Source organism: Scyliorhinus canicula, chromosome 9 (genome assembly GCF_902713615.1).
Source record: "Scyliorhinus canicula chromosome 9, sScyCan1.1, whole genome shotgun sequence".
Lineage (NCBI taxonomy): Eukaryota > Metazoa > Chordata > Chondrichthyes > Carcharhiniformes > Scyliorhinidae > Scyliorhinus > Scyliorhinus canicula.
In genome coordinates, this window is record NC_052154.1 from 177,258,738 (window position 1) to 177,330,826 (window position 72,089).

The window sequence follows — 72,089 nt, forward strand, 5'->3', positions numbered from 1 at the left end:
CCTTGCCCCCCAGCAGCCACCACTCTGAGTGCCCGTTGGGTGGAACCATGTTAGAACCACGCCGGTGGGAACACGGCCAGCTGCCGGTGTAGAATCGCAACGAGAGGCTCTTTCAATGGCCTCCGACCGGCGCTGCGTCAACCGCGCTTGCGTGACTGGTAGCGATTCTCCGGTCCGCCGAGAATCGCGGGAAGGCTCGGAGAATCCCGGCCGACAAGTTTTCATATGTAAACAGTATTTGTAGTATCTCCTTCAGCTGACATTTGTAGCACATGTTACTCCTCTGTTTTCATAGGTGTGTCATAGGTATGGGGGCTGGTTTAGCACACTGGGCTAAATCGCTGGCTTTTAAAGCAGACCGAGGCAGGCCAGCAGCACGGTCAATTCCCGTACCAGCCTCCCCAAACAGGCGCTGGAATGTGGTGACTAGGGGCTTTTCACAGTAACGTCATTGAAGCCTACTCGTGACAATTAAGCGATTTTCATATCATTTCATATTTATTATAAGCCAGCTGACAGTCACAATGGCTTAGCAGAAGCTCCACCTTACAATACCTTTCACCACTTGGCCTAATCTTTGCATGCACTAGCCCAGAGGATTCGGCAATGGTTTGGGGGAATTCACCGCATAAGGATATTAATTTCTTTAGTTGTACGGTTATTCAGATGCCAGTTGTGAAAAAATCGCATTCAGCAAATCGTTGGAGTAATGTATGGAAATTAACTGTGACAGAAATCGGCATGAAGCCACTGAGACAGAAGGCTGGGAGGAATGGTTCTGCCAAGATTGGCAATGGATGCTTGTCTGGAGTACCAGTCTATTTTGTTCACCAGCAGATGCCAATCAGTTACATCTGGATGATTCAAGTTATGGACAAGAAATGTCACTTTGTTATAATCAAAATGCATGTGCACATTGGTCATTCATAATGTGCAGTATTTATACGGGAAGCATACTGTACCCATCTGTTTGTACAAAATAAAAACCTGGTCTTCGTCAATGAGCAACCTGTCATTCTCTCAAATGCCAGTCTCTCTTGTATTAATATTTTCTATTGCACAGCGTGACCTGCTCTCAAATACCAGCTTTTCTTCTGTGACAAATAGAGACCATTCCCTTAAAATGCATACAATGTGGCGATGAATCTGGGAGAGTCAACACTCAGTGACACATTCATGTTTATTAAAAGATACATTGAATAGTATCGTCGGGATCTGAATTCTTAACTTTAGTAATATGCAAAATAGCTTTTCATAGTTTTCTTGATTTCTCACAGTTTTCCGAGTTCTCTGGTGTATTTATTTATAACACTGCATGTCTCGTGGCATTCAATTCGCTGCAGTTCGGGTGAAACAGATGCATGGAAATAATTAACCATTTTTCTCTGAGGAATAACATTCATTTTAAAAATCAATAATACAACCAAACTATTTGCAGAAATGTATGAACGGACTGCAAAAAATAATTACTGTGTTTCCTTTTCGAGGCATGTATTTGGAATTTCTATGGGGGAACTCAAGTTGACCAACTCACCTTCACGTCCGAACAGATCAATGATCATATTGAGTGTACATGCACCAGTTCAACATACTTTGTGTCAACAGAGGAACTGGAGGAACGACTCAGTTCCTCGAGGCGGTGCTACTTTCAGTGGATCATGGTGGACCTGTATCTGAATTCACTTTGTCTCGATTCTATAGTGCTTTATAGAATCCTTTAATAAATGTGTTCAGCAAAAGTCTATCGATCTCAGATTTAATAATGATTCATTGAGCTAGTATCTACTGCTTTTAGTGAAGGATGTTTCACCGTTTTACTATCCTTTGCATGGAGAAAGTGTTTCCCAATTACTCTCCAAATAGCCTGGCTCTGACCTTATATTAAATCTCCTTCTTCTGGATTTCCCTATCAGCAGCAAATGTTTCGATTCACTGTATACCCGATACCCAGCTTATATCCAAATGCACCCGATATCCTAATCCACTCAACAGCCTAGCTCTTGCGTCCTATATCCGTCATTTATCCTATATCCCCCCTTCATCCTATATCCCCCCTTTAACCTGGTACCACCCTTTGACCTTTTATCTTGTTTGAGCCTGCATTCACCATCAGCATAAACGGAACGCAGGCGCAAAATCCCAGGAGAGTCTGGAAACGAGATTCTCACCAGCGAGATCTTAGGCTAGATTCTCGTTCTCCGACACCGAAATCGGGTATGGCGAGGGGGCGGAGAGAATCCCGTTGACGCCAACTTCAGGGGCGGCGCCGCTTTCACGATGCGCTTCCCACTGAAAAGCAGCATACTCTAGGAGTACGACGCGCCTCAGGCCATTGCCTCAGGCCTGGCCTGCGATGCTCCATCCCCAACCGACCGAGTTCCCGACAGCATGGAACTCTCACGGTCTCAGCCCTCGTGAACTTAGCATGGTGGCTACGGACTCATCTGGCGCCGCCACAGTCGGGGGAGGGCCAATCCACGGGCAGGGGGGGTTTCATTCGGGGCTGGGACACTGTGGGCGGGTGGTCCGGGGGGCGCGAGTGGCCGAAGGAGAGCACTATTCTTGCGGTCCGGGTCCGCGGGCTGAGTTCGCAATGAAGCACGATGCAACTGCTGCAGGCCGCCGCCAAGCACATGCGCGGCCACGGACCCAGAAATACTCAAGGATGTATCAGCAGCTAGAGCTGGGAGCTCTACGCTGCCTCCCGGCTAGACCTCAGCAAAACGGCGAATCGGTAGTTGTTTTGTGCCAGTTTTCCTGGTGTAAAACACCACTGTTTTCACGCCAGCGTGGGGACTTAGTCTCCCAAACGGAGAATCCAGCCCATGTTTCCCAATTTTCTATGGCCCTCGCCCATGGTGTAACATGGTTACCGCCAAAGAAGCTCGTTTAAACACATTAGCTTGCAATTTGCAAGCTTTCCCGCCAGGACATCCACCCTCTCTGAATATTCATTAGGCACTGGCGTGACATCATGCTGACATGGTTTACAAAAGCTCTCCAAAAACATGAATTTACGATATCACCTATGAATGGGATATCGCAGATGAGTGTGCAGGTCGCTATTGCCCACCAGTGGATGGAGAGGGGGCACCGGAGAGGACATGGAGGAAGGACGCAACTAAGTCATTCCCGAGCTCGGGGGGTGGGAAGACATTGGGGGGTGGGGAATGGTGGGTTAGCTGCCTTGCAGGCCTTTACGGGCATTCATCTTGACCTCAAGCTCTCCAAGAGATCTGCCTCCTGGGGCTGGTTTAGCACACTGGGCTAAATCGCTGGCTTATAAAGCAGGCCGGTTCAATTCCCATACCAGCCTCCCTGAACAGGCGCCGGAATGTGGCGACTGGGGGCTTTTCACAGTAACTTCATTTCAAGCCTACTTGTGACAATAAGCGACTTCCATTTCATTTCATTTTCACTTGTTGAGGACATGGCGCCTCTTGGGTCCCATTTGCTGGTGTCCCCTCGGAGGAATTACTTGACTTTGTCCTCACCAATCTAGTTGTCACAACATAACCTGTCCATGGTAGCATTGGCAACAAAGTTTCAACTTCACATTGAGGATACCCGCCATCATTTTGTGTGCCACTACCACCGTGCTAAATGGGATAGACTTCAAACAGATCTAACAACTCAAAACTGGGCATCCATGAGGCACTGTAGACCATCAACAGCAACAGAATTGTACTCAACCACAATCTGCAGTCTCATGGCCTGGCATATCCCCCACTCTACAATAAATGCAGATCTAACCAGAGGTATCCACGTCATGGGGGAACATAGAAGAAACATATTTTGATCCAGCACTGATGACCTCGCACTTACTTGCAAAGAAATCCACCTGCCAGTGTTGTTCACTCAATTAATTCATCAGCATCTCTTTGCAATGTCATGCTCCCATCCACACTACTTACTCAGCTCCCAATCTTTGTGACATTGGCAAACTCGGACATCTGGCTCTGTCTTGTGTCATGTAAGCAATCAGTGATTATAGTGAATAGTTGAGGCCCTAATGAAACAATGTTAGTTATGTAGCAGAAGCCAGCAGGTGTAAAGAAGAGTGGACTGTTTTGTTTATATTTGTCCTGAGAACCATCTTCGCCAAGTGTGAAAAGTTGAGTCACCGTTATCAATAATTTGTCGCACATTTACAGAGTAAAGAAGGAATCTGGAACAAGTCTTTTCTTAGAAAAGGTTTATTCAGAGTCGAGAGAACAAAGGCACACAGACTCTCTTTTCCTGCAACCCCTCCCACTCCTTCCATCGCACATTAGCAAACTGGTTCACATATATACTAACGAATAATGCCCTACCCCTCCAATCAGCAACCGCTGTCTTCACTTAAAGCTCGAGCTTGCACTTCATTATGAAAAATGAAAATGAAAATCGCTTTATTGTCACGAGTAGGTTTCAATGAAGTTACTGTGAAAAGCCCCTAGTCGCCACATTCCGGCGCCTGTCCGGGGAGGCTGGTACGGGAATCGAACCGTGCTGCTGGCCTGCTTGGTCTGCTTTAAAAGCCAGCGATTTAGCTGAGTGAGCTAAACCAGCCCCTAGACACGAGCCCCTAAACCAGCCCCTAGACATGTGACAAGAGGTATTATTTTTAATATTTTTGGGGTTCATTGTATTGTTCGATGAAGCAGGCATGCATGTCTGTGCGTGAAAATAATGGAATTAACCCGAAGACAGATTGTCTGCAAGGTTTAGGACATCAAAGGAGCTTAGGTGTTGAAGGCAGACATTTGAAGTAGGCATAGCCAAGTGAGTTTTCTGTAAGTGGAAAACAGCAGGTAGGAATTTGCATCATGCGATAAGTAAATATTAACATTTTAAGATGTTAAATTTCAAAGGGGAGTAAAAGGGTTCACACCTTGTACAAAGTTGTAAATAAACAAGGCAAGTTCATAAAATTTTACTTGACCCAAAAGTGGAGGCAGAAGGGAGAATGTGAAAGGATTTTCAAAGGAATGCTGAGGACAATGGAATCAAACAAGGAAGGCAAAAATAATATTCAAGAAGAGGTGTTGAGGGCTTTGGGTGGCGGTAGCAATGTGAGACCTCCTGGGGTGCTGCTCCGCGTTGGGGAAAGAGCTGTGAAGGTGAAAAGTTAGAAGAAGCACTTCCAGCCAAGACAGAAAAACTGCCTGGTGTTCAGAAGGCAGGGTTTTGTTTTGAAGTTCCTTGAAATTCCATAGCCAAGTGGAAGGAGGTGAGAAATCCCGCAGTATGTGTTTCCTACAGAATACAGTGGGTTGGTTTTGTGGTAATATTACTTGAATTTTGTACTTAAACACCTAAAAGGGTGTGTTGCCAAGAGGGTAGTTACCTATATCTCTAACCAAGTGAAGGTTTATCGAGGGATGCCGCGCAAAACAAATTTTAACTAATTAAATGTAGTCTTGCTTTCAATTTGTTAATAAATGTTTTAATTTAATGTTTAAAATCCCAACTGTGTTACTGGAATTTGTGGCTCCTGAATTCAATAAACCTTTGTTCTTGTTGTGAGAACGCAAAAAGAAAGGTTGTGATATTTGGGTCACGTTTCCCTTTGGGAGTTGGTTTACACGGCAATTAACACCTGCTGGATCATAATAAATTCAGCAGGATTGCAGTATCAACAACTATAGCTCGGGGGGGGGGGGGGGGGGGGGGAAATGTAGAACAGATAAATCGCTCATGATCGGCAAGTGCGGTAGGATATGGTCTGCTGCTGGAACAGCAATCAAAACTGAGTGATGACTTGTTGCCATTAAGAGGCATGATAGCGTAATGATTGTGCCACCAGAGTAAGAGTACAATTCATTAAATAATATCTGGCATGAAAAGCAAGCCGTCGATGTTCGAGCTTCCATTCTGTCGCAAAAATGCAACTGGTTCACTGATGCCTTTCCGGGAGGGATATGTGACAACTTTGCCTGATCTGGGGCGAAATTCTCCGACCCCCAGCAGGGTGGAGAATCGCCTGGGGCCGCCGAAAATCCCACCCCCGCCGTGGCAGAGATTCTCCGTCACCCGGGAAGTGACGGGGCGGGAATCTCGCCACTCCGATCGGCGAGGCCCCTGCGGTGATTCTCCGGCCCGAATGGGCCGAAGTCCCGCCGCTGGGAGGCTTCTCCCGCTGCCGAGGTTTGAGCCACCTCTGGTAACGGCGGGATCAGCAGCACGAGTGGGCCCCACGGTGGCCTGGCCTGCGATCGGGGCCCCCCGCTCAGACTCTGGGCCAGTGCCCTGGGTGCACTCTTTCTCCCTCCGCGGCCGCCACGGCGGAAGTGGAAGAGAAACCCACATCGCGCATGCGCCGGTGGTGACGTCAGCGGCTGCTGGCCGCTGTCGTCACCGCCGGCGCGTGCGCCGACCAGCGAAAGCCTTTCGGCCAGCCCCGCTGCCGGGGGCGCCGGTTTTTTGCGCCAGTCTTTTGGTGCCAACCGCTCCAGCACGGGGCTAGCCCCCAAAGGTGGTGAGAATTCCCCACCTTTGGGGAGGCCCGACCCCGGAGTGGTTGGCGCCACTCCCCTACGCCGGGACCCCCCGTCACTCCTGGTAGAGGAGAATCCTGCCCCTGGTCTTTTTGCTGACTCCATACTAACGGTGGTCTGATTGCCTCTTTTTTGCCTTCTTGAATCGCCTGACCATTTCACCGCCACCTCCTCAAGGGAAATGATGGATGGGCAAAGCTGGCTTTGCCATACAATACGCACTGGGAGATTAGATTCAATGAGGTAGTATACATAAAGGTTACAAGGAGTGACTCATTTTCTCTTCCCTAATACATACAACATTGGTATAACACTTCTGTGTTGTGAAAAAGGATGGGTAATGCAATATTATTTAATGATGCAATATTTCTGAAATCAACCAACATTAAATAAAAATATAGAGATATTAGGTGCAAAAAAGAGGATTAATCTGTGAAAATGCACACTCTGATATAGATATGGAGGCATAATGATGTTGGAGTGCAGTCACCTTCTATAGTGCCTTCGATAAGCGTGTATATCACTAGAGACTTTCTCTCCAGGGTGCACCATGCTCCTTTACATTCTTAGTATTTTTGACAAACAGTTTCCAAGTTATTGATCTGCTCTTTAAGATTGCTGTAGAATTTTATTAAAAAGCACCCTGAGTGATATCTAGTATTTAAGGTCTGCATATCAGTGGAGTTGTGTAGCCTTCAGGGCGGTGTACATAATTGATGTCAAAGCGAGAAGTGATCGTGTATGATATTAATGGGAAAAATGCTAAACGCACTTGAATGACATTTCTCCATCTGCTATGCTAATGTTAATCAATTTATTTCAAACATTTTAATGCCCCATTAAAATAATGGACCCAGGAATGTCAAACGAACACATTAAGTATTCATTTACAAATGTTGCCAGCAGCAATTCCTGGTTCTCTGGTTGGGAATTTGGTCTTCAACAATGAATGCTGCAACATTCTGAAATTAAGCAATATTCCAAGATTTAATGCAATTTTACAAAAGATTGAATCGCAACTAAAATTAATATAGCGACTACTTACTCTTAACATGCAGCCAATGCAGATTTTCTGCTGTACTTTGTCCACCAGTAAACTACCTGGGATTATAGTGTTCGTTTTGAGATCTTTGTGCCCTGTCTAGGGCCAGGGTGAGGGTTGAGATTATCCAAATTACATTACACTTTCTGAGGAATTAAGTTAAACAGGCTGGGAAGAAAACAAATGTCTCTCCTAATGACCTGTATTTTTAAAATCAAAGTTCGTTTTCTGAAGCTATTTTATTGGAGAAGAAAATCCTGTGCACAACGATGTAGTGGCAATGATTCCGAAATGTCACCCACCACAAGATAATGATTGAACACGTGCTATTGCATAAATGTAGCTGTGAGAACAGCAAAGGTATTGAAATGTTTACTGTTAACAGTAACGAGCCACTCTGAATGTTAAGCATGTCCTGTGCAAGCTGGTAACTCAGTAAGTAATTCAATAAGTAACTTAGAATGCAACAAAGTGTTCATTATTTTACATGGTGTAAACAGTTCCCAACTGTCACAATGTCTAAAATAACAAAACTAATAAAAATTCCCTGAGGCCATGTTGTGTGCGTTAATAATGATATAAAAGTACCATTTGCTCATAGAATCATAGAATTTACAGTCCAGAAGTAGGCCATTCAGCCCATCGTGTCTGCACCTGCCTCTGGAAAGAGCACCCTGCCCACACCTCCATCCTATCCCCGCAACCCAGTCCCCCCACCGAACCTTTTTGGACACTAAGGGCAATTTAGCATGGCCAATCCACCTAACCTGCACAACTTTGGACTGTGGGAGGAAACCGGAGCACCTGGAGGAAACCTACGCAGACACGACGAGAACATGCAGACTCCGCACAGACAGTGACTCAAGCCGGGAATTGAACCTGGCAACCTAGAGTTGTGAAGCAACGGTGCTAACCACTGTGCTACCGTGCAACCCCGTGCTCATAAAGGATTGTGTAAACATACTGTGTGTTCATTTATCAATTTTAGGCACATGTGAACATATATATGTTGACTTAAAGTTTGAAGATATGCGGGCCGCAGTGATGTGTAAGCTGTGCTCTGCTCCAGGCTGAACTGAAACTGAGGCTGGAGCACATGTGGCACTTCCCTCAAAGTGGTGTGCTTCAGGGAAGGAAATCTGCAGTCCTTACCTGGGCTGGCCTACATGTGACTCCATATCCACAACAGAGTGGTTGATTCTCAAAAGCCTTCTGAAATGGAGGACAGTCAGGGATGGGCAACAAATGCAGGCCCAGCCAGCGACGCCCACAACCCGTAACAATTTTTTAAAATGCGGATATCCGTTAAAGGCACAATACAATTCTTCCTTTCTTTTTCAAAACATTTCCCCCCTTTCCCTTACATAATTGGATAGGACGGGTGAATATATGAGTCTCCAAAATATAGGGATAGTCTGCTGTCATGGCCCTGCTCTTTTGATGGAACCTTGTTTGAAGGTTACCTTAATTGATCACAGTGATCTTTGGGAATGTCATTCTTGGATGTTGCATTTTGGATCCTGCCACAGATGCAATAGACTGCACACTTCCAGACCCTTCCATCAGACAGAAGGTACAGAAGTCTGAAGATTCACACATCCAGACATAAGAACGGCTTCTTCCCCACAGCTACAAAACTCCTTAACAACTGCCCATGGACTGATCTGTTCCCTGTATGAACACTACTCACTACGCCCTATGCTGCTCTTGCTCATGTATTTGCTTTGTTTGCTTTGTTTTGGCCCCTTGTTCCGCACTGTAACCAATGGTACATGTCGATGTACCATTTGTCAATGTTCTCTATTGATTATGCTTGTGTCTACTATGTACGTACTGTGTACGTTCCTCGGCCGCAGAAAAATACTTTTCACTGTACTTCGATTCACGTGACAATAAATCAAATCAAATCAAATCAAATGTGTCCTTGGAGATGCCTCAATGTTGAGTCATTGTGTGTAATGACTTAACAGCATCTTGGCTCCGAACAAATCCTTGTCACCTCAGCTGGTTGCCACGTACTTTCTGTGCGATCCTGGATGCCAACCTTGGAAACTCTGTACCCACATTTTTATCATGCGCTTTGCCCATCTTCTCTTGTAGTTTTAAAAGTTGTTTTCTAGTTTCTCAGAGGGTAGCATGGGTAAGAGTAGATAAATTGGCACGCACTGATCTGCCAAACATGAGTGCTGCTGGTGATGGATTAGTTGCACTTTAAGGTGCTGCTCTTGAATGTGACATTACATTGTGTAGATCTTGCTTGGTCTGTCTACGTTAGAAAATTAGGGATTTAACCATGTGAATTCAACGCTTAGACATATCGAGAAATGGCTTACCAGTAATTTGTGGATCATAATCTATGGAGATCTCTCGAAGCACGTCAAATAAATTGAAAATAGTACTAAGCGCATGCACGACTCTTATGTTTGACATATTGTGCAATTGTTGAACAATGATCAAGTAGTTAACGATGTCAATGAAGTCAGTGCATTGGATAGGAAAGAGATCCGATGTGATTTATGACCAAGGATGGGTAGGAACATCATATGGAATGAATGGTTCTTTGTATTGAGTTGGCATATGCTGTTGACGTATCTTGCACTTTTGACGGTAACATTAATATCATTATTCATACCCAGCTAATAGAATCATAGAGTCCCTACAGTGCAGAAGGAGGCCATTTGGGTCATTGAATCTGCACCACCCCGATGAAAGACCACCTCACTAAGCCCACTCCCCCGCAACTCCACCGAACTAAGGGCAATTTAGCATGTCCAATCCACCTAACCTGCTCATCTTCAAAGTGCGGGAGGAAAGAGAGCACCCGGAGGAAACACACTCAGACATGGGTGAATGTGGGTCACTGTCTGGGTGGGGTTTGCACATTTTACCCATGTCTGCATGGGTTTCACCCCCACAACCCAAAGATGTGCAGGGTAGGTGAATTGGCCACGCTAAATTGCCCCTTAATTGGAAAAAAAAAATTAAGGACTCCAAATTTTTAAAAAAAGACATGGGTGGATGTGCAAATTCCACACAAACACCCAAGGTCATGTGGAACACCATCGATTCCAATGAGAAACGGTGCCGGATTTGGTGGGTCCGTGATTGACACTCGGGAGGCAGCATCCGCATATACACATTACAATCCCTACACACCCTCATCCCAGCCAAAAAGATGGCACTGATTGGGCTGGGTTGGGCTGTTGGATTGACTGGGGCCAGAGGCCATCTCGGGTGGGGTGCCCTGGGGGGCCAACCATATGTCCTGTGGCCCTAAATTCACAGTGGGCAGTCAGCAGCATGTGCAACTGCATGGCGGCCCTGTGGGCTGCGGCAATGGTGCTCCATGCCCGGCCATGCCAACCCCACAACTCCCCTCCTGGACAGGTGTTGGACACTTTCCGCATCCCCTCTTTCCCCCGGAGCAGCCGCAATGCTTGTTTCCCAATTTTTAAAAGCACACGTGAACCTCACTGTCGGGAATTCGCCCCAGTGGGGGCGGAGCACCGTGGAGTCCCAGGAGTTACTGGGTCAGGCCCGCTAATGATACGCCAACAGCGTTTACTGTACATGCATTCTGGAATGCATTGACGCCGCTGTTGATGCACCGAAGAATTGTGATTTGATGTCAAACCAGCACCCGCCACAATGTCGCCCCCAAAACTGATTCTCCGCCAGATCGCATTTCCTGATTCCAGTATCAGCCGATGGAGAATCCCACCCCATAGTTCTGCACGCTGCTTAAACACTCTAAATTTGGATAGTAAGTCAGCTGTATCCCAATTCGGACTGGAAAGATGTGTGGGCATTTTGACAATATTTCTTTGATCTTCCTTTGCCTGTACTGCCTTGGATGATTGTTGCTGTCACGACATCTGGGGCTGTTTTATTTGTTTTATTGACTCACCCTCGCTGGTTATCATCCAGTTCACATCCTGGTCACTTGCCTTTCCCAAATGAGCTAACCTGGCGATAGTCCTTTTGACACTCTGTCCCTCTCATGGAACTGTCAGGCTGTGCACTGCAAATCTTACCATTCGGGATCCCTCTGCTTACCAGCTCTTTGCTTGAGCCCAATGCCAGCACTTTGTCTGCACCATCAGTACACTGTGCTCAATGTTCTCTAACTCAGTTGCTTCATTGCGGTCTTAACAAAACCTTGAGTGTTGTTTGATGACATGCACATTGCCGTACCTGTACTGAACCTTGCTGCCAGGCTGAGCATCATGTTGTTTTGAAGGGATTGCTGCTGCACACCATGTTGTGTATGTCAGAATGATTTCAAGGACCAATCGCTCAGAAGGGATTGTGCAAACATGTTGTGGGTTAATTTATTAATTCTCGGCTCATGTGAACAGATAGACAGTGTAAGAGTCCTTCCTGTGCATTTTCTTTGCTCTCATTTCTGTTATTTTATTATTTACGTCCGTAGTCCTAGCATTGGAGTATTGTGAGCAGTTTTGTGTGCCGTATCTAAGGAAGGATGTGCTGGCTTTGGAAAGGGTCCAGAGGAGGTTCACAAAAATGATCCCTGGAATGAACAGCTTGTCATATGAGGAACAATGTGGAGATGCCGGTGTTGGACTGGGGTGAGCACAGTAAGAAGTCTTACAACACCAGATTAAAGTCCAACAGGTTTGTTTCAAACACTAGCTTTCGGAGCACTGCTGAGGAAGGAGCTGCGCTCCGAAGGCTAGTGTTTGAAACAAACATGTTGGACATTAACCTGGTGTTGTCAGACTTCTTGCTGCGCACATGAGGAACGGTTGAGGACTCTGAGTCTGTACTCGTTGGAGTTCAGAAGGATGAGGGGGGATACTGCGAGGCCTGGGTAGAATGGATGTGGAGAGGATGTTTCCACTTGCAGGATGTTTCCATCATCTCAGACTAAAGGGACAATCCTTTAAAACAGAGATGAGGAGGAATTTCTTCAGCAGAGGGTGGTGAATCTGTGGAACTCTTTGCCACAGAAGGCTGTGAAGGCCAAATCACTGAGTGTCTTTCAGACAGAGATAGACAGGTTCTTGATTAATAAGGGGATCAGGGGTTATGGGGGGAAGGCAGGAGAATGGGGATGAGAAAATTATCAGCCATGATTGAATGGCGGAGCAGACCCGATGGGCCGAGTGGCCTAATTCTGCTTTTATGTCTTATGGTCTTATTGAGGTGTGCCTTTCAAGCAGAAGACTAAGTTCAAACAGCCTGCTTGCCAACACACTTTGTTTCCAGTTTTGTATTTTGGAAAGAAGATGTCAGGCTCCATGGAACCGAGTGGATCTTAGGAACAAGATTTGGAGGGACCCCACTCTATTTCCACTCTTATTGCTTCTCCATTCTATTGAAAGCACAGAGGGCAGGATTCTCCGACCTCGCGGGGACGCGTGAATCGCGCCTCTCCGCCCCGACTCCGCAACATGATTCTCCACAGAGCGGTGAATCGGTGCCATTGGGGCAGGCGTGGTTGGCATGGTCGGTGCGGCACCAGTCGGGGGCCGTTCTACGCAGCCACCCCTGCGATTCTCCGGCCCAGATGGGCCAAGCGGCCGTAAAGCTAAACCCGATCCCCACCGGTGCCGTTCTAACATGCTCTGAGCCGGCAGGATCTCGGCGTTGAAGGGTTCAGGGTGGCCGGTGGGGCGGGAGAGGGGGAGGTCCGACCCCGGGTGGGGGCCTCCGATATGGCCTGGCCCGCGATCGGGACCCACCGATCGGCGGGCCAGCCTCTCTGTCTCCCGGCCTCCTTTCTTCCGCGCCGGCCCTGTACTCCTGCGCCATGTTGGGTCGGGGCCGGTGCGGACAAGTGAGGCACCGCGCATGCGTGGAAATCGCACCAGTAGGACTGCGCCTGTGTGGGTTCGCGCCGGACCCACTGCGCATGCACGCATCCCGGCGCCTATTCCATGGCCGGATCTGCAGCTGGAGCGGCGTGAACCGCTCCAGCACCCTGCTGGCCCCCTGTAGGGCCCCCTCCTGGGGCCGTGTTGACGCCATTGAGAAAGGCGATGGAGTTTCCAACGGCGTCAACACTTATCCTCAGGATCAGAGAATCCTGCCCTGAGTGTCTGGCACATCCTTTGCTGTAAACCTGAAACCTTGGCAGCACGGTAGCATGGTGGTTAACATAAATGCTTTACAGCTCCAGGGTCCCAGGTTTGATTCCCGGCTGGGTCACTGTCTGTGCGGAGTCTGCATGTTCTCCCCGAGTCTGCGTGGGTTTCCTCCGGGTGCTCCGGTTTCCTCCCACAGTCCAAAGATGTGTGGGTTAGGTGGATTGGCCATGCTAAATTGCCCGTAGTGTCCTAAAAATTAAGGTTAAGGGGGGGGGGGGGTTTGTTGGGTTACGGGTATAGGGTGGATACGTGGGTTTGAGTAGGGTGATCATTGCTCGGCACAACATCGAGGGCCGAAGGGCCTGTTCTGTGCTGTACTGTTCTATGTTCTATGAATGATGCTGAGTCTGCAGAGAAAGAAGGCAACATTGCTAGAGAAAACCATCTCGAGCCTAGCAAAAACAAAAGCCTAAACTACTGGAAGCCATCCCAGTTCATCTGAGATTCTTAACCTTTTATTTTTATTCACATTTTCTTTCCCTTTCCATCACCCTTTCCCTTCTGTGATGTTTGCTGTGTGTGTGTAGAGAGTGGGCAAGTTAGGAAGGGGGAGTTTGGGAAAGGGGTATTAGATAGTCCGTCACACTTTCTGCCTGTTTAATAATGCAATGTATAACAAAAAGTTAATCTGTTTTCAAGTTACAAACCTCGTGGCTATTTGAGCTCAACCAACGATCTGGGGTATTTTAAATAAAATCTAATTTCACCGATATTGCGACTCCGGGTCAAATGGGGCTGGAATTGATCGCGCACTAGCCCAGAGTGTTGTGACAACAGGGACAGCAAATTTGAAGACAAGAGAGCTGCAAGACTGTGTCTGCTGTGTCCTGCTCCAGGTCAAAGTGAAACTGAGATTGGATTACATGATGCACTTCACATACAGGGGCTGTTTCGCACAGGGCTAAATCGCTGGCTTTGAAAGCAGACCAAGCAGGCCAGCAGCACGGTTCGATTCCTGTAACAGCCTCCCTGAACAGGCGCTAGAATGTGGTGACTAGGGGCTTTTCACAGTAACTTCATTTGAAGCCTACTTGTGACAATAAGCGATTTTCATTTCATTTCATAAAGTGAAGGCATGCTGCTACCCTCAAAGGACATATTAAAATTAACCTCCAGCCTTCAGCCTGAATTTCCAAGTTGTTTTCAGCAGTTAAGCCGTAGATACACACTGCAACTGTACAGAAAGATCAAGGAAACTCTTGTTCAGTGCATGAAACCACTTTGGGCTTTTTTTAACAGTGTGAATGGTTTTTATGTCAAAGTACCATCAAACTCATTTGCATTCCTGCATTGGTCAAGTTCAGAGAACGTTCTGTGTTTAAGCTGTTCAGCAGTCACCCAGCAGAAAAATAAATATATATAACAGGCCGTCCCCCACAGACCTGATAAAATGTAGATGGTCAATGGCACAAGTCCAGAATTGGCACATACCAGTGTCTTAAACTTGTTTGACAATAGCTTTGACAAAGAGTCATCGGACTCGAAACGTTAGCTCTTTTCTCTCCCTACAGATGCTGCCAGACTTGCTGAGATTTTCCAGCATTTTCCCTTTCGTTTCAGATTCCAGCATCCGCAGTAATTTGCTTTTATCTTAAACTAAGATGTGCTGTTTCAGATAATTTTAGCGCAATGCCAATGCAACAATTTGTTTTTATATGGCATTGGAAGAGAAACAATAACTGGGTGTTTGCATGCAGCAGAAATATGCCGCAGAGATGCAGCAGAACTTCAGTATACATTTCTGAGTAGATAAAACTATTACAACATTCAACAATATTTTAGATTTAACTAGCTACCTTTGTTGTGATAGGATTTCTTGGACCTTTAAAGATGGGTTCCTTAAGCAGCTGTCATTCACTACCACCTCAATGGGATGTGATGTAGTATTCCCATGACTTGTATTTAGCCAATGACAGCAGATGGTAGCAATAAGGCATCTACGTAGCCTCCGAATCAATATTATTCATACATAATCTTAACTTCAAGTAGAGAACCTACGTTATACATTAGGGGCAGTTAGGGGCTGGTTTAGCTCACTGGACTAAATCGCTGGCTTTTAAAGCAGGCCACCAGCACAGTTCGATTCCCGTACCAGCCTCCCCGAACAGGTGCCGGAATGTGGCGATTAGGGGTTTTTCACAGTAACTTCACTGAAGCCTACTTGTGACAATAAACGATTTTCATTTTTTCATTCATTATACCTTCACGGATTAGCACTGCACCCTCACGGCACCGAGGTCCCAGGTTCGATCCCGGCTCTGGGCCACTGTCCATGTGGAGTTTGCACATTCTCCCCGTGTTTGCATGGGTTTCGCCCCCACAACCCAAAGTATGCAAGCTAGATGGATTGGCTACGCTAACTTGCTCCTTATTGGAAAAAATGATTGGGTACTCTAAATTTAAAGAAAAAAAAAACCTTCACCAATCCTTTTCACGTGATTGCTGCATTTACATCGGAGAGAAGGATGTCACAGCCTTAGAGGCATTCAGCGTCTGACTAAAAATATTGTGGGTTCAATCCCCACATCCGTTTCCTGAGCGTATAATTTAGCTTCATACTTGTTGTTGGAAAGATGAATTGCTTCACAGTTTGGGGCACCATTTTTCTGATGGAATGTTGAACCAAATCTCAGTGAGGAACGGAAGAACGAGTGGCACCATTTGAAACAGAGCAGGAGAGCGGTTGTGGGGAACATTTATGCCATAATCAACAGCATCAAAGACTGATTAATCAGGTCATTAATATTTGTGAGACCACGCTGAGTTCAAACTGACCACCCATGTTTCCTTACATTGCTACAGGGATTACACTTCAAAAGAACTTCAATGGCTGTAAATCACCTTGGGATGCTCTCAGTCAGGAAACGTTCTGTATCAATGCAAACTCTTTCTCTCTAACTGGGACATGGCATAAAATAGTTATGAAGAGAATGAGGTAATACGTTCAGAGAAATTTCTTTGGCGAGAGGGGATTTGAATGTTTTGCCACCGGCAATATTTGAGGCAGAGGCAAAATATCTTTGAAAGGAAAAGTAGATAAACATGCGGAGCAGAGAGAAATGTGGAAAGAAGAGGATTATTGTTGGGTTACTCAGTAAAGAGCGGGCACAAGTGCAAATGGACAAATTAGCCTACATAGATGCTGCGAACCTTTGTGGTTGTTCAGAATGAAATTGCCTGCGGCACAACTAAATAACGATATTCATTTCCATAAGGTTTCTTTGAACATTGACAATTGTATGTGTAGAAATAGAAACAGAAAATGCTAGATGACAACTTGTCCAACAGCACATACCTCAACCTGATGAAGGATCCCTACCTGAAATGCTAAACACCTTTTCTCAATTTGTATGCTCGTAGATCTTATTTGCATTTTCTCTTTTTATTTAATCGTTCTTACACATACAATTTTCTGTCTTCTCAATGCATGATGAACTGAGATTTGCCCAATGCCCATTATTTATATGTTGCAAACCCGAAAAACGGAAGAAGGTGGAAGAGAGTATGTCCGGGCTGCATGGGATCCTTAATTATGCTGCCTTTCCGAGGCAGCGGGAATTGTAGACAGAGTCAATGGATGGGAGGCTGGTTTGCGTGATGGATTGGTCTATATTCACGACCTTTTGTAGTATTTTGCGGTCTTGGGCAAAGCAGGATCCATATCAAGCTGTGATACAACCAGAGAGAATGTTTTATATGGTGCATGTGTGAAAGTTGGTAAGAGTCATAGTTGACATGCCAAATTTCCTTAGTCTTCCGAGTAAGTAGAGTCGTTGGTGGGCTTTCTTAACTATAATGTCGGCATGGGGGGACCAGGACAGGTTGTTGGTGATCTGGGCACCAAACATCTTGAAGCTCTCGACCCTTTCTGCTTCATTCCCATTGATGTAGACAGAGGCATTTTCTCCACTACACTTCCTGAAGTCGATGACAATCTCCTTTGTTTTGCTAACATTGAGGGAGAGATTATTGTCGTCGTACCAGTTCACCAGATTCTCTGACTCGTCATTGTTTGAGATTTGACCCACTACGGTGGTGTCATCAGCAAATTTGAAAATCGGATTGGAGGGGAATTTGACCAGACAGTCATAGATGTATAAGGAGTATAGTAGAGGGCTGGGGACACAGCCGTGAGTGGCACCGGTGTTGAGGATGATGATGGAGGAGGTGTTATTGCCTATCGTTACTGATTGTGGCCTGTGGGTTAGAAAGTTTAGGATCCAGTCGCAGAAGGAGGAGCCCAGGCCCAGGCCACAGAGTTTGGAGATGGATTTCATAGGAACAATGGTGTTGAAGACTGAGCTGTAGGCAATAAATAGGAGTCTGACATTGGTGGCTTTGTTATCTAGGTGTTCCAGGGTAGAGTGCAGGGCCAGGGAGATGACGTCTGCTGTGGACCTGTTGCAGCGGGAGGTGAACTCTATTGGATAAAGGCAATCCAGGAGACAGGAATTGAATTGCTCCATGATGAACCTTTCAATGCACTTCATAATGATGGTCTTCAGAGCCACTGGGCGATAGTCATTATGGCAAGTTGCTTGGCTATTTTTTGGTACAGGAATGATGATTGTCTTATTGAAGCAGATAGGGACCTCAGATTGTTATAAAGAGAGGTCTTAGATTATTGTAAAGAGAGGTTGAAGATGTCTGCGAATACCCCCGCCAGCTGATCCGCGCAAGCCCTGGGTGCCCATCTGGGTACCATATCCGACCCAGTGGCTTTCTGTGGGTTGACCTTCGAGAAGGCTGCTCTGACATATGCAATGGTGACCTCAAATACAAGTTCATCCGAGGCTCCAGGGTGGAGGGCATGCTGTCGCTGACCTCTTGTTCAGAGCGGGTATAGAATGCGTTGAGCTCATCAGGGAGGGTTAGGGTTAGGGTTGCATTGGAGCCGGCAATTTTACATGTCTTCATCTTGTAGCCCATTATGGCCTGCAGACCTTGCCATAGTCGTCGGGGGCCCGTGTGGCTAGCCTGGGACTCTAGCTTGGTCCGCTAATGTCTTTTTGCACCTTTGATGCATCTCCTTCGATCATATCTGGCTTTTTTGTATAGGTCAGGGTCGTCTGACTTGAACGCCTCAGACCTAGACTTCAGCAAGCTGTGGATATCCCTGATCATCCAGGGTTTCCGGATGGGAAACACACGGATTTGCTTCTTTGGCAAACAGTCTTCTACACACTTACTAATGAAGTCAGTTACTGTAGTGGCGTACTCGTTCAGGCTGGTCGCAGAGTTTTTAAATATTGACCAGTCCACTGACTCTAAGCAGATCATCCGATTCCTCAGACCAACATTGCACGACTTTCTTTGACGGATTTTCCCGCTTCAGTTTTTGCTTATAAGCCGGGAACAGGAGCACAGCCTTGTGGTCAGATTTGCCAAAGTGTGGGCAGGTGATAGAGCGGTAGACAGGTTTGATATTTGTGTAGCAGTGGTCCAAGATGTTTGGGCTTCTGGTGGAACAGGTGACTTTGTTGGTGGTAACTTGGTGGTGCACTCTTGAGCTTGGACTGATTGACGTCCCCGGCCACGATGAACAAACGCTAATGTTTTGTTTCAATTTGTGGTGGTGTATATTTCGCCCAGCGTGATTTTCACGTCTGCATGGGGTGGAATGTAAACTGCCGTCAGGATAACGGAACTGAACTCCCGCGGAAGGTAGTAGGGGCGACATTTTAGCGTCAGGTATTCTAGGTCCGGGGAACAGAAAGTCGCCAGTGTTGTGTTGATTAGGAGGCAGACCCCACCTCCCCTAGCCTTGCCTGAGGCCGCCTTACAGTCCATTCCGTGGATTGAGAAGCCCTCTGTTCCTTCACTCTTCTGAGTGAAAAGCCTGGAACTCCCTGCTTGACAGCACTGTGGGTGTACCAGTGGTGAATGTGTAGTATGTATAATTCACACTGTGTATCACTGAGGAGCATGTACAGGGCTCCACCCTTGGCTCCTCCCATGGCTCCTCCATGGTTCCACCCACTACCAGAAGTATAAAGTGCTGCGGTCTTACGAGTCTGCCCTCAGTTCATCTGGTCGCAGGCAGGCTCAGTTGTAAGTCGATTAAAGCCACAGTTTACTTCTACTCGTGTCTTGAGTGAATTGATGGTCGCATCAGTACCCCACACCACTTGGATGGCAAATTGTTAGAGATGGCAACTCACCACTACATTCTCAAGGACAATTTGCAATTAATAATAAGCAATGCTCACCTCCCATGAAAAACAAAGACAAAACAGGAAGTCAGAGACCACTCTTCTATATGTGGTCATATATACAACATTACAGCAGAAAGGAAACTGCCTGTCTATGAAACACGACACACAAACTCCCTGGACTGGATTCTCCGGTCAGCCAGCCTGTTTATCGGCAGCGTGCCATTGGCCGGTGGAGGGATTCTCTCTTCCTGCTACTTGCCAATGAGATTTTCCATTCAAGCCACCGCCTAATGCCAGGAAACCCACATGCGGGGTGTGCTGCCAGCCGGAAAAAGAATCCCGAGAATCGAAGAATTCTGGTCCTTCTTATCCCGACACACACAGCTACTCAATCCAGTATAAAAAAGAAGTATTGGCTTTGGTTCCGGCCTCCAGACTTTGGGACAGATGTGAAGTAATTGGAGAGAGTGCAGAAAAGCTTCACAAGAATGGTTCCAGGGATGGGGAATTTCAGGTATTGTCATAATATCCACCAGTATATCATGGTGCAGACACACACTGATGGACACACACAGGGACTAATCAACATGTACAAACACCACAGCCAATCACCAGTTAGAATGCACACACTATAAAGGCAGAAGGCACCATGGTTCCCGCTCATTCTGGGTGCTGCCTCTCAGTGTAACAGGAACTCATCCAGCCCAGCACAGACTCACAACACGTGCTGAGAGAATCAACTGGTTCGGACAAGGCTTAGGTCTCTAGTTTAAGTTAGCATCATTTAGACCCACAGTCATCGTGTGTTAGTTAGTTAGAAGTAGTTAATAAAATTGAGTTGAACCTTCATCAGTGTTGGAAGTGTCTGTTCATCTCCCAAGTCTACACTAGCCAACACTTCATGGTACCAGAAGTTGAGGGATGCGAGCACTTCTGAGACCTACCTTTCAGTGATCTGCCTTCCACCTGTCTGTCTCGCGCCATCCTACAGAATGGACTCCGTTCGCCCGCCGCCGCCTCTCTGCATTGCCGGGAATCTGGGCTCGAACTGGAAACTTTTCAAACATCGCTTCCAGCTGTAGGTATGATGACAGTTTGGAGAGGTTAGGACTGAGACTGAGAGGACATTTGATACAAGTGTTTAATCATGAGGTGCCAGTACAGAGTAGATCGGGAAAAACCGCTCCCACTCATGAAAGGATCGGGAACAAGTGATCAGAAATTTAAAACAATTGGCAAAAGAACCAAAAGTGACATGAGGAAAAACTTTTTCACAGAGTGAGTGATAAGGGTATGGAATGCGCTGCCTGAGAGGGTGGCGGTGGCAATCGAGGTTCAATCGAGGCATTCAAAAGGGGATTAGACTGATCTGAAGGGGAGGAATGTGCAGGAATACTGGGAGAAGGGAGGAGAATGGCAGTAAGTTAATTGTTCTTTTGGGGAGGCGATGCAGATATGATGGGCTGAATGGCCTCCTTTTGCACTGTAACATTTCTGTGATATCAACATTACAGTTTCAATTCACTTCCTTTCATACCCCGCCGTGCTATCTGCTGAACACCATAATTAGTTAGATCTGTTCCAATCAACATTTGACGTACACATGTTTACATTTATATTTGTCAAACAGTGGAAATCAGGTATCTTTTACTTTTCTACAAAATTCACTTTCAGCTGAGCAAAAAGGTAAGAATTCATCCTCATGAAATGCAAATCTGTAATTCACTTTAAAAGCTTTCAATCCATCAGACAGATTTCAAAGTACATTTAAAATTCTGACAATTAAGCAAACAAATCAATTGCATAGCAGCTGCTCTGGATAGTGCCAAGCTCACAATCTCAAGAAGGATCATCATAGTTCATGTATCACTGTTGGTTTTAAGCTGAGCGTGTCCACTCGTATGAAAGAACCCTTGCTCAATATTGTCACAGGGACTGTGTCTTATTTGTCATGTAAAAAAAGGTCACTTATGCCGAAAACCTTGATGAAAGCATCTTTTCTATCTCTGCAAACCTATCAGATGGAGACAAATCTTCTCAGGTTTCAAAATATCTGTGTCACACTTGTTCAGTGTCTGTACCGATGTGCTATGAATTGCTGAGAACGGCATGGAATATATGTCACTGAAACAGGCGATTCAGTCCACTCTCCCGCCAAATTTATATTCCTCATAAGTCTCCTTCCATTGCATCTGCCTCATTTCAGCCTTTCATTTTATCTTTCTATTCCTTTTCTCCCATGGACAAATCTAATTCTCTGTTGAAAGCATCTAAGCTGCTTGCCCTGACCATTTCCTTCGGTGCAGTGTTTCACGGTGTAACTGTCCCCAGAGAACCGGAGAATTGCAAATGTTACACTCTTTAAAAAAATAACTCCAGGCCCCATGTCACTGACCGTGTGGAGGTTGCACATTCTCCCCGTGTCCGCGTGGGTCTCACCCCCACAACCCAAAGATGTAGGTGGATTGGTCACGCTAAATTGCCCTTTAATTGGACAGATTTTTTAAAAGAATAACTCCAGGCCAGTCAGCGGCACCTCGGTGATGGGAAAAGCCTTGCAAAAAATAATCCAAGACAAAACCAAAGTTCACTTTGACAAATGTGAATCCATTAGGAAAAGCCAGCAAGGTTTGTTAATGGCTTTCATCAAACTTGCTTTATTTTTTCAATAAGGTGATAGAGTGTATTGATTAGGGGCCTTTAGTTGATGGGATGTACATTGGCATCCAGAAGGCATTTGTAAAGTGCCACATGACAGGCTTGTCAGCAAAGTTGGAGCCTCTATGGAATGAAAGGGATGGTTGCAGCATCGATATAAAATTGGATAAGTAACAGTGGCGGCAAGTGGTGAATGGTTGGTGTTTTGAAATAGGGGACGAGATTCTTCGCCAGCGGGATTCTCCGTTTTACCGGCGCCTGGGGATTTCCCGACGGTGTGGGGCTGCCCCACAGTGGGAAACCCCATTGACCGGCCTGCGTAATGGAGAATTCCGCCGGTGGGTCAGGGCCGAAATGTGGCGCGGTGGATAATCCAGCCCAGGGTTTTCCAGAGACCAAAATTAGTCCCTCTTCTTTACTTAAGATATACATTAATGACCTAGACTTGGGTGTGCAGGGCACAATTTCCAAATTTGCAGATGACCCAAGACTTGGAGGTACCGTGAACTGTGGGGAGGCGAGTGATAGACGTCAAGAGAATATAGGCAGGTTGATTGCTTGGCGGGACACATGACATGTTAAGGGATGGGCCTACTCTGGCCTCATCCCAGAACTCTTTATCGATACATTGACGACTGTTTTGGTGCCGCTTCATGTTCCCGTCTAGACCTGGACAAATGTATTAATTTTGCCTCCAATTTCGACCCCTCTGCCACCTTCACATGCTCCATCTTCGACACTTCCCTTGCCTTCATTGACCTTTCTATTTCAATTTCTGGGGATAAACTGTCCACTAATATCCTTTACAAAGCCACTGACTCCCACAGCTATCTCGACTAGAGCTCTTCACACCCCACATCCTGTAAGGACTCTATCCCATTCACCCAGTTCCTTCGCCCCCCCGTCGCATCTGTTCTGATGATACCACTTTACAAGACGGTGCTGCTGACATGTCTTCATTCTTCTTTAATCAAGGTTTCCCACCCACTGTGGTTGACAGGTCTTTAACCATAACAGACCCATCTCCCGCACCTCTGCCCTCACCCCTCTCCTCCCTCTTAGAACCAGGATGAGGTCCCCCTTCTCCTCCCTTTTCACCCCACCAGCCTCGGCATTCATCAAATCATCCTCCACCAGTTCCGCCAACTCCACCATGATTCCACCACCAAGCACATCTTCTCCTCACATCCCCTGTCAGCATTTCACAGGACTGTTCCCTCAGGGATATCCTGGTCCACTCTTCCATCACCCCCAACACCTCACCCTCTTCCCACTGCACCTTCCCATGCAATTGCAGAAGGTGTAAAACCTGTCCCCTTTACCTCCTCCCTGCTCACCACCTCAGGCCCTAAACATGCTTTACAAGTGAACCAGCGCCTCACGTGCACCTCCTTCAATCTTATCTATTACATTTACTCCTCCCAGTGCGGTCTACTCAACATTGGAGAGACTAAACACAGACTGGGTGACCGCTTTGCAGAACACCTCTGGTCCGTCCGTAAGCAGGACCCAGACCTTCCAGTCACTTGCCATTTCAACTCACCGTCCTGATCTCTCATCCACATGTCTGTCCTTGGCCTGCTGCAATGTTCCAATGAAGCGCAATGCAAACTGGAGGAACAGCACCTCGTCTTCCGATCAGGTGGGTTACAGCCTTCCGGAGTCAACATTGAGTTCAATAACTTCAGACTGTGAACCCTCTCCTCCACCTTCACCCCATTTTTATTTCCATCAATTTATTTTCATTTCTTCCATTGATCTGTTTTTCCCTCACCATAGTTCCCCCTTCCCCCACTCTACTTGGGCCAACTGTTTCTGATTGCCCTTTGACACACAGCTCACCTTTGTTCTGCTATTCACACATTCTAATCTCTTTATGTGCCACCATCAGCCCCCTTCTTAGCCCTATTACCCCACTTACATTCCTTTTGTTTTCTGTCCTTGACATCCTTGTTAATCTCCACCTATCACTGGCTCCCTATCCAACCGCATCATTCCATGCCCCCCCGCGACAGTAGAAATCTGACCCCATTTCCAGTTATCTCAAGCTTTGACAAAGAGTCACCCAGACTCACAACGTTAGATCCCTTCTCTCTCCACAGGTGCTGTCAGACCTGCTGAGATTTTCCAGTATTTTCTGGCCTGGGATGATAAGCGGCAAGTAATATTTGTGCCACACAAATGTCCATCTCCAACAAGAGAGAATCTAACCATCACTCCTTGACATTCAGTAGCACTGCCATATATTCTGAGAGTTACTGCTGCCTCAAAACTGAACTGAACCAGCCATATAAAGACTGTAGCAAGTCCAAAGTTCTGTGAAAAGTAACTCACCTCCTGTCTCCTCAAAACCTATCCACTATCTACATGGCACAAGTCAGGAGTATGAGCAAATACTCTCCACTTGCCTAGATAAGTGCAGTGCAACACTCAAGAAGCTTGACACCATCCAGCAAAACAGTTCATTTGATTTGCACCCTGTCCACCACCTTAAACATTCACTACCTCCACCACCGGCGCACGCTATGTACCATCCACAAGATGCACTGCAGCAATTCAACAAGGCTCCTTCAACAGCACTTTCCAAACCCGTGATCTCTATAATCTAGAAGCACAAGGGCAGCAGACACATGGGAACAAAAATGCATCTGGGACACATGCATCCATCAAGGAAGTAAATCTGCTTTCCTCACCTAATCTAAAGTTCCCCTCCAAGCCACTCACCATCCTGACTTGGAATTTATTGCCATTCCTTCACTGTTGCTGGGTTGGAACCCTGAAAACCCCTTTCTTTTTTTTTTTTTAAATTTAGAGTACCCAATTAATTTTTTCCAATTAAGGGGCAATTTAGCGTGGCCAATCCACCTATCCTGCACATCTTTGGGTTGTGGGGGCGAAACCCACGCAGGCACGGGGAGAATGTGCAAACTCCACACGGACAGTGACCCAGAGCCGGGATCGAACCTGGGACCTCGGCGTCGTGAGGCAGCAGGGCTAACCCACTGCGCCACCGTGCTGCCCAGAAAACCCCTTTCTAACAGCACTGTGGGTATAACTACACAACGTGGACTGCAGCAGCTCAAATAGGCAGTGTACCACCAATTAGGGGTGGGCAATAAATGCTGACCTCACTCGCAATGCCCACATCCTGTGAAAGATTTTGGAGAATCTTTCAGTCTGGCACCAGTGTGTGTATCGCCTTTGCAGTTCCCTCATGCTTATATGTCCACGGGGACCAGAGCTGTGTACAGCATTGTAAATAGAGCCAAAGCAGGAGTCTAACATATCTTCACTTCTTTTCATTAGTATAAATTTCTAATATTGAATGCTAAGTATAATTAAAGCAATTTCAGTAAAGATTTCTTAATTCACCAGGACATATGATATAAAGTGTTAACCAGTCTGATTCTAAGTGTAAAGAATGCCAATGAAAATGATTGTTAATCTACCCGTTCATGCACACAATATCCAGTTTATGTAGTGATGATAGTGCAGAATTCACCAATTTTTACATTGACTGATGTCTTCTTGCAATAATGGAATTATAGAATGTTTACAACACAGGACACCATTCTCCAAAAGGTCCACTGAGATGCTCATCACTACATCCTTAAGAACTGGAACGTCAAATGCCTCATCCTATTCCCTCAAAGACCACACTACCCAACCTCTTGAATTGTGGCTAATATGGCTAATCTCTTACCCATCCAATTCAACATGGCCTCCCCTCTCCCCCAGTGTTGACAATGTGGATTCTGTCAGTGAATCAGCTTTTTTTTCCCCCAGTTGATTCATGGCAATGTTACTGGACTAATAATCCAGAGGCCTGGATTAATATCCTGGAAATGTGGGTTCAAATCCCACCACGGCATCTGTGAGCGTCTGGATTCCCTCAATTAATAAATCTGCAATGATAATTATGAAACTATGGGATTGCTGTAAAAATGCATCCGGGACACATGCATCCATCAGGGAAGTAAATCTGCTTTCCTCACCTAATCTGAACTTTATGTGACTCCAGAGCCACAGCAATAATTAACTACCTTCTGAAACGTCCAAGCAAGCCACTCAGTTGTTGCAAACTGCTGCAGAAGAGTGAAATAACAGTAAAAATAGATAGAATTTGTCACTAGAAATGAGAATGGCACACCCAGACCACCTGGCACTGCAAAGTCCTCCTCATCACTAACATCTGGGGATTTATGACAAAATTGGGAGAGCTGCCCCACAGACAAGCAACAGCCTGATGCAGAATACCTGTGGCATCACATCTTACGGCTAGTTTCTTAGGCTCCTATGTCATGAGGGGGTGGTGGGGAGGGGGTGGGGGTGAACGGAATGCTGAAGGGTTGAGGTCGGGGTTTGAGAGGACAGAGTAAGATATTGGAGAAGCGAAAGGAAGCATGATGGCAGAAGGGAGAAGTTCAGGAGGAGCTATGGGAAAAGAATAGCATCATTGGATCCTGACAGTGCTGAAGGAGGGAATTTGACCTATCGAGTCAGCACTGACCCTCTGAAAGAGCACCCTACCTAAGCCCAGTCCGCGGCCGTATCACTGTCACCCCACCGAGGGCAATTTAGCATGGCCAATCCACCTAACCTGCACAAATGTGGACTTTGGGAGGAAACCGGAGCACCCAGAGGAAACCTACGCATACACGAGAAGGATGCGCAAACTCCTATAACATCTGACAAAATTGAATTTCTGTCACGTCGGCCGACAAATAATTAACTGAAGATAAGAGATGTTGAAGTGAAAATAGGAGGTTTTTGATTTAAAAATAGTAGATACAGAAACTCCCTATTGGGCCTTATTATACCAAAGTGAGAACAAGAGGATCAATTGCACAGGGAATTTGCTCAAAATTGGGTCACATTTTGCAAGCTTTGAACTTGCTGTTTGATTTGGATAATGTGAGCTAAAAGGTAAATATATAATTGAAGCTGAATTTAAAACAGGAAAGTGGAATTTTACAGACTGTGGGAGTTCCTGGATGATGTAAGCAGCCTACATAATCACAGTTGCCGATCATCTGCCCCATCTACATTGATTCAAGCCCATGGTTACTGAGGTAACAAAATGGCAGAAGGCACTCCTATTACCTTCAGAAGGTAAAGGAGATTTCAGAGTGCCTTTCTGAAAGCTGACTGATTTTTTTTTCTTGGAGTAATAGAAGGCTTACAAGGCATACCTGGAAAATGGACAAGGATCTTGCTCAAATGCTATCAGCTGAAACTTGTGAGAGAAAAGTCAGAATTTAAATGACAACATGCTACGCACATCCCAGCTTCTTATCTAAGGGCAAGAACTGACAATAATAAAAGAGTGTCCACTTGTACATCCTCTCCAACAGGAAGCACGTGGGCAGCACGGTGGCACAGTATTTAACACTGCTGCCTCACAGCGTCAGGGACCCAGGTTCAATTCCAACCTTAGATGACTGCCTATGTGGAGTTTGCACATTCTCCCTGTGTCTGCGTGGGTTTCCTCTGCTCCGGTTTCTTCCCACAGTCCAAAGATATGCAGGTTAGGTAGATTGGGTCGTGCTTAATTGCCCCTTAGTGTCCAAACATGTGCAAGTTAACTGTGGTTAAGGGGATCGGGTGGGGCCTACGTAGGGTACTCTTTCAGAGGGTCAGTGCAGACACAATGGGCCAAATGGCCTCCTTCTGCCCTGCAGAGATTCTGTGAAGAAAGACTAAAAACAACAGAATTGTTTGCAAAATGGGTTGAAAGGTGTACAAATTTAAAGCTGCAAGATTTGATACCATGATCCAACAAGGGAGCCTGTATTTGCATTCCATGAGACACCCATCCACCTTACATGCACAAGAAAAGTAATTTGCTGGCTGCAGACCAACACTTTGCCTGATCGACCAACATGACTGAGCATTTATCCAGGCTCACAAACCGAGGCGAATGTTGACAAGGGAGATGTTGTGAAGGGATGCAGCTCTAAATATGGAGCTATATGGTAAAGTAGTGATTAGAAATTAAAAGCAGAGTTCATTTGCTTGCCAATGGCTTCAAAGTTTATAAACATGCCTGGGTATAATAGTGTGCTCAAGGATAACACCGTCCTGTGTCATGTTGTCTGAGCAAGGTATTGATAAATTGTAAGATCCAAAACTCTAACTATTAATAACCTTACGGATGACACTAAATAGCTTATCAACCAAGTCCTGGAAACTGAGCATAGTGAGCATATGCTGTGCTTCTTGGTTTCCTGTTTGCTTCTTGAGTGTTGTCGGAGCTGCACTCATCCAGGCAAGTAGAGAGTATTCCATTACACTCCTGATTTGTGCCTTGCAGATGGTGGACAGGCTTTGGGGGAAGGCGGGGGTGGGGGGGGGGGGTGGGGGGGTGGGGGGGAGGTCAGGAGGTGAGTTACCCACTGGATTATTCCTAGCCTTTGATCAGCCCTGGTGGCTACAGTATCAATATGGCTAGTCCAGTTCAGTTTCTGATCAATGGTAGCCGCCAGGTTGCTGATAGTGAGGAATTCAGCGATAGTAATGCTATTGAATGTCAAGGGACAGCAATCGGATCTTCTCTTGTGTCATGTGAGAGCACCTTCAAGAAATGGGTGTATCAAATAGCTGTAGTGCATGTACCTTTAAGAAATGGGTGTTTATCAAATAGCTGTAGTGAATATACCATTAAGAAATGGTTGTTTATCAAATTTCAGAGTGTGAGTGGAGCTGGGCTGTCTGTCTGTTTTTACTTTCATTTTTGAGCTGGCAGCTACACTGTGTGTTTAGTTTCGTTTTCAGAGTTGGAGCTGTATCCAGCCAAACAAGGTGTAATTTTGATCTCTCTCTGCATGAAAAGAATGTCTTCAGGTCACTTGCTAATTTAAAAGTGATAACTTCTCTCAGTAGAGAATTTACATCTGCTGTCTTTGTTAAAGAGGGTATTTGCCTTATGGATGTTGCCAGGAAAGATTAAGGGTTACTTAGAGAGTACTGTATTCTTTGGGGGGAGTAATTGAGTTGATAGTTGCTAAGATGTTTACTGTGTGTTTATGCAATGTTAACTGGATTCATAGAATAAATATTATTTTGTTTTAAAAGTACTTTAGATCTCTGCATTACACCTGTAGAGTGGGCCCTTATGCTCCCCATAACCAAAACCTATTAAAAGTTGTGGGTCAGGTGAAGTCCATGATAAACTTTGGGGTTCTCTAAACCCTAGCCCGTAATACTTGTAAGAGATGGTCATTGCCTGACACTTGTGCGGCATGAATGTCACTTGCCACTGATCAGCCCAAGCCTGGATATTATCCAAGTCTTCCTGCATTAGAGCATGGACTGCTTCATTATCTGAGGAGTCGTGAATGGTGCAGAACATTGTTCAGTCATCCGCAAACATCCCCACTTCTGACTACATGATGGAAAAGAGGTAATTGATGAAGCAGCTGAAGATGGTTGGGCATAATGTGTTAAAGCAACAGTACTACAGTATGCTTTTGAAAAAAATAAACCCTATTAAACCCACTTTGATCTGTAATGACTATTGTAACAGTCAATACAATCAGGATGTTTTGTTCCTGGATCAAACAGGATTTACCAATCATAAGGAATAAACCATAAAATATAAGTCATTGAGGGAGGACATTTTCTGTTTGAGAACAAAGAAATCAAACTGTCAGATTATTCATGTAAATGGCCTGATCGCTTGTACAGTACACACACAGGGCAACAGTATTAAAGCCTTAACAGACAAAAGGGCAAGACTCTTCATGCCTGGGATGCCCATAATGCATCCCCCGGTGGGACGGAAAATCAGTTGAAGGACAAAATCGGGATTGGCGCCGGCTGCCAACCCAAACGCTATGCTTCGGCCCCTCATTGGCAATGTGAACGCGTTCCACGGTGCACTCCAGCTGGAGCACAGAAATAAAGGCAAAATGGATCATAATGACACATTTGCATCTATTTAGTCAGCCAAGTGGCTGATATGAAAACCGTGGTTCTCCAGCTGGGAATCACGCGGACGAGGTTCACTTGTGGTCTCCACAATCATGAACCTGACATGGAAGTCCTCACAGTGGTCAAGGGTGACCCTCTTGGCCCACTGTGAGATCCACCACGCCGGGGCATCGATGGTAGAGACCACACACCCCCCACCCCCACCCGCTCCAGAAAAGGGACCTCTGTCTGAAAGCTAGTAGACAATCCAGGCAGGGGCTGTGGGAAACATTATAGCTGAAAAACTTACCTTGCACCTCCACATGTCCATTCCTTTAATGAGGACAGCTATGCCTGTGTCTGGTTCCCACTGATCCACTGCAGTACATTCATGGATTTTCAGTAGTGGTTTTTGATTGACAGTTTATAAAAACCATCTACAGCTTTGATCCATTCATATCCCTTCACGCTTCAATGGCCTAAGTGGTGAAACCCCAATGTTTGTCAACATTGACCACATCAAAGAGAGCAAAGTGCAGTGAAATCACACGCTTGAGTGACAGGCATGCACTTAGTGCACTTTTATCTCTTTGATATGGTCAATGTTTACAAACATTTTCACAAATGAGAACAGTTTGTATAAGAAGCTCACAGCACATTGTGGTGCCAGAAGAACATTTTGCAAATTAAATCCTTTACATTGGTGACCAGGTGTATATTGTCATAATATATATCTATGTATATAATGGAGTGCAGACAGGCAGTGATTGACACACAGGATGACCAGTAAGCACACAGAACAGAGCAGCCAATCACCAGACAGGACACGACCACTATAAAGCCAGAGGGCACCAGTGTTCCTGCTCTCTCGGGACCCAGCCTCTGAGACAGTCAGAGTTCGTGAGCACAACCACTGCAAACACCATGTGGTAGCTAGTAAGCCTGGTTAGGCTAGTATCAGGTCTCCAGTCAAGTCAGCATAGTGTCAACCCACAGTTGAACATGTATAATAGTTCAGACGTTAAATAAAATTGTGTTGCATCTCATCAAATGTTGGACGTCTGCCTCTCGCTACACTGCATCAAGTGCAGTCTACATCGACCCAGCCTGCCCAACAGCATGTAAAACGTAAGTGGCTAATTGTGAGCCATGCATTTAATTAATAAAGAATCAATTATTGAACCACTGCTATTGTCCAGTAAAACCTATTCAATCAATGCAGGCAATTTTTATTGATTTCATTGGACCACTTGCCAATCAATGGGATATAAACATGTGCTTGTTTGCATTCATGGCTGCACTTTCTACTGCTGGCTTTACCCAAACTCAAAAACCCTTTTCTGTGCATTCGTCAATGGAGAGGTGCATTGCTTACGACAGATCCATGGATAGTTAAAATATCTTGTTGTTATAATCCAGCTAAAACTTTTTTAAAAGGCTGTCTAGAGGGCAATGATACTCTCTGATGTTTCCTTTCCTTCAGGGAGGGTTAGATCAGTTCTTCAGGCATACTTAAGTGTCCGTGAGGCTTGTCTTTCTCAAACGTAAGTGAGAGTGATCATCCAAGGAGGATACCTGATCCGGAATAGCTCCAAAAAACAAAGCTAGGATTATCTTCCACTTCAAGGTGGTCGTAGGGCTTAACCAAGTTGGCAGGACACCTGGTTGCCATTGCAGAGCAAGGCCAATAGCGGGGATTCAATTCCGGCTGAGGTTAATCGTGAAGGCCAGCCTAATCAACCTTTTCCTTTGCCTGAGGTGTGGTGATCCTCAGCTCAGTCCTGTCAGACCGCCACACAGGGGGGACAATAGCCTATAGTCACTGAGACTATGATGCCTTCACTTCACTAATAATTAGATTAGAAAGTAAATCTGGGCTAGTGAGGAAGTAACAAGGTGCGGCTGTTCACTTCTACCCTGTTAGTGCTGTGATGTTATGTTTATACATAAATTATTGTCTTCAGGATGGAAGTGCAAATACAAACAAAGAGGGGAATAAACTTTAAGAAATCTGCTTTTAAAGTATAGACGGTTTTGACATGATTACTAATTACTAACTGAACAATGGTAACTGCACCAAAATTGAAAGGGGAGAGACAATAGGAATTAGGGTGGAATGAGGAGAAAATCTGTCAAACTTTTATGAGGCCACGAAGGAATCCACACTGAGTAGTTCAAAGAAACTTAGTTTATTTACAATAACTATTATATACATCACACAGTAGATCCTAACTGGGTGTGCCTTGCCACTGCCTAAGTGGCTGGCTTTCTATACCCTACAACTATATATTGTTCAGAGGTTCCCCCACCCCCTCAATGGGGAAGCTCGTATTCTGCACGATTAATTGTCCCCACCTTATAAGATACTTGCGGATTATAACACAAACAGCTACAGAATATTCTTGACTACATGTATTGGCTGAGATGAGTTTCATTTCATTGAATCATAGAATTTACAGTGCAGAGGGAGGCCATTCGGTCCATCGAGTCTGCACCGACTCTTGGAAAGAGCACCCTACTTAAGCCCAAGCCTCCACCCTATCCCCGTAACCCAGTTACTTTCCAAATATTGACTGGAAACACTATAGTTCGAGTACTTTAGATGGATCCGTTTTTGTCCAATGTGTGCAGGAGGGTTTCCTGATGCAGTATGTAGATAGGCCAACAAGAGGCGAGGCCATATTGGATTTGGTACTGGGTAATGAACCAGGACAGGTGTTAGATTTGGAGGTAGGTGAGCATTTTGGTGATAGTGACCACAATTCGATTACGTTTACTTTAGCGATGGAAAGGGATAGGTATAAACTGCAGGGCAAGAGTTATTGCTGGGGGAAAGGCAATTATGATGCGATGAGGCAAGACTTAGGATGCATCGCCTGGAGAGGAAAACTGCAGGGGATGGACACAATGGAAATGTGGAGCATGTTCAAGGAACAGCTACTGCATGTCCTTGATAAGTATGTACCTGTTAGGCAGGGAGGAAGTGGTCGAGTGAGGGAACCATGGGTTACTAAAGCAGTTGAATCACTTGTCAAGAGGAAGAAGGAGGCTTATGTGAAGATGAGACGTGATGGTTCAGTTGGGTCGCTTGAGAGTTACAAGTTAGCAAGGAAGGCTCTAAAGAGAGAGCTAAGAAGAGCCAAGCGAGGACATGAGAAGTCTTTGGCAGGTAGGATCAAGGATAACCCTAAAGCTTTCTATAGGCATGTCAGGAATAAAAGAATGACTAAGGTAACAGTAGGGTGAGTCAAGGACAGTAGTGGGAAGTTGTGCGTAGAGTCCGGGGAGATAGGAGAGGTGCTAAATGAGTATTTTTCGTCAGTATTCACACAGGAAAAAGACAAAGTTGTCGAGGAGAATACTGAGATACAGGCTACTAGACTAGAAGAGCTTGAGGTTCATAAGGAGGAGGTGTTAGTGATTCTGGAAAGTGTGAAAATAGATAAGTCCCCTGGGCCGGATGGGATTTATCCTAGGATTCTCTGGGAAGCTAGGGAGGAGATTGCTGAGCCTTTGGCTTTGATCTTTAAGTCATCTTTGTCTACAGGAATAGTGCCAGAGGACTGGAGGATAGCAAATGTTGTCCCCTTGTACAAGAAGGGGAGTAGAGATAACCCCGGTAACTATAGGCCAGTGAGCCTTACTTCTGTTGTGGGAAAAGTCTTGGAAAGGTTTATAAGAGATAGGATGTATAATCATCTGCAAAGGAATAATTTGATTAGAGATAGTCAACATGGTTTTGTGAAGGATAGGTCGTGCCTCACAAACCTCATTGAGTTCTTCGAGAATGTGACCAAACAGGTGGATGAGGGTAAAGCAGTTGATGTGGTGTATATGGATTTCAGTAAAGCATTTGATAAGGTTCCCCACGGTAGGCTATTGCAGAAAATACAGAGGCATGGGATTCAGGGTGATTTAGCAGTTTTGGATCAGAAATTGGCTAGTTGATAGAAGACAAAGAGTGGTGGTTGATGGGAAATGCTCTGACTGGTGTCCAGTTACTAGTTGTGTGCCACAAGGATCTGTTTTGGGGCCGTTGCTGTTTGTCATTTTTATAAATGACCTGGAGGAGGGCGTAGAAGGATGGGTGAGGAAATTTGCAGATGACACTAAAGTCAGTGGAGTTGTGGACAGTGCAGAAGGATGTTACAAGTTACAGAGGGACATAGATAAGCTTCAGAGCTGAGCTGACAGGTGGCAAATGGAGTTTAATGCAGAAAAGTGTGAGGTGATTCATGTTGGAAGGAATAACAGAAAGGCAGAGTACTGGGCTAATGGTAAGATTCTTGGTAGTGTGGACGAGGCGAGAGATCTCGGTGTCCATGTCCATAGATCCCTGAAAGTTGCTACCCAGGTTGAGAGGGTTGTTAAGAAGGCATACGGTGTGTTAGCTTTTATTGGTAGAGGAATTGAGTTTCGGAGCCATGAGGTCATGTTGCAGTTGTACAAAACTCTGGTGCGGCCGCATTTGGAGTATTGTGTGCAGTTCTGGTCGCCACATTATAGGAAGGATGTGGAAGCATTGGAAAGGGTACAGAGGAGATTTACAAGAATGTTACCTGGTATGGAGGGAAGATCATATGAGGAAAGGCTGAAGGACTTGAGGCTGTTTTCGTTAGAGAGAAGAAGGTTAAGAGGTGACTTAATTGAGGCATACAAGATGATCAGAGGATTAGATAGGGTGGACAGTGAGATCCTTTTTCCTCGGATGGTGATGTCCAGCACGAGGGGACATAGCTTTAAATTGAGGGGAGATAGATATAGGACAGATGTCAGAGGTAGGTTCTTTACTCAGAGAGTAGTAAGGGTGTGGAATGCCCTGCCTGCAACAGTAGTGGACTCGCCAACACTAAACGCCTTCAAATGGTCATTGGATAGGCATATGGGCGATAAGGGAATTGTGTAGAGGGACTTTAGAAGGGTTTCATAGGATGGCGCAACATTGTGGGCCAAAGGGCCTGTACTGCGCTGTAATGTTCTATTGGCAGTAACCCCACCTAACCGTTTTGGACACTGAGGGCAATTTATCGTGGCCAATCTACCTAATGTGCACATCTTTGGACTGTGGGAGGAAACCGGAGCACCCGGAGGAAACCCACGCAGACACGGGGAGAACGTGCAAACTCTGCACAGATAGTGACCCAAGCCGGGAATCGAACCTGGGACCCTGGAGCTGTGAAGTAACTGTGCTAACCATTCTGCTACCATGCCACGCTTATGTGGCAAGTGACAAGGTGTAAGAAAGATTTGCTCATAATCAGCAACTATCATTCACAATTGTGCAACGATTGTCCAGTTAGATACCTCTGTACTGTTGATATAATTAGTACATATATTCTTTAAACTGCATGTTACAACATGTTCAAAAAAAGAAAATTATCTCCAAATCTTTGGCCACTTAAAGAAATACACAGCACAAAACAAAAAGATTGTCGCAAAGAAATAATTTCTCCGAAGAGTATTGCCCCAATTTATTTTCCATTGTGGAGCAGTAATTAGGTGTTGTTCAGGTTCCCTGTTTGCTTTCATCTCCTGGAACGATTAATGGCCATCCTTGAGACACCAGCTGCTGTCTATTTATCCAAAGAAGCGGGAAGCCAGAGCTCCAGCAGGACTGGGAGTCGACGAATGCTCAAGTTCAGTTACAGTCCCAGAATCAAATAAAAGGAAAGATTAGAATTCAAGATCACCCCACCTGTGTTCCTTTCAACACGATTTGAAAATGACCTTTCTGTTTTTTTTACAGTGACCTTACCAATCTTGACCAAGTTTGTCTCCTGGTGCATCTAAAATGTAACCTTCAAAAAAAAATAGGTACTTCCAGCATAGATTTTATTATTCTCATTTGTGTAGTTCACTCAGTGATGTTTGACAACTGTGCAGATTTCTATGAATGAATTACACACCAAAATTCGACAATAAAACCATGGCCCAATTTGCGGTTTTCCGCCTGGAATACCGCCAGTTCAGCTCCAATTCATTGCCAATCTCTGTAATCACAGGGTACCTGCTGCAGCAACATTGAATGCATGCCTTCCTTGTCACAATCCAGCTTTGCCAATGCATTACTTACACAATGTAATCATAAAATAGAGAACTAAAACCAATCATTTTATGCTGCAGCCGAAAACTTCGAACCGTCATTCAATCTGCACTGTACCTCAACAAACAACATTTATATCCAACTGAGCTGAGATTTTGTTTGCTTAACAATTACCACTTGTGGCAAAAAGAAACCACAGAATAATGCATTGCCATTACATAGCATGCAATCCTCTCATTAAGAAACAGCCTGTTATTGACTTATCATGAGCAATGCTTTAGGAAATCTCTTAGTTCACAACAAATAACCTTTGTGCATTGTTGTAAAAATAAGTAGTTTGGGCAGCACGGTGGCGCAGTGGGTTAGCACTGCTGCCTCATGGTGCCGAGGTCCCAGGTTCGATCCTGGCTCTGGGTCACTGTCCGTGTGGGGTGATGCTCGATCAATGACTCCAGAAGCGAGATTGGATGGCAATTGAAGGCTTTATTGGACTAGATGTTTCCCCCAGCAGCGCAAGTACAGAATGCTGCTGCTAGGGAGACACAGGCTCTTATACTCCGCCTTACTGGGCGGAACCAGCAGGCAGGCTTCACCAATGATATTGCTGTCTCAGGTACCTCCCGCACCAATGGTCTTACAGCATCAACTTAGGTACCGTAATACCCCTAATACCAACTACCACATTCACCCCATGTTAAAAAAAAGAGTACGGCGAGGGTGGTGGTCTCGCGTTATACAGTGGTAGAGGTTGAGATAATGGTGGTATCCGGTATACATTAGTACAGTGTTTTGCCTCGTTACATGTCGTAACTATTTACAGTATTTATTTACATTCAAAATGAAGCAATTAGTCGATCGGGGGCCCTAGTCGTCCTCTGCAATCGTCGTAGCTTCGGCGGTGATGCAGGCGCCGGCTCGGGCATCCGTGGCTCCGGGAGCGTGGCTTTGGCTTCTTCGGCAGCTTCATCACCCCTAGATGGGACCAGTGGGAGGACCGATCCACCTGGGAAGGGGGCAGCTGTGGGGTGCGCCGGTGGGAGGGAAGGTGGGGTTGGTGGTGGGGGTGTGGGTGGGGATCCAGCGGGTGCCAGGTCCCGTATGGAGACCGTACCCTGTCGGCGGTCGGGGTACGCCACGTAGGCGTACTGAGGGCTAGCGTGAAGGAGGTAGACCCTCTCGACCAATGGGTCCAACTTGTGCACCCGCACGTGTTTGCGGAGCAGGATGGGTCCAGGAGCTGCTAGTCAGGTTGGGAGCGAGGTCCCAGAGGAGGACTTCCTAGGGAAGACAAGGAGACTTTCGTGAGGTGTTTTGTTGGTCGTGGTACACAGCAGTGATCGAATGGATTGGAGAGCATCCGGAAGGACCTCCTGCCAGCGGGAGACTGGGAGATTCCTGGACTGTAGGGCCAGTAAGACGGTCTTCCAGGCCGTTCCATTCTGCTTCTCTACCTATCCGTTTCCCCAGGGGTTGTAACTGGTCGTCCTGCTCGAGGCAATGCCCTTGCTGAGCAGGAATTGATGCAGTTCGTTGCTCATAAAGGCCCTCTATCGCTGTGTATGTAGGCGGGGAAACTGAACAGTGTAAAGGTACTGTGGAGGGCTTTTATGATGGTGACTGCGGTCATGTCGGGGCAGTGGATGGCAAATGGGAACCGGGAGTATTCGTCAATCACATTCAGGAAATACGTGTTGCGGTCAGTGGACGGGAGGGGCCCTTTGAGGTACATACTGAGGCATTCAAAGGGACGGGAAGCCTTTATCAGGTGCGCTTTCTCTGGCCTGTAGAAGTTCGGCTTGCAGTCCGCGCAGATTTGGCAGTTCCTGGTGGTGGTCCTGACCTCCTCGATGGATTAGGGCAGGTTGCGGGTCTTGATGAAATGGAAGAATCCAGTGACCCCTGGGTGACAGAGGTCCTCGTGGAGGGTGCGGAGTCGGTCCACTTGAGCGTTGGCACATGTGCCGCGGGATAGGGCATCAAGAGGCTCATTTAGCTTCCCGGGATGATACAAGATCTCATAGTTGTAGGTGGAGAGCTCGATCCTCCACCGTAAGATCTTATCATTCTTTATCTTGCCCTGCTGTGCATTATTGAACATGAAAGCAACCGACCATTGATCAGTGAGAAGAGTGAATCTCCTGCCGGCCAGGTAATGCGTCCAGTGCCGCACAGCTTCTACCAAGGCCAGGGCCTCCTTTACAATGGAGGAATGGCGGATTTCTGAAGCGTGGAGGGTGCGTGAGAAGAAGGCCATTGGTTTGCCCGCTTAGTTGAGGGTGGCTGCCAGAGCTACGTTGGACGCATCGCTCTCGACTTGGAAGGGAAGGGATTCATCAATTGCGTGCATCGTGGCCTTTGCGATGTCTCCTTTGATGCGGCTGAAGGCCTGGCGGGCCTCTGCTGACAGGGGAAAAACCGTGGATTGAATTAGTGGGCGGGCCTTGTCCGCATAGTTGGGAACCCACTGAGCATAATATAAAAATAATCCAGGCAGCGCTTCAGGGCCTTGGAGCAGTGGGGGAGGGGAAACTCCATGAGGGGGCGCATGCGTTCGGCATCTGGGCCTATAACTCCGGCATGCTCTACGTAGCCGAGGATGGCTAGACGGTCGGTGCTGAACACGCATTTATTCTTGTTGCGGGTTAGATAAAGGATTTTTGCGGTATGGAGGAATGTTCGGAGGTTGGTGTCATGGTCCTGCTGGTCGTGGCCGCAGATGGTGATGTTATCGAGGTATGGAAACGTGGCCGGCAAACCGTACCAGTCAACCATTCGGTCCATCTCCCGCTGGAAGACCGAGACTCCATTTGAGACACCGAAGGGAACCCTTAGGAAGTGGTAGAGCCGCCCATCTGCTTTGAATGCAGTGTATTTGCGGTCGCTAGGGTGGATGGGGAGCTGGTGGTAGGCAGACTTGAGATCCACCGTGGAAAAGACCTTGTATTGTGCAATCTGATTGACCAAATCAGATATGCGGGGGAGAGGGTACGCATCGAGCTGCGTATACCTGTTGATGGTCTGACTATAATCGATGACCATCCTATGCTTCTCCCCGGTCTTTACAACCACTACTTGAGCTCTCCAGGGACTGTTCCTAGCCTCAATAATACCTTCCTTCAGTAACCGCTGGACTTCCGACCTAATGAAGGTCCGGTCCTGGGCACTGTACCATCTGCTCCTGGTGGCGACGCATTTGCAATCCGGGGTGAGGTTCACAAAAAAAGGAAGGCTAATCGACCTTGAGGGTCGCGAGGCTGCAGACAGTGAGGTGGGGTATAGGGCCGCCGAATTTAAAAGTTAATCTCTGGAGGTTACATTGGAAGTCTAGCCGTAGGAGCATGACAACGCAGAGGTGAGGGAGGACGTAGAGCCGTAAATTTTTTATTCCCTTCCCTGGACCCTGTGGTTCGCTACGCAGAACCCTTTGATCTCTACAGAGTGAGACCCGGAGGCCAGGGAGATTCTTTGGTTAACTGGGTGGATGGGAAGAGAACAGCGCCTTACCGTGTTGGGGTGTATGAAGCTCTCTATGCTCCCAGAGTCGATCAGGCAGGATGTTTCGCGGCCGTTGATGAGCACGGTCGTCGTCGCGGTCGAGAGCGTTCGGGGTCGAGACTGGTCCAGGGTCACTGAGGCAAGTCATGGTAAAAGTTGGAGATTTTCCTCTGGCGGTGTGTGGTCATCCGAATCGGGGTCCTGAGACTCCAGCCAAGATGGCGGCGCCCATTGGTCGCACATGGCTGGGGGTATGCAAGATGGCGGCGACCATCCATCGCACGTGGGGCCCGGGGCCCGCACGTGGCTCATGGAGAGAGTTGGCTCTGGGTCACTGTCCGTGTGGGGTGATGCTCGGTCAATGACTCCAGAAGCGAGATTTGCCGACAATTGAAGGCTTTATTGAACTAGATGTTTCCCCCAGCAGCGCAGGTACAGAATGCGGCTGCTAGGGAGACACAGGCTCTTATACTCCGCCTTACTGGGTGGAACAAGCAGGCAGGCTTCACCAATGAACTTGCTGTCTCAGGTACCTCCCACACCAATGGTCTTACAGCATCAACCTGGGTACCGTAATACCCCTAATACCGACTAACACATGGAGTTTGCACATTTTCCCCGTGTTTGCGTGGGTTTTGCCCCCACAACCCAAAGATGTGCAGGCTAGGTGGATTAGCCTCACTAAATTGCCCCTTAATTGAAAAAAATGAATTGGGTACTCTAAATTTATTTTTTAAAAGTAAGTAGTTAAAATTTGAATAGTTTCGAAGAGGCAACTGATTTTGTAATGTAGCAAACAAGACGTGCATTTATAGTGCCCCGTCCCGTGACTTTGAGTTATTTCCCAGCACATTAAATCTGATTAAATACTTTCAAAATGGAGTCACTATTGTAATGTGGTGGTCAATATGCACACAACCGGGTTCCACAAACAGCTATGTGATAACGACCCTTATCTTCCTCAGGGTGGCGATCTCCGGCATATTGTTACCCTCGACGGACTTATCCACGTTGATATTCCAAAGGCCTCCAACCTTCCTCACTCAGGCTGGGTGAGATTGGAGCAGCAAAGCCGACCCCTCACCCCAACTGCATCTGGGTGGAGTAACTGGGCATAGAGAAGGAAGAAATAGTCCCTTTTTATGGTGGAGATGTTCAAAGAGTCAATTTGAGAGAGAAGGTAAGTTTTAAAGGTAAGTGGGGCGGATGGTGCGCAGCACGGTGGCACAGTGGGTAGCACTGTTTCCTCACGGACGCCAAGGACCCAGGTCACTGTTTGTGTGGAGTATGCACATTCTCCCCATGTCTGCATGGGTCTCACCCCACAGCCCAAAAAAAGATGTGCAGGTTAGGTGGATTGGCCACGTTAAATTGCCCCTTAATTAGAAAACAAATTGGGTACTCTAAATTTTTTTTTTTTAATTGGGGCAGACTGATGTGAGGGGGCTTGGGTTGGACTTTGGGCAGGGGCTTGGGTTGCACCTGGGGGCATCAGGTTGGACCAGAGGGGGAAGGGGTTGGACTGGAGAGGTGAGATGTTTAGTCTGGGAAAGGGGGTGGAGGTCAGGTCGAACCAGAGGGAGAGATCAGTCCGAGAGGAGGGGCACGTTCGAACCTGGATCAGGGAGGAGTCATGTCTGGTCGGACTGGGAGGGCGCAGTTGGACCTGAGGGAGGGATCGGATCAACGGGAGGGTGTCAGTCGAAGGGGAATGAGGCTGGTCAGGTCGGGGCGAGGTTGGGAAGGGGTTTGGGTGGTGTGGTGCGTCGAGATTGCGTGGGGCCCCCATGCGAGGCAGCGTCTGGGTTTTTCAAATAGTTACTCTGGGATTAGAAGTGTTTTTTCCTTCTAACTCCTCCAGAGTAACTATCAGGGTAAAGCAGGCAGAACAGTCCAAAATTAGCCATCTGCATAGCTTCTGTCAGATGGTTCCCAACATAGTGCAATTGTCCAGAGGAACTTAGCGCTTCCGGGCAGTTACCGGGTAAACCCTACCATGGGAACCTCAAAGAGAGTTTCCCCAGTGCATCATTGGGGTACCTCTTAAATGAGATGCTGGGGAACCTGGAAGTTATGGGCCATCAACCAGAGAACTTTCAACAATATTGTTTGCAGGGTAAATATTGACCAAGTCACAGGGAGAACACCCCTGCTCTTCTTCAACATAGGATCATGAGATCTTTTATGCCTATCTGAGGTGGAAGATGAGACTTGAGCTCAACATCTTAAAGACAGCACCTTTCCCCATTAGTGCACTGCAAAGTCAGCCTAAATGTTGTACTTGAGACTGGAGTGAGACTTAAATCCACTATTTTGTGACACAGCTGGCAGGGTTAATCAAGAAGATCTGATAAATGGATTTGAATGCTGATTGTTGCGGGTTCTGCATAAGTAAAGTATAACATCATACAGTATTTACTTTACAGCTGCAGAATTCTTTATCTTACTGTGGAACCCGAACGAGAGAGAGAACAGGAACGCATGGTAGAGTGGATTAGAACAACAGGCTTATTCTGGTATACACAAAGTAACAAAACTGTAACTCCTTTCCCCAAAGGGTCACCCTCCCTGACCTGCACCCAGGTCGGGGTTTTTTTACTGAATAGCTTCCCCTTGTTTAGGGGAAAACGTGCCCCCAATTACCAGGGGGACTTCATACTCTGAGGTGTAAGGGAGGAAGTGTATCGAGCACACTCCTTGGCCCCCAAAGGGGTTGTAACATTGACATGGTTAGTATTTTAGCAATTTTAGAATAAATCTACCAATTAGTTCTGTATATTTAAATCAATGTACTGGAAAAACTGATTTTTAAAAAATAAATTGCCAATAATGTTTAAATACGTCTTTGAAAAAAAGAACCTTCCAGGTTACTATTAGTTTGGATTGTTCTTTCTAACCTTGAGACAATAACCCCAAACCTGGAACTATAATTACAAAGCACGTTATTCAATTGCTAAACAACAATGAGAAACCGATCTCAGCTGTGGAATACAACTCAGAATTCGGGCTCAACTAAATTATCTACCAAAGCGAGTCTTCCTCATCGTTGGCGTTTACTTTTCTTTCGTGTTGCCTCTCTTTGACGATTGCTTTCCTCAAGGATAGGATAGTCGGTTTTTTTTTTACAAGTTTAAGTTTTGTCTGTCCAGTGCACTTTTAAGGCAAGATTTTTTTGTCTTAGTCCATTGGTTTTTGACTGCGGTAGAAGAGGTCTCCTTTTGACTGCTGGCAGCGTCATGCTATTTCTATTTCAAGGGTTTCTTATCTACAGTCAAAAATATTTTGTGACCGTTTGTTCAATTACGTGAAGGCTCTTTTTAAACCAATTAGCTAGCATGTCCAAAGAGTCCACCATTCATCAGCATTCTTATAAATTATAAATATATACTCTAAATTATGAATATATAATTGTGATATATAATTAGAAATATAATATACTAACATTTAACAACCCTGAAGCCTAAATCCTGATATTAAAAGAATTGAACTGATATTACACAGAAAAGAATCATAAGCAAGGAATGTACAGATCAGCTAAAACATCTGAGGGTGAAATTTTAAAAGTCAATGGTTTGGGTCTCATATTTTGAGATCATGGGTGGGATTCTCCCCTACCCGGCGTGACGGCGGGTCCCGGCGTAGGGGAGTGGTGCCAACCACTCAGGGGTCGGGCCTCCCCAAAGGTGGGGAATTCTCCCCACCTTTGGGGGCCAGCCCCGCGCCGGAGCGGTTGGCACCAGAAGACTGGCGCAAACAACGGGGCTGGCCGAAAGGCTTTCGCCGGTCGGCGAATGCGCCGGCAGTGACGTCAGTGGCAGCTGGCCGCTGACGTCACTGCCGGCGCATGCGCGATGTGGGGTTCTCTTCCGCTTCCACCATGGCGGCCACGGAAGGAGAAAGCGTGTCGCCAGGGCACTGGCCCGGAGTCTGAGCGGGGGGCCCCAATCGCGGGCCAGGCCACCGTGGGGGCACCCCCCAGGGTTCGATCGCCGCCCCCCACCCCCAGGACCCCGGGGGCCCGCTCGCGCCGCTGATCCCGCCGTTACAGAGGTGGTTCAAACCTCGGCGGCGGGAGAGGCCTCCCAGCAGCGGGACTTCGGCCCATCCGGGCCGGAGAATCACCGCAGGGGCCTCGCCGGTCGGAGTGGCGAGATTCCTGCCGCCGCCACTTCCCGGGTGGCGGAGAATCTCTGCCACAGCGGGGGCGGGATTTTAGGCAGCCCCAGGCGATTCTCCGACCCTGCTGGGGGTCGGAGAATTTCGCCCCATGTCAGAGATCATTGGGGTCAAACTCGAGCCATATCCGCTGGTGGCAACCTTTGGGGTGTCAGACTCCCCATAGTTCCTTGCGGGGTGGTGGGGAGAAGGCTGATGTCTTGACCTTTTCCCACATGGTGGCTCGGAGGCCAATCCTGCTTGGATGGAGGTTGGCAGGACCACCCAGGGTCTCGGCATGGTTGAGTGAGTTGGCAGAATTCCTGCCATTGGAAAAGGTTAAATACACCCTGAGAGGGTCGGAAGAAAAGTTCTATTCCAGGAGGATGCTGTTCATCACTTTCATTAAGGACCTGTTTGTGGCCAGCATTTGGGCGGGGGGCTAGGAGGGGAGGGGATAAGGGAGGGAGGATAGTGGTGCTGAGGTGGGGGAATAGGGGTTTTAGGGTTGTTGTTGTTACTGGGGCTGGTTTAGCTCACTCGGCTAAATCGCTGGCTTTTAAAGCAGACCAAGCAGGCCAGCGGCACGGTTCAATTCCCGTACCAGCCTCCCCGGACAGGCGCCGGAATGTGGCGACTAGGGGCTTTTCACAGTAACTTCATTGAGGCCTACTCGTGACAATAAGCGATTTTCATTTCATTCACTTTGTGAAAATAAAAATGACAAACTGTCTGTATAATATAGTTAAGCTTTGTATGTAAGCATTTGATAATGGTTGGAATAAAATATATTGTTTTAAAAAGTAAATAGTTTGTAAATGTTAATTTTTTTGCTTCGATTTACTGCTTCCTCCAGTGTTGTATAATTCAATAATTAACGCTAAACCTTTGAGAAGGTCTTCCCCCAAAAGGCAGAATAAAGCAACAACAAGTGAGACCTGTCAAACGTTCTGAACATTTCAGCATTTCTGCAAATCCATAAATCATTGTATGTATGGTGATATTATTACGAAGTGAAAAGCTACCGTCTGAAGGTAGATCTTGACGATGTACCTAACAATGAAAGGATTGCAACATCAGTCGTATAGAGGAACATGACGGTCATCACATTGATTGGTGATTATTGAACATCCGTGACAAATCACCATTCTCTTACAATCACTGCACTCTTATTGATGCTGCTTGGACAGGACAGATATTTGTTCGACCAGTGAAGCATTGTGAAGAGATGCACAATGCTGAAACATGTACTGGGTGGTTCCTGGATATCTTGAGGGCGTGAGGGCGAAGGTAGCAACAATCTGTGTTGCAATATAAAGCAAATTACTGCAGATGCTGGAATCTGAAACAAAAAGAGAAAATACTGGACAATCTCAGCAGTTCAGCATCTGTGGAGAGAGAAGGAAGCTAACATTTCTATGTCAAAGCTCTTTGTCAAAACAATTTGTACCCAACTTCTCACGCAGCTTAATGGCTAATCTTTCACCATATGGTCACATGTCATGCCTGAGTCAGATTTACACCAATCGATCACAGTCTCACTTAATGTTGCCGCCTATGTGAGTTGTAAAATGCAGAAAACTCGAGGGGCATTGCAAGCAAAGGCTAGCTAATAGTGTGTGACTAAAAACTTAACAGGCCACAAAAAGACAAACTAAATGGGGGCGAGATCGAACCGAATTGCAATAAAGTCTCGTGTCGTGTGCGTTTAGCCGGGTGTTTCCTGGTGCTCGCAGCACAGAGAAAGGCCATGCTATCAAACATGATATTTTGTCATTCAGGGCCCCGCTGAGGCCACACTTAGTCCCGTTTCCTTCATTGAAGAGCTTGGCTCGTCAGGACTCCTCAGTAAATGACGTCCTGATCTCTCGACCCCCCGACACGAATCCCGGAACTCCTAAAGCCCCAACTAACCTATAAGGAGGTTCTCTGGCCACACCGCCCCCGCGCACCACTTCATATGGGCAGGGCACCCCTGGGCCCGACCCCCGGCATGGATATAATGTCAGCCTGGCACCTTGGCATTGCCAGCCTGGTGTCCTGGCACTGTCCCTGCCAGCCTGGCAGTTTCACCTGGAAGCCTTGGCAGTGCCAGGCTGGCACCCATGTGGCACTACCAGAGTACCACACTGGCAGTGCTAAGGTACCCAGTTGGCACCAGCAATGTTAGGATGCCACCATGTCCAGGTGGCAACAACCTGGGAGGCCATGTATTGCGCTCGAATCAGAATTTCCAAGGCTGTGAGGGTTATTTCCCAACGCCTTGGGTAGATCAGGCGAGTGCATATCAGAGTGAGACTAGCTACTCACTCCAATATGTAGATTTGTTAAATACTAATCCCACCCACAATGGGCGCGATTCAGATCGCGATGTCTCACGAGATCCCGTTAGATCTTGCGAGGGGTGGCGAGCCAGGTAGATCTGGAAAATGCCTTTCCCAGAATCTACAGGCCATGCCGCACCCCGTTCACCTGAACAGGGGCACGGCGTGGCCAGTAGATTGTGTCCTAGATACGTAACACTCCATATAGCAGATGGCTCAACTACTGCTGAGAGGTGAATTTATTTGCCAGTCATGTTAGCGCTCCAGGAGCACAATCTGGCAGTAGCTTTTTTTTTGGTTCCATGGTTGTGGATGCATTGTGTCACTAATTTTGTGATATGTCTCTCTCAGGTGAATAAGTTGTCTGGGTTAAGAATGATTTCACTCTAGGCTTAACTAAGCACAAAGTAAGCATCACTATCACATGGGGAATATAGCATGGGATTATTATTTAAATGGGTGTAAATTGAGAGAGATGCATACTCAGCAAGACCTTAGTGTCCTTGTGCATCAATCACTGAATGTAAGGGTGCAGGTACAGCAGGCAGTAAAGAAGGCAAATGGTATGTTGGCCTTCATAGCAATAGGATTTGAGTATGGGAATAGGGGTGTTTTTCTGCAATTGTATAGAGCCTTGGTGAAGCCACACCTGGAATATTGAGTGCAATCTTGGTGTCCTTATGAACATAGATCATACAGTGCAGAAGGAGGCCATTCGGCCCATCGAGTCTGCACCAACCCACTTAAGCCCTCACTTCCACCCTCTCCTCGTAACCCGATAACCCGTCCTAACCTTTTTGGACACTAAGGGCAATTTAGCGTGGCCAATCCACCTAACCTGCACGTCTTTGGACTGTGGGAGGAAACCGGAGCACCCGGAGGAAACCCACACAGACACGGGAAGAACGTGCAGACTCCACATAGACAGTAACCCAACGGCGAATCAAACCTGGGACCCTGGTGCTGTGAAGCCACAGTGCTATCCACTTGCGCTACCGTGCTGCCCAAGGAATGATGTTCTTGCTGTGGAGGGAGTGCAGCGAAGGTTTACCAGGCTGATTCCTGAGATGGCGAGATTATCATATGAGGAGAGACTAAATCGGTTCGGATTATGTTCATTGGCGTTGAGAAGAGTGAGAGGGGCTCACGAAGAAACTTATAAAATTCTAACAGAATTAGACTGGGTAGATTCAGAAAGAATATTCCCGATAGTGGGGGAGTCCGGAACTAGGAGCCATAATTCAATGAAAAGGGGGATACCGATTAGGACCCCAGTGAAAAGAAATTTCTTCACCCAATGAATGATCAATCTATGGAATTCACGACCACAAAAACAGTTGAGGCCAAAATATTGTGTAATTTCCAGAAGGAGGTAGATATAGCTCTTGTGGGGCAGCACAATGGTGCAGTGGTTAGCACTGCTGCCTCACAGCGCTGAGGTCCCAGGTTTGATCCCGGCTCTGGGTCACTGTCCGTGCGGAGTTTGCACATTCTCCCCATGCTTGAGTGGGTTTCGCCCCCACAACCCAAAGATGTGCAGGGTCGGTGGATAGGCCATGCTAAATTGCCCCTTAATTGGAAAAAATGAATTGGGTACTCTAAATTTATTTAAAAAAAAGATATAGCTCTTGTAGCTAAAGGGGTCAAGGGATATGGGGGGAAGCGGGATCAGGGTATTGAACTTGATGATCGGCCATGATCATAATGAATGGTGGAGCAGGCTCGAAGGGCTGAATGGCTTCTTCCTGCTTCCATTTTCTATGCATGCTTCTATGTATTCTTCACTGCACGGGAAGCCTCTATTGGAAAGGTGAGTCTGCCATTTAAATATGTTAAATGCTGATTAGTTGCTTTTTTAAGCCAGGATTCTGATTTAACTCAGAGTTCAATGGTATCCCGGGCTCCCAGAACCTATCAGGTAAAATCAGGTGAGGAGAGAATGGGGATCGGTGGGGCAGAGAAATTAGACAGACAAGAGAGTCTTCGCCGACTCTGAGGAAAAGTCATGCGGACTCAAAACGTTAACTCTGTTCCTCGCTGCACAGATGCTGCCACACCTGCTGGGCTTTTCCAGCATTTTCTGTTTATATTCCAGATTTCTAACATCTGACGTATTTTGCTTTTATTTCAGATACTGATATCTGACTGCTGCTCCCTTGCCATGGTGAAAGACATTTGCTGACAGGACTTGTTTTGAGAATGCACTTTCACTACTTTGGAGATGAATTCCAAGCCTTGGGAGGTCATTTCTATGCTGAAGACTTTTGCCTCTTGTCCGCACTGCACAGCGTCAGGTCAGCATGGGGTCTGCATCTGCAGCTCGACCTAGGACTTCAGATGGAGAAGAAGAGGAGCAGCAACAAGCCTCAACCATCTCGCAGCCCACAGGGCAGATGGGTGAGTACAAATCTCAGCTTGGAGGGAGGGATAGCCTCCAACACATGGTTTGCAAGCAGAGGATAAGTGTCCTGGACATGGCTCGCTATCAATGCCTCGAAATCTCCCATCAGGTGCTTGTTGATCTTTGCAGCTCCCTTGAAGAAGATCTCCTTCTCAGTGTGTGATTGCACTGCCAATGGTAGTCAAGGCCATCACAGCACTTCATTTCTTCAGGTCCAGCTCCTGCCAGAGATCTGCTGGTGTTATCTGTTGAAAATCACAATCTGCTTTTCATTCGTGAATCTCAGAGGTGAGCAGTGCCATTTTGTCACTTATGAGCAGCCTGTTATTCATGAGACCCAGCAGAGGAACACTGGAAATAAGAGCAGGAATAGGCAATTTGACCTCTCGAGCCTGCTCTGCCATTCATCTAGATCAGTCAGAACGAGAGCAAACCATAGTTTCTCACAAGTGGCGATCAATGTGCCCTGACCACATAGAGGCCTTCATCAACCAAAAGGGATTCCATTCTATTCAGCTAGTCTTCAACCACTGAAAAATCATCCAGGCCCAGTCAAATCAGCCACAGATATTCACATCTTAAAGCAGAGCCATGGGTGACTCCTTGGAGATAGGGGCTACACTCTATAGATATTCTGATGACACTGGTGAAGAACCCAAGGAGGAAAGGTGCGACTGAGGCCACATGAATGTAAAAGTTGTAACTGAATAAGTAAAGATGCAATTTGGGTGTATGGACAGATCTGGGGGACACTCTTCAATGTGTAGGAGCAAGGGTTTCAGGAAGGATAGCGGTCTGATGGCCCTTGCACAACATAGTGCAGCAGCAAGGACTGGAGCTCCAGGAAAAGCAAGCTGATTGGCTCCATCCTCTTCTGAGGAGGAGGAGAAGGAGGAGCTGGAGGAGGAGGACTGTAGGAGGTGGAGAACAGGTGTTGAGGGAACTAACAAGAGGGAAAGATGTACTAGACCTCATCAAAGCCAACCTACATTCCACAGACTCATCTGTCCATGACAGTGTCGGTAGGTGTGACCACTGCACGGTTCTTGTGGAGAAAAAATCCCGTCGTGTTCTGTGGCATTACCATTGTGCTAAATGGGGTAGACTCCAGCAATGCAAAACTGAGCATCCATGAGGTGCTGTGGGCCATCAGCAGCAGCAGGATTTCACTCAGACACAATCTGTAACCTCATGGACTGGCATATCCGCCTCTCTACCATTACCACCATGCCAGGAGAATCAATCCTGGTTCACTGAAGAGTGCAGGAGGCCATGCCAGGGACAGCAACAAGCATACCTAACAATGAGGTGTCAATTTGGCAAAGCTACAGCACAGGCCTACTTGCATGCCGAACCAACATAAATAGCAAGTCATAGACAGAGCTAAGTGATCCCAGAAACAATGGATCAGATCGAAGCACTGCAGTTCTGCCACAACTAGTCAAGAATTATATTGGACAATTAAACAACTCACTGGAGGGGAGGTTCCACATCCTCAATGATGAACGAGCCCAGCATATCAGTGCAAAAGGCGAGGCTGAAGCATTCGCAATAATCTTCGGCTCGAAGTGCTGAGTGGATGATCCATCTTGGCCTCCTCTCGAGGTCCCCAGCATTACAGATGTCAGTCTTCAGCCAATTCGATTCATCCCACCTGATTTCAAGAAATGGCTTCTGGTATTGTATATTGCAAAGGCTATGGGCCCTGACAATATTCTGGCAATAGTGCTGAAGACTTGCTGCACCCCTAGCCTAGCTGTCCCAGTACAACTACAACACTGGTAACTACTGTACTCAGCAACGTGGAACATTGCCGAGGTATGTCCTGTACAAAACAAAACAAGACAACTCTAACTTGGGTGACTATCAACCTATCAGTCTACTCTCAATCATCAGTAAAGAGATGGAAGGGGTCATCAACAGCGCTATTACTTCGTAATAACCTGCTCACTGATGATCAGTTTAGGTTCCGCTCGGGTCACTTAGCTCCTGACCTCATGACAGCCTTTGCACAAGCATGGACAAACGAGGTGAGATTCAGAGGTGAGATGAGAGTGGCTACCCTTGACATCAAGGCAGCATTTGATCAAGTATAGCATCAAGGAGCCCTCGCAAAACTGAAGTCAATGGGAATCTGACCAAAATCTCTCCGTTGGTTAGAGTCATATCTCGCACAAAGAAAGATGGTTGTGGTTGTTAGAGGTCAGTCATCTCAGTCCCAGGATATCACTGCAGGAGTTCCTGAGGGTAGTGTTGTAGGCCCAACCATCTTCAGCTGCTTCATCAAGGACCTTCCTTCCAACATAAGCTCAGATGTGGGGATGTTCCCTGATGACTGCATAACGTTCAGCACCATTTGTGACTCTTTAGACACTGAAGCAGTCCATGTCCAAATGCAGCGAGACCTAGACAATATCCAGGCTTGGACTGACAAGTGGCAAGTTACATTCATGTCACACAAGTATAAGGCAATGACCATCTCCAACAAGAGAGAATCAAAACATCACCTCTTTACATTCAATGACATGGTCATCATTAAAACCCCCACTATCAACATCCTAGGGGCTACCATTGACTAGAAACTGAACTGAACTCGCCATATAAATTCTGTGGCTACAAGAGCAGGTCAGGGGCTAGAATCCTGTGGTGAGTAACTCACCTCCTGACCCCCCCCCCCCCCCCCCCCCCTCAAACCTATCACTACCTCCAAAGCACAAGACAAGAGTGTGATGGAATATTCCCCACTTGCTTGGATGTATGCAGCTCCAGAAACACTCAAGAGGTTCAAGACCATCCAGGATAAAGCAACCTGCTTGATTGACAGCTATTCAGAAATATTCACTCTCTCCACCACTGTCGCACAGTAGCAGCAGTATGTACCATCTACAAGTTGCACTGGTGGAATTCACCAAGGCTCCTTAGGCAGCACCATCCAAACCCACAACCACTATCATTTGAAAGGACATAGGCAGCAGATACCTGGGAACCCCACCACCTGGATGTTCCCCTCTAAGTCACTCACCATCCTGACTTGGAAATATATCACCATTCCTTCACTGCCATTGGGTCAAAATCCTGGAACTGACTCCCTAACAGCATGGTGGAGGTACCTACACCACATGGACTGCAGTGGTTCAAGAAGACAGCCCATCACCACTTTCTCAAGGACAATCAAGGATGGGCAACAAAGCTGGCCCAGCCAATGAAGCCCACATCAATGAACTGAAAAATAGGAGGAGATGGAGGAGTAGGAGGAGAAGAAGCAGGAGGATTTGGAGGAGTTTAATGATCTGGAGGAGAAGGAGCCAGAAGAGGAGGAGTTGGAGGAGGCGGTATCTGATATGCCAAGGCCAACTTCAGCTATACACTTGTCAAAGACATATTCAGGTGCTCTGCGTTAACCTGAGGCAGTGCAGTTGACACACCTATTCTGAATCCACTAGTGTCCCTGAGCCCCTTGCACAATGGTAATATAAAACAGGACTTCTGACTCATAAACATGAAGCAGAAATATAATGTTTTAATGCAGTGTTGAACAGTATTATAATCCTGGGCCAGACCCCAACAATGGCGAGGATGGCTAGTGTGTATGACTGCTGCTCCAGTGTTTGTTTTAATCCTGGTTTGCAAGACAGCTGGGCTTTTTGGGAGCCAGATGTGCCCTGGACTGAAAGCCCAATATTTAATTTCAATTTTGTAAGACTGTGAGGAAAGGATACCTCACTCCAGGAGTGATTTTACCCAAAATAGGGGTATGGTACATTAAAACAAACATTATGACCAACACAGTGTTAAAATGTCTTTAACGTCACACAAGAAAATAGCTTACAATCACCACTTAAACAATGCTAATCAATACAGTGACACAATACCCTTAACTGCTATCTTTACTTCCACTCAAATAATAAACCATCTTGGATCTCAATCCACTATTTAAAAATAAATTTAGTGTACCCAATTCATTTTTTCCAATTAAGGGGAAATTTAGCATGGCCAATCCACCTACCCTGCACATCTTTGGGTTGTGGGGGCGAAACCCACGCAAAGACGGGGAGAATGTGCAAACTCCACACGGATAGTGACCCAGAGCCGGGGTCGAACCTGGGACGTCGGCCCCGTGAGGCTGCAGGGCTAACCCACTGCGCCACTGGGCTGCCGGGATCTCAATCCACTTTTAAATACAGTTAGCACTCAGGAATACTTACTGTATAGAGTTGTCTTAAATATTCCACATAGAGAAAGAGAGATCATTTGAGCCTGCTTGAAAGAAAAATAGCTGAATCTCTGGCTGTATTTCTTCAGAAACCTTCTCAGCTCATATTCCAGCCGAAAACTAAAAGCGGGATTCTCCGGAATCGGCGCAATGGCCCGACGCCGGCGTCAAAAACGGCGCGAACCACTTTGGAATCGGGCCGACCGGAAGTAGCGGAATCCTCCGCTCTTCCGGGGGCTAGGTGGACGCTGGAGGGGTTGGCACTGCGCCAGCCAGCGCCGAAGGGACTGCGCGAGACTGCGCATGCGCCAAAGGGCCGGCGTGATCCCGCGCATGCGCGGAACCCGGGACCAAGGCAAGCCAGCAGCACGGTTCAATTCCCATACCAGCCTCCCCGAACAGGCGCCGGAATGTGGTGACTAGGGGCTTTTCACAGTAACTTCATTGAAGCCTACTCGCGACAATAAGCAATTTTAATTTTCATTTCATTTCCTTGTGGTGGCTGACTGCTCAGGTCTACTTATGCACAGGCCCCAAAGATACTTGGGGAGCAGGAAGGGAGACCATGAATTGTCCTCCTCAGTCCAGAGAAATACGGGACAAATGGCTTTGCAAGAAACACATATATGGGGAGAAGGCAGGAGAATGGGGATGAAAAAATATCAGCCATGATTGAATGGCGCAGCAGACTTGATGGGCCTAGTCGCCTATTCTGCTCCTATATCTTATGGTCTTATGTAGAATGGCAGGACAAATTCTCTGAGATCCAGAATGGTTTGTTTTCTTCAGGATTTGCTCTCCACCATCCCGCCCTTTCTTGGGCCTCACTCACTGCTATCACTCTGGTCCTCAGGTGTCACTCACCAATGGAGTGACTCACCTTCCTACTACTTGTTACTCCAATTGTACACTGTTTCTCTCCATATCTGTTTCTGCTGGGTGAACCTATCAGCAGCAAGCGTGGGAGAGAAGCAGCTGTAATTGGAGGACAGGTTTCTTACAGAGTCTGTCATGTCAATTTAGGGGAACAACTCTTCCCTGTTTGGTCAACCTCATGATTGAATTTTCTGGAACTTTATGGGAGCATTTTGAATTGCCTGCAGCAAAAACGTAAAGATTCCAAGCGCGTAACAATTTTATTACCAAAGCATTTCTTTCTGTTTGGAATTAAGTATTGTAAACTGCATGTACATTTATGGTCAAGCATATACAGGAATTGGAAAAATTGTTTTCTGCATTACTGCTTAATAGTTGAGGTATTAATCGGCTTGACATCCACCCATCACAGTAGTTTGGAACGAAGATCAATGTTGAATGTCCACCCTCCATACACATTAATCGTGCCTGTAAAGATTATGATTACATATGGGCAGCACGGTGGCACAGTGGTTAGCACTGCTGCCTCACAGCTCTAGGGTCCCGGGTTCAATTCCGGCCTCGGGCACTGTCTATGTGGAGTCTGCACGTTCTCTCCCTGTCTGCGTGGGTTTCCTCCGGGTGTTCCAGTTTCCTCCCACAGTCCAAAGATGAGCAGGTCAGGTGGATTGGCCATGATCAATTGCCCCTTAGTGTCCAAAAGGTTAGGTGCGGTTACTGGGTTACGGGGATAGGGTGGAGGCGTGGGCTTAAGTGGGGTGCTCTTTCCAAGGGCCGGTGCTGACTCAATGGGCTGAATGGCCTCCTGCACTGTAAATTCTATTCTATTCTATCTATGTTCAACTCAATGGAACCCATAGGATTCTGAACAGGAGGGATTGTCAGGAGTTTGGTGAACTACTGACTTGGAGACATGATTAGTCAATGGGTGCATGAATGAGGGAAGAAAAAATGTCAACTGTTGGAAAGGAAAGGAGTTTATTTTTAAATCACAAGTGCAGGGAAAAAAGGAGGTGTGCTTGTGCCACACAAGTGATTTGTGCATTGCCTCTATGTTCAGCAATCTACACAATGCATGCATAGCTGACGGCATTAGCTGGGATTTCAAAACATCCATGGCACTGTGTTGTTGCGGACATATTTTGTTGTGAGTGCTAATGCTCAGAATTCCTCCTCACTAACAAATTCTATGATTGCTTTTGATGTCAGTTGGATGCTTCTGTGTTCTCTGAAGGCAATTAAATAATGAGAAATTAGCATACATTATGTTGTTGGAGCATTGTATTATTTCATTTGATGTCAATTGATGATAAATAATGTTAGTTGATTGCTATTGTGATGTCAAGCAATGGCTAAATGATGACTTTTGGGCAGAGATGGGCACATTATTTTTGAGTATAGATGATGTCAGGTGATGGCTAAATGATAACTTTTGAGTGCAGTTTATCGAAAAGGAGTGCAAATGATGCCTGTTGAACACTGTTGAATGCAAATGATGTGAAACCTTTCTGGTAAGGAGAGACAATCTGGTGACTATGTACACTAATTGATGAAGGGATAATGTGTAAAGGAGACAATCTAACTATTCAAGGGAGAAAAAAGCATGGAAGGTGAGGTCATTCCTGACCAATTAATTGGATAATGTTGTTACATGGCCAAAGATGGTACGAAAGGAATTTGAAACAAGGATAAAAGAAGCAAGCTTGAAGGTATAGATGGCACAGTTTGAAGACATAGAAGAAGCAGGAAAGAGAGGCCAACAAACTCATCATCAATGGAAGCATAAACTGAAGAGTGTTGTCAATCAATGGTTTGGTAAGTATTGCATTATTGCTCAATAATTGTCACTTGATTTTCTGTACGTGTTGTCCTGCCTGTATTTGGAAAACAACCCTGGCCAGAACCATCTTTACTGTTTTGCCTGTCAGGCAGAGTCAGAGGTAGTTCTCTTGTCACAGCTAACTTGTTAGCTGCAGAGAGAAGGCAATGGGGATAAATTGATTGTTGACACCTTGCTTTGCCAATAGAGAGATGGGGGTTTACCAGTACCTGGTGGCAGAATTAAATACCTCACAGTCACATGACAAGCAACAGTAGCTCGTCTTGAATTGATGTGAGCAGCCACTGAAATATGCTGATCATAAATACAGTACAGGCAGAGACTATTTGGCCCATCGAATCTGCACCGACCCTGCTAGAAAGCATCTTACACAGGTCCAATCCTCCGTCCTATCTCCATTACCCCATAACGCCACCTTTGGACATCTAAAGGGCAATTTAGGTGGCAGAGGCTAATTGACTTTCAGACATATTGTATTATATGTATTTGGTGCAGTAAGGGTTAAAAGTCTAGGTTAGTGTGTATGACATCTGCAGCAGTATTTTTTTAAATCCTGGTTTGCAAGACAGCTGGGCTTTTTGGGAGCCAGAAGTGCAATTCAAACATCATAAATGTTTCGGCTAATGGACTTTTATTTATAGTAAGAGGGTTCCCTGTGGAGTAGTTCATTGAGACATTGTGCTCAGTTTAGTGAGATAATGTAGTTAATGCGAGGAGCCAGGGGTTGAAGCAGTCAGGTGTTGGTGTTCAGAGTTATGGGGTGGGATTATCTAACCCCCTCGCCTGCGAATCCCGCCCAGCCGCTCCGACGCTCGCTGCCGTATTCTCCGGCGCCGGTTTTCAGGCGGGATTCACACCACACCGGTCGGGGGCCATTGGTAGCGCCCCCCCCCCCCCCCCCCCCCCGGCAATTCTCCGGGCCCCGATGTGCCGGGCAACCGTTGGTTTTTAGCCAGTCCCGCCCCGGCGTGGATTAGACATGGTCCCACACGCCGGGACCTGGCAGGTAAATCAGCTGGGGTGGTCCTTGGGGTGGTGCGGGGGGATCCGACCCTGGGTGGGGGGGCCTCCACAGTGGCCTGGCCCACGATCAGGGCCCACCGATCTGCGGGCGGGCCTATGCTGTGGGGCACTCCTCACATGCGCGGGATCACGGTTCAATTCCCGTCAAAGTCCTGGGTCAGCAGCAGGCGGTAGACTTGAGTTGACAGTGGGTGGGGGAGGTGTCGTAGTTCTCCCACAATTGAGAGCTGGTTTAGCTCACTGGGCTAATTCACTGGCTTTTAAAGCAGACAAGCAGGCCAGCAGCACGGTTCGATTCCCATACCAGCCTCCCCGGACAGGTGCCGGAATGTGGCGACTATGGGCTTTTCACAGTAACTTCATTGAAGCCTACTCGTGACAATACACAATTTTCATTTCATTTTTCATTTCAGCTATATGCAATAGTATGCAGACCTTTATAAATAGTGTCAATAAATCAATGTATGTTTACTGTCAGCCTCATGTTTAGCACAGTGGGCTAAATAGCTGGCTTGTAATGCAGAACAAGACAGCAGCGCAGGTTCAATTCCCGTACCGGCCTCCCCGAACAGGCGCTGGAATGTGGCGACAAGGGGCTTTTCGTAGTAACTTCATTGAAGGCTACTTGTGACAATAAGCTATATTATATTATATATTATTATTATAAAGCACCAATTGTAGGACTCTCTCCCTTCCTAATTATGGGATTCTTCTTCCAGGCCCCTTCTACCTCTTCTGATTGACACCCTTTTCCCCAGCCCCTGGGCAAGGCTACTTCCCCTTCACTGGGCCTTGCTAATCTTCTGACTATCAGAGACCATCCACAAATGGCCTCGGCTGAGCTTTCCTGCGAGTGGTGTTTTGCCCTGCTCCCGTCGACAAAGCTATCCATTTATTCAGCTGCTGGGCTGGACTCAGAGAGAAGAACGGTCAATGCAGTTCTGCCATTAAGTTCAGCAGCAGCTCCTCCGTATTCGTGGCCTCACCAGGTTCTCCCGTGATTTTCTATCTGAGCCGCACACTCCCCACCTTCCCGTTATATCGAAGCCAGCATCTCTGTTAGGATGCATACTTTAGCTGGAGGGTGTCTGGAGAAGGTACTGATGTGAAAACTAAGTATTTATTCCTAATGGATCATGAAAACAAAACCATTTTCTGTCTACACTTACTGCGTATATTGTCAGCTGAATGCTTTTAGCTACATATTTCTGTCAAGTAAATACTTTCTTGTGCCTCAGATACATACAGCTGCTGTCAGAATCAACCATTGTCAAGCTGGACATTAGCAGAATTAACTGCTGTCCCTCCTTCTCATTCTTTATCAAAAACACAGGGCACCAGAGCACTTGTCCTTCATTCATTCCCCTTCATACGGACATCCCTCTGATGTTTGATTCTCCTTAAATTTGACATCTACAGATTTCACTGGACATGATTTTAACGCTTGTGTCCAGATGGTGTGGGTCAGTGGCTGGGTGGGGGAGGCGTGGGAAAGAGGTGAACGGATAATATAATAAACCTTAACATCCTATTGCCCGCAGACCAGCATTTTACCTCCTGATTCCATTCTGATGGTTCAAGTACTGTCAGGCAACAGGTCATTGTCTCTCACAAACATACTGAGTAAAACTTTGTGGCATCAGCTTCTAGCACTGAATGAATGACTGAGTGTACAATTTAATGAGGCATTTATGTTTAGTCAACCATTTCAGAAGAATCCATGTGCTATTCTGTCGAATAGATTTCCAAGCAATTTTGAGAGTGGAGATTTTTGTTTCCGCTTTGTCTCACCCACACGGACAACGTGTGGGCAGCACGGTAGCATAGCGGTTAGCACAGTTGTTTCACAGCTCCAGGGGCCCAGATTCGATTCCCGGCTTGGGTCACTGTCTGTGCGGAGTCTGCACATTTTCCTCGTGTCTGCGTGGGTTTCCTCCGGGTACTCCGGTTTCCTCCCACAGTCCAAAGATGTGCAGGTTAGGTGGATTGGCCATGCTAAATTGTCCCTTAATGTCCAAAAAGGTTAGGTGGGGTTACTGGGTTACAGGGATAGGTTGGAAGTGAGGGCTTAAGTGCGGTGCTCTTTCCAAGGGCCGGTGCAGACTCGATGGGCCAAATGGCCTCTTTCTGCACTGTAATTTCTATGAACGGTCGCAGTGTTGGTGGGGCTCTTTGCGGCTTCATTGTTCTGGACAGAAGAGCAGTTGCAAGGGGCAGAACGACAGTAGAGGTCTCAATAACCAAGACAAGCGGCAGGAGGATCTGTTGGAAGATAGCCGGCCCATCTGAGTTCTTACTCGATTCAGCTATCTCTGCTGAACCTCTTTCCGGGAGGTCTCTGAGGGGTGCTATACTGAGAGACTGTGCTCCTACAGGCACACCTCTATCATTCCAAATGCTGACCCGGGGTTGAATAATAAAACACCTTCAGTGCTATCCAAATGAGGAAATATTCTGCTTCCATGATCTAGTTTGTGCTGTCTTTTTTTGTCACAATTCATCTGAAATTTGTGTAACCGGTGGAAAAGAGTGTCGAATATTTAGCCCAAATTACGTTCAGCACAATCAGAGTCTCTGCGATCTTTTGCTCTCGTCTAAAAGAAAAATTATACTCGAAGCAGGCCTCGCCCACTAAATCAGACACATACCATGATTTAATCATCATTGCAATTTCCTCTAATTATGCGTGTTAGTAAACCTTTGAAGAGGCTTTCAAAGGTAAATTGGTTCTTTTGGGAACAAGAATAATAAAAGCACTTTTAAAAAAAAGCTTTTGAATAGAATTTTCAATTTACTAAGTTCAGTACCTCGAAGAAGCCGGTGTTACTGGAACCAGGATTCATTGAACTGTGGACAAAACTCTTCCTACTGCAGTAACGCTCTCCCAATCCAGCCCCTTTGGGACAACAAACAACTCCGGGCCCTGGGCCGGCTTTTATGTATAGGTCTTTAACGAACTCTAGCTGGGTGGCCTCATGGCCTACCTGGGGAGCCCACGCTGCATGAGCCCATGGGGATATCGACAATGGTTTCCCCTGTAGTCCTCGTGGGGGTTAGGAAATCTAAAAACTGACCACTGTACCTCAGATTACAGGTGAATAACGAAACAGGCTCGAGGGACTAAATTTCCCAATCCTATTTCTCACCCACCCAATAAAATTCACAAATGATTCTGTCATTTTTTAAAAAGCCACTTTCAGTCATTTTAAATCTGGTTGCGTATAGTTGGTGGGTTGACAGAATGATTAAAAATGATCAAATATTGTGAAAACGCAGTTACATCTAAAGCTTAACCAAGTTCCCAATATTTAATATTTATATAAATATTTTTCAGGCAAGCTTAAAATTATATGTCAAAATGCTGACCAACTGCCATGGTTCATGTAAGATTTTATGTTCAAAGATATGCAAATGAGCTTGAGAGGCAGAAGGAAAAAAAAAGTCTCAAAACCAAAGTAATTTGTGTCCAGATCACTGATTGTGACCCAAAGCAAGGACGCGGGAATACATTTCCCGAGCATTGTTTGGAAGCAGGAACGGATGCAAAATTAAAGGTTCTCGGGTGAGGGCCACTCCTGAGAGTATACACCCATCTGAGTGATCCTTTAGGAGCCAGAATATGACCAGCACCAGCTCTCTGGGTGATCTGATTGGAGCCAGTGTCTGACCAGTAATAATAATAATCTTTATTATTGTCACAAGTAGGCCGACATTAACACTGCAATGAAGTTACTGTAAAAATCTCCTAGTCACCACACTCAGGCGCCTGTTCGGGTACACTGAGCGAGAATTAAAAATGCCCAATTCACCTAACAAGTGTTGTTTTGTTACCTATGGAGATGGTAATTCAGTTACAGTAGACGCTCTGGAAAGAAGGCTAGAAGTCGTCCAGAAGTTTGATGGTAGGTTTATTGTGCAACACAACATAAATAATTGCGTGAGCTCTTACTTAAAGAACTGCACTTGTAAATGAGGTTACAACTTTCCTATGCTCTGCAACTAGGCCTGACCACATGAGGAGCCCCAAGCTAAATTTCCGTTCCTGTTCCCCTCAGTTTGTTCAGCCAAAGTGAGGGGGAGGGCCTTCGGCGTCACTTTTATACCTGCCCGTGCTGCCCCCTGGTGGTCTTTCCATTACCCATCAGCCCCTTCTGTACACACTCAAGTAATGATCACTACAAGTGTGTCTTTCGGGACTTGTGGGAGGAAACCGGAGCACCCGGAGGACACCCATGCAGACACGGGGAGAAAGCACAGTGACCCAAGCCGGGAATCGAACCTGGGACCCTGGCACTGTGAAGCAACAGTGCTAACGACTGTGCTGTCATGCCGCCCATAGTAGTATCTATATGATGGAGTCGGGGTCTGAGCAATTGTGGGCAGCATGGTAGCACAGTGGTTAGCACTGTTCCTTCACAGCTCCAGGGTTGCATGATCGATTCCTGGCTTAGGTCACTGCCTGTGTGGAGTCTGCACGTTCTCCCCCTGTCTGCGTGGGTTTCTCCGAGTGCTCCGGTTTCCACCCACAGTCCAAACATGTGCAGGTTAGGTCGATTGGCCATGATAAATTGTCCCTTAGGGTTCAAAACGTTTAGGTGGGGTTACTGTGTTACGGGGATAGGGTGGAGGCATAGGCTAAAGAAGGGTGCTCTTTCCAAGAGCTGGTGCAGACTTGATGGGCTGAATGGCCTCCTTCTGCGCTGTAAAATCTTGATTCTATGATCCGACCTGCTATCTTCCCAGCAGCAGTGATTGATAATTAATTAAGATCAATTAAATGCTCAATTAAAGGCAATTTGGGGATGCCGCTGGAATCTTCCGGATGGCGTGCAGGCTTTTGTTGCCTGGAAGCTACCACCCAACAGGGGTCTGCTCTGGTCATCAATTCCTCCTTTAAACGCCACATCTCATTTCCCGAACCACGGGAACCAGCATGCCACCGTCCCCAATTACACAGAGAGGAGGCCTCTTAATTGGCCATCTCTGGGAACATTGGCAGACAACTGAGGCTCAAGCACCATCAGGGTTATGTCCTGCAATTGGTCCTGACATCAGGGCTCCATCGCCCAGCAGTAAATTCAGCTGTGTCTCTCTGTGAGTTTATGGGAAATGTTCGATTTGTATCTTCATGAAGGCGTGTGTCTCATTATATTTTCTTCAGTGCCACAGTTCATGTATTCTGGATTGGTGTCATGAGTCACAGCTCGGGGGGTATCCTCGATCTTCCAGATGCCATCAGTCGAGTCTTGAAATTCCATTAAATAATTTGTTGACAGCTGTAAAATAAATGTGTTGTGGCAGCCTCCAGGGTTCCTGGCATTCATCCGTATGCTCAGTCCTCGCACTCTCACTGAGGCAGAAGATTGTGAGTTGAAATTTTACTCCAGAGGCTTCAGTATATATTCCAGGCTGACAGTTCAGCGCATTACTGAGGGAAAGCTGCACTTTTGGAGCTGTCACCTATCAGCTGAGATGTCAATCTGTCTTTAAGGCATTCCTTAAAACCTACTTCGTTCTCCGAGCCTTTTGGTGACGGTCACTATTTGAAGCGGAGCACGCCAACCCTCGCTGGTGTCCTGGCCAATATGACTAACATCAGGGGGTTTTGTCATTGTCTTATTGCCCTTTACGGGATCTTGTTTTGTGCAATTGGCTCCCACATTTCCTAAATTGCCACAATGACTACACGTCAAAAGCACTTTCTTAACTTTAAAACATTTTTGCAACCTTCTTACAACATGAAGTAAGTTAAATAAATGCAACTTCTTTCTGCATGCTAATTGCATGGAACCCCTTCATATTTGTATACACCACAGCGATTTGAAGACTTTGCAACAACATATTTATTCCAGTGAAGAAACCCTGCTTTCTCATTGCAGAAAGGCGGGTCCAGTTAAGGACTGCTTTCATATTTATGGATCAGGTAATGTAGCGTCTTATCAAACTTTACCAGGAATTTTCTTAAATCCCACAGACATCCCAGTTGCAAATACGTTTTAAGTTATTTAGTTCCATTTTAGAGAGTAGACTTGTCGCATTGTCTCTGTTTCACATTCCCATTTGAATGAATAGGCCAATCAATTACATTATTTAAATGCTCGGAATAGAATTAGCCTAAGACGGTTCAAACATTTTGATCCATTGTACAGTCACACCCAACATGGAAAATAAAGACATTGGGTGGCGCTGCCAGGGTGCCCGGGTGGCATTGCCAAGGTAACAGGCTGGCACTGCCAAGGTGCCTGGGTGGGAGCAGAAGTGTCAGGGCACCATCCTCTCCAGAATCCTACCACCCAGGGGCCTCTGATGGCTTGGGTGACCTCAGGGCCGGCTCAAGGTACCGGCAACTCGGGCAGTCGCCCGGGGCGCCATGTGCTAGGGGCGCCGCGTAAAAGACTCGGGTACCGCGCATGCGCAGTTGGGCCAGTGCCAACCAGCGCATGCGCGGTGGCCGCCCTCCCTCAGGCCTCCCCGCACAAACATGGCAGATGGATCCAGGCTCGCCTCGGGACCCCCCCCCCCCCCGCCCCCCCCCCCCCCCAAAGGGCGCCGAAGTTCAGCTTGCCCGGGGCGCCAGCAACCCTAGGGCCGGCGCTGGGTGACCTCCCCAGATCCTGGTGTGCCTGGTCCATGTTTGTATGGACCAGTGCTAAACAGTACCATGGCGAGGTCTCCTAGGCGCAGGCATTCAAACCCAGGCCTTGGGACGATTCAGCGCCGAAATATTTAAGTGAGCCTAACTGCTCATTTTTAACATGCAAACCTGGATCCCATCCAGTGAATGTGAGGTCCAGAGCGCGACGTCTCACGAGATCTCGTTATATCTCGCAAAGCGTCGCAAATCATGCGATGGAACTGTCACGAGATTTAACAGCCTCGGTCATGTCCCGAGCTGGACTCGACGAGGCCATTTGATCAGGCGCATTATCTTGGTTGATCTGTCGGCTGGATCAAGAGTGAACTTTCTCACTTGTGCAAAAGCAAAACATTGCAGAAGTTGGAAATCCGAGATTAAAATAACAAATGCTGTGAAAACTCAACAAGAATGGCAGCATCTGTGGCGAGAAACAGAGTTCACTCCAACTCAGATTGTTGGATTCTGCTGTTTAATGCTGTAATTTCTCAACATTAGCTGTCTGCTCCATGGTGGTATTAGCGGCAATCAAAACGAATGTTGATTAATTCTGTGACTCTTTAGCATGAGGCTCTCTTGGTCCTCAGAAATGCAGATTTTGCTGTTTCACCTATTGCTTGCCAGATCTGCACCAGATCTGCAGCAGGGTCCAAGCAAGTGGGTCTGCACCTGTGGATTTAGGGGTTGCGAGATCTGATAAGGTGGCTGTGAAGCAGATACTCCATCCTGGGACCAGTTCTGAGGTCCCCTGATGCACTCTGCTGATTTCCTTTGCCAGTTCACAGCTCGCTGGACAGGAGTGACCCGGATTTTCCGCGGGCAGCCTTGACAGGAACCCTGATGTAGAAACTGTAAGTGGTGAGGGAAGACATGCGGCAATTGGAGGGTTGGGGTAAGAGGGCAGGGGCCAGACTACCTCGTCAGAGATATAACACACTGATGAAGGCTACTATTCTGCTGCTTAAGTTACTTTGCCATCGCCACCAACAGCACATGTCCCTAACCACCCCCCCCCCCCCCCCCCCCGGCCCCCCCCCCGCAACCCCAAGCACAGTCCCCGCTCTAAAAATTGAATGTCATTATTTCCCTCCTCTCCTCTGAATGTCTCTGGGCTCACACCGTGTCTGAAGCATTAAGATTGGGTCACATCAGAAAAATAAATTGGGACACGCTGATCTACAGAATGTTGGGGGCACGATCTCAATGCTTCATTGATGTTTTGTTGGAAAACGTGTGGGAAGTGTGACATCTCCCCTTCCCAAAGATTGGCATCAGTGTGGTGTCATGCCCACAGCCGCTTTCTGGGAGGAAGTTTGTGGAGGTGGTGAGCATGTGCCATATTAATCCCAAGGATTACAAGGGTGATATCTAGCTTTTTCTGTTCTCATTAACGTGAGTCAAATGTTTCTATTTTTGCTCCAAAGCATAATTAATTCTCTCCTCCCGACACAATTCAAATCTAATGGGCCCTTAGAAGAGCATGAGAAATAGGAGTGGACCACACAACCCATCGAACCTGCTCCGCTCTTCAATAGAGTCATAACTGATCTTCAGTTTCAACTCTGCATTCCTTCCCAATCTCCATATTCCTTTCCTGAAAGACCATCTGTCCATCCCAGCCTTAAACATATTCAACAACGCAGCATCCACAAACCCCTTGGGTAGGGAATTTCAAAGATTCACAATGTTTTGAGTGAGAAAGTGTCTCTTCATCTGAAGCCCAAATGATCATACTTTGTTCTGATACCGAGAGCTCTTATGTTCTTATGTTCTAGATTCCCCAGCCAAGGGGAAACAACCTCAGTGTCTATCCTCTTTATGTCCTGGCAGAGCTGAATGGGGGTGAGGGTAAGCTGATTGTCCCTTTCAGGGCATCACAGCAGAGTAAGGGTTACTAAGACTGGGTGACCAATGGGGACTCAGAGTGGGGAATTATCCCAGGGGTGAGGAGTTCTCCTTGGAAGGGGCATTCCAGAACTAGCAGCAGATATGCTGCTTCCCTTGTAGATCCTTGTAAATTAATTCTTTGTTGTTCATGAATTAAGTCTTTGAAAGTTCCCTGATACATCTGGCGATGAGGATGAAGGATCCTGATACTGCCTTTGGTCTGACACATGTCAGTATTCAGTTTTAATTGAAGCCAGAGATAAAATATATATACTCACCAGACTTCCACTCTTTGGGCAAATAGACCCATTTGAGATAGAACATAGAACATAGAACAGTACAGCACAGAACAGGCCCTTCGGCCCTCGATGTTGTGCCGAGCAATGATCACCCTACTTAAACCCACGTAACCCGTATACCCGTAACCCAACAATCCCCCCCATTAACCTTACACTACGGGCAATTTAGCATGGCCAATCCACCTAACCTGCACATCTTTGGACTGTGGGAGGAAACCGGAGCACCCGGAGGAAACCCACGCACACACGGGGAGGACGTGCAGACTCCACACAGACAGTGACCCAGCCGGGAATCGAACCTGGGACCCTGGAGCTGTGAAGCATTGATGCTAACCACCATGCTACCATGAGGCCCCAACACTACAACTTTGGCTATCTTGGAGAACAATACAAGGAACATACCACAATTCACCTAAAAGCACGTCTTTCGGAACTTGTGGGAGGAAACTGGAGCACCCGGAGGAAACCCACGCAGACACGGGGAGAACGTGCAGACTCCGCACAGACAGTGACCCAAGCTGGGAATTGAACCTGGCGCTGTGAAGCAACAGTGCTACCCGAGATATTGCCAGGCTCTGAATAATATAGAATCAGAAAACATGGACAGTTCCAAGATGGTTAATCAATGAAGAGAATACATAAACACCTGAGGATCAGAATCCACAAGAAGGGTGAGTGAAATACTTACGCTATACTTACATTGTAAACTAATTGGTGGTCCAGGAGGCTCAGTGCATTAAAGAAGCTAAAAGGTAGACACAGAAAGAAAATCATGTAAAATTGGCTCACAGAGTGAGAAGTTTTTAAAAAAATAAACTGACACAGTAAATCATAAAAGAGAAAATAACTCTGTGGAGTAAGAGCTGTGGCATTAAGTTGAAAAAAAATTGCTGCTGCTGAGAAAAAAATAGAAGCACTGTCGTTTTTAAATTTAACGCCCGATGGTTGAAGGAATGAAAAGTCCCCACAACAAAAAGTTGCTGCAAAGTAAATGAAAGCACACAGAAAGCTGCAGCTTTAACTTGGGAGAAAAATGGCCCAAACTGAACATCAGTGAGCTCTCTCGAGAATACCGAGAATCTGAAGCTGAGTGAAAGACTCCTGATGTGTCGGTTGAGGAGAGCCTGTTCCGCCATTCAATCGTGGCTGATATGTTTCTCAGCTCTATTTTCCTGCCTTCCCCCATAACCCCAGATCCTCTTATTAATCAAGAACCTATCTTTCTCTGTCTTAAAGACACTCGGTGATTTGGCCTCCACAGCCTTCTGCGCAATGAGTTCCACAGATTCACCACCCTCTGCCTGAAGAAATTTCCCCTCATCTCTGTTTTAAAGGATCATCCCTTCAGTCTGAGGCCGTGCCCTTAGGTTCTAGTTTCTCTTGTTGGTGGAAATATCGGGCTGGATTCTTTGCCCCACTGCGAATATTTCTGCCCCGGCCAGCCAGCGGGATTCTCCGTTACGCTGGCCGGTCAATGGGGTTTCGCATTGTGGGGCCGCCCTGTGCCGTCGGGAAACCCCCGGGCGTCGGCAAAACAGAGAATCCCGCCGGCGGACAATCCCGCCCCCCTCTCCACTTCACTTCAGTCTATCTAGACCTCTCAGCATTCTGAATGTTTCAATGAGATCCCCCTCTCATCCTTCTAAACTCCATCGAGTACAGACCCAGAGTCCTCAACCGCTCCTCATATGACAAGTCGTTCTTTCTGGGGATCATTCTTATGAACCTCCTCTGGACCCTCTCCGAGGCCAGCACATCCATTATGAAATGAAAATGAAAATTGCTTATTGTCACAAGTTTGCCTCAAATGAAGTTACTGTGAAAAGCCCCCAATCGTCACATTCCGGCGCCTGTTCGGGGAGGCTGGTACAGGAATTGAACCCGCGCTGCTGGCCTGCCTTGGTCTGCTTTCAAAGCCAGCGATTTAGCCCTGTGCTAAACCAGCCCCTCATAATAGTTGTCACTGCCCTTAATTTCTTCAACACATGTATCTTCCAGTCTATCTCATTGGTGGTTGTGGGAATGTGGTGCAAACACAATTGACTGCTGCCTCCATAGTGAATTGGCTGTGATGCGCCTTGAGATATCCAGAGTATGTGAAAAGTGTTATATAAGTGCAAGATATTTCTCCTTTACTATTCTTTTTCTGAAATGGCCAAAGAGTAGTGGACTAATCACAAATTGGAAAAAATCTTTTAAAATTAAATGAAATCAGATAAATTGGAAGCCTGGATCCACATTAATGCTAACAATGGAGAACTCTTCCTTGGCCCAAATTAATTTTTATATACAAAAGGATTAAATAGGAACATACTAATGAGAACACAATATCATCTTTCATTTTAGCTAAATCTGGCTAGTAAAGCAACAGTCTCTGTCTATTAAATCTGCAGTTCAAAGCCTTATATGGTAATGCAGGCAGATATGCTCTTCAGGGCTCTAGGTTGTTCTCCAGAAGCCTTTGCTGCACATAAGTCTTAATTGGTTTATTGACTAATCTATAATGAGCAAAGCAGCATGTATAAAACAGATGCTGGACATAACGAGCCATAACTTTTCCCAAAAGGGTTCTGCACAGTACTGGACAAATTATTTTTGTACATTTTGATCCATCAGCTGAACCTCTGCAGTAATTGTAATTAATAAGCGAAGTCTGCTACATAGATACAACATCATACACCATAGCAGAATGCAAAACTTTGCAGTATTGAACGTTTTCTCCACTTGGAATTAAACACATTTTGATTCCGACTGATCAATTTTTCAAATTCTTACATCACAAAGAAGGTGCGGAATTGGCAAGGTGAAATAGTCTCAGAGCGATCTCAGCAGTTTCACCTCCGCTGCTCCCAGTGCCTCTGTATATAGGCCAGGGCAATGTTCCGGCAGAAGTAGGGCAAACAAGATTTGGAAAGGCTAGTTTCCTGACAGTACCCAATTGCATCGTGAAACTGGCCCGTGTGGAAATGGGCCATTGTTCGCAGCTGAAGGAATGTGGTCAATTGGCACAGGAGGCAGACCACAGCTGTCCTACAGATCACCTTCAATTTACCACTCTGTGTCCAGTGGGTCCTCCAGCTGTGCAATAGCTAGCACAAGAACTCACTTGAATAATTCAAACAATATCCCCAACACTCAGAATTTGGACAGGTCTTAAGGCACAGCTCGCCTGCAGGCATATCCACCCTGCTAATGTTCAAACAATCTTGCCGGTATAAAGGGAATTTAGAAAAATATTTGAAGCAGAGTGTAATATCTCGCACGGGACCTACGGGGTGGGAATGTTTGTCTTCCTGGTGCTCCTAATGGAATATGAGCTCCCCTGCTAGGAGCAGTGTATCTCAATTACCCAGTGTATATAAGGTCAGCCAGTAAGGTATCGACCAAGGAGGAATCCGGTAGGACTCTACCGGGAAGTGCATATATATTATTTGTAAATAAAACTTGGTTCTTATTTTTATTCAGTGTGGACTCACCGTGTCCTTATTAAACAGAGGTTATAGACTGAGTTGAAAATTATCCTAACAGGCCCTTATGGTTTCCTGCTATGCTATAAACATTGCTGGTTCTATAGTTCTTCGATCATTTTTGGCTTAAGGATAGGAGTCAGTGAGTCATGGTAGGGGGTTGTTTTTCGGACTGGAGGGTGGTAGAGAGTGGTGGTCCCCAAGAATCATTACAAAGACCACCATATTTTCTGCTACATATGAATTAGTTGGATGTTGACAACAAATGCAGGTAGGTTGTGCTGACATGTTGCCTTCAGTTCTGGTCACCATCCTTTAGGAATGATGTGAAAGGCCTTGAGGGGTTGCAGAGGTGATAGACCAGAAAGGTTCTCGGGATGGGGTAGTGGGGGATGGGGGTAGGGGTTGCTGGTGGAGTGTAGTAACAGGATTAGGTTGGTAAAGTTGGGTTGTTCTCCCAGGAGCAAACAAGATTGATAGGGAACATAGAAATAGGAGGAGTAGGCCATTCTGCCCATCCAACCTAGTTCACAATTCAATGAGATCTTGGTTGATCTTCTACCTCAATGCAATTTTCCTGTGCTCTCCCCATATCAGGGGAGATTTTACAAAGGTGGATAAGATAATGACATGGTTATCTGAGGTTGACTAAGGAAAACTTCAGTGTCGCTGTTAAAGGAAACAGGCTGCTGAAACTTTTCATTTTGCACTCATCAGGACAGAGCAACAATTTATGCTGCACGAGAAAAGGATGCTGATTGGTTGTCATGTCAGCTTTGATTTTTAAAAAATGTATTTTTCATGGGGTATGGGAGTCACTGGCTTGGCCAGCATTTATTGCCCATCCTTAATTTCCCTTGAAGACGTAATGGTGAACCGCTTTCTTGAACTGCTACAATGCATGAGATGCAGCTAAACTCACAGCGCTGTTCACAAGAGACTGCTAGGATTTTGACCCAGCAATAGTGAGGGGACAGTGAATTCATCAGGGTGGTGTGTGGCTCAGAGAGGAACTTGCAGGTGATAACGTTCCTGTGTATCTGCTGCCTTTTCATTTTAGGGTGGTAGAGTTCAAGGGTTTGGAAAGTATCTTCAAGGGATCCTGGGTAAGTGCCTGCATTTCATATTGTAGGTGATACACACTGTTGCCGCTGTGCGTTGATGGTGGAGAGAGCGAATCTTTAAGGTGGTAGATGGAGTGCCAATCAAATGGATTGCTTTGTCATGGATGGTATCAAGCTTTTTGAGCAAAAAACTACTGCTCCAAAGGGGTACCTTTGCCGCAATGGTCCACAGCACACAGTCACCAAACTGTGTCTGCCTTCTTAGATCCTCAGGACTTCTTTTATGCTCTCTTCAATTACTTGAGACAATTCACACCTCTTTAACCTGGGATCACTCCCTATCTCTGGATCTGTAATGATTTGATTACCCGCAAATGCTTGCATTCCAAGCATTGTCTGGCATCTCTGACTTTGTCTATATAAATGTTTCTGGAACATACCTCTACATTCACCTGAGGAAGGAGCAGTGCTCCGAAAGCTCGTGTTTGAAACAAACCTGTTGGACTTTAACCTGGGGTTGTGAGACTTCTTACTGTGCTCACCCCAGTTCAACGCCGGCATCTCCACATCATAAACCCAGACAGCATCAACAATGGACTACCACTCAGGGTTTTGCCTATCTCCTGCGATTTATTTCCTTGGATTCCTGAGTATACACCCAAGCTCCAAATTACAGATACAACTTCAGATCATCAGCTGTGCCGAGCACAACATTGCTGTTCTGGAGGGGTATGTTTGTCCCAATGGCCCGAGCCACCAACCTTCAGCTGCCTTCATCACTTGAAGTCTGTTCCCTGCAGCCCTTCTCCTGTTTGGAGCCTGTTTATATGCTCATCCTTTTCTCTTAACTGAACTGAGACCTATTTCTGACTTCTACACGGACTTCCTTTTTGGGACATCCCAAGTCCTCTCTCTCTGTCCCTTACATAGGATGCCTGTCTTTCATGGCACTTCACACCTTGTCATTTGACGCAGGTTTATGCAACATTTTTCATTTCTTTATTCGTATGCACGCTGGGTGTGTCTTAGGCCTGAAGAACCTAACAGAACTTGCAGAACTGCTGAACTGTGCATGTTTTCAGGACATGGAGTCCCTGACTTCCATGCTCAATGTTAAGCTAAGTTGGGTTTCATGACAGACATTATGCTCTGAGTTTTGCAAACAGGGCTGCTGAGTAAGGTCAGCCTGCTGAGACCAGCTGAAGGAACATGCTGTCTTATATGATCCGTTAGTCATTGGGATGTCATAGAGAGCCGTAGACTCATACAGAACAGAAAGAGACCCTTCACCCCACCATATCTATGCTGACCATCAAATACCAATTCATGCATGGTGGCGCAGTGGTTAGCACTGCTGCCCCATGGCGCCGAGGTCCCAGTTTCGATCCTGGCTCTGGGTCACTGTCCATGTGGAGTTTGCACATTCTCCCCGTGTTTGCGTGGGTTCTGGCCCCACAACCCAAAAATGTGCAGGTTAGGTGGATGAGCCACACTAAATTGCCCCTTAATTGGTAAAATGAATTAGATATTTTAAATTTATTTAAAAAAATACAAATTCATACTAATCCCATTTACCAGCTTTTAGTCCATAGCCTACTGTGCTTTGCTAATTTAAGTGCTTGTCCAGAGTCTTCTCAAGTGTTGCGAGAGTACCTGCCTCCACCCCCCTCCCAGGCAGTGCGTTCCATACTTGCACAGCCCTCTGGGTGAATAAATGTTTCCTCGGCTCTCCTCTAAACCACTTATTCCTCACCATAAACCTATACCCCTAGTCTTAGACACCTCTGCCATTGGTAAAAGATTCTTACAATCTACCCCATCTATGCCTCTCACAATTTTGCATTCCTCAATCAGATCCCCCCCTCAGCCTCTTCTGCTCCAGGGAAAACAAACCCAGCCTATCCAGGCTCTCCTCATAGCTGAAACTTTCGATCTCAGGCAACATCCTGGTGAATCTCCTCTACACCCCCTCCAATGCCATCACGTCTTTTTGATGGTGTGGCAACCAGGAGT